The sequence below is a fragment of the Setaria italica genome, chromosome III (assembly GCF_000263155.2).
Source record: "Setaria italica strain Yugu1 chromosome III, Setaria_italica_v2.0, whole genome shotgun sequence".
NCBI lineage: Eukaryota > Viridiplantae > Streptophyta > Magnoliopsida > Poales > Poaceae > Setaria > Setaria italica.
The window spans coordinates 21,048,090-21,119,300 of record NC_028452.1 but is presented as its reverse complement, the minus strand read 5'-3'; the positions used below and the strand labels follow the sequence as shown (position 1 = coordinate 21,119,300).

General features: G+C 48.0%; 3 protein-coding genes across 4 annotated transcripts in view; 1 reads left to right on the top strand and 2 right to left on the bottom strand.

Moving 5' to 3' along the window:
• Nucleotides 1-31,700: 31,700 nt before the first annotated feature.
• LOC101754298 (squamosa promoter-binding-like protein 9) lies at nucleotides 31,701-51,191 on the top strand. Of its 2 annotated transcripts, XM_022824783.1 has the most exons (11): nucleotides 31,701-32,529; nucleotides 35,154-35,326; nucleotides 36,940-37,196; nucleotides 37,338-37,412; nucleotides 37,488-37,595; nucleotides 39,152-39,269; nucleotides 39,803-39,938; nucleotides 46,803-46,977; nucleotides 48,277-48,834; nucleotides 49,918-50,012; nucleotides 50,141-51,191. In XM_022824783.1, exons 1-11 carry the CDS (start codon nucleotides 31,859-31,861, stop codon nucleotides 50,211-50,213), a joined length of 2,439 nt encoding a protein of 812 aa, XP_022680518.1. In that variant the 5' UTR covers nucleotides 31,701-31,858; the 3' UTR covers nucleotides 50,214-51,191. The 2 variants fall into 2 exon arrangements, with proteins under 2 accessions (XP_022680518.1, XP_004962114.1); XM_004962057.3 differs by having other exon boundaries at nucleotides 31,703-32,529; nucleotides 49,918-51,154.
• Nucleotides 51,192-52,314: 1,123 nt separating this feature from the next.
• LOC101753899 (lipase) lies at nucleotides 52,315-56,058 on the bottom strand. The gene is made up of 8 exons (XM_004962056.3): nucleotides 55,361-56,058; nucleotides 55,133-55,227; nucleotides 54,853-54,956; nucleotides 54,624-54,724; nucleotides 54,051-54,151; nucleotides 53,514-53,951; nucleotides 53,290-53,421; nucleotides 52,315-53,023 (listed from the first exon to the last, which is right to left on the bottom strand). The coding sequence occupies exons 1-8, from the start codon at nucleotides 55,655-55,657 to the stop codon at nucleotides 52,864-52,866; spliced, it is 1,428 nt and encodes a 475-aa protein (XP_004962113.1). The 5' UTR covers nucleotides 55,658-56,058; the 3' UTR covers nucleotides 52,315-52,863.
• Nucleotides 56,059-70,214: 14,156 nt separating this feature from the next.
• LOC101753486 (E3 ubiquitin-protein ligase SGR9, amyloplastic) overlaps nucleotides 70,215-71,211 on the bottom strand; it is a 1,794-nt gene continuing 797 nt past the window's right edge. Inside the window, 2 exon segments of the mRNA XM_012844703.2 lie at nucleotides 70,215-71,126; nucleotides 71,129-71,211. The exon segment at nucleotides 71,129-71,211 is cut by the window's right edge and continues 20 nt beyond it. Of these exon segments, the coding sequence (XP_012700157.2) occupies nucleotides 70,738-71,126; nucleotides 71,129-71,211 (472 nt within the window). The 3' untranslated portion in view covers nucleotides 70,215-70,737.

The following is a 71,211-nucleotide window of genomic DNA, read 5'->3' as shown; positions in this document are numbered from 1 at the left end:
CTGTGTTCTGCGAGGGCGGCCTTCTTCCAGGCGAGTTTGCAAACGGCTCGGCCTGCCTGGCCGCCGCCTCCTGGTGGAAGGAGAAGAGCCCACACAACAAGTGGTACGGGCTGTCAGGTCTTGAGATAAGGAAAATTGGAAAAAGTCAGTCTGGTCGATGTGGCAACTGTTTTTACACGTTGCAGTGTGTCTCAGGCTCTCACAGAAGAAGGTATAGCAGATCATCAGTTTCATAGGTCGTCTCATGCATGCAATACTACGTAGAATTTTTACTGATGTAGATGAGAGAGGGTGAGGAGACATAAAGAGATCGACAACTGTCTCATAAACTAAGGGGGTGTTTAGTTCCTCCCCCTAAACTTTAGCTCCTGTCACATCGAATGTTTAGATACTAATTAGGAGTATTAAATATAGACTATTTACAAAACCCATTACAGATGGAGGCTAAACGGCGAGACATATTAAGTCTAAATATATTAAGTCTAATTAGTCCATGATTTGACAATGTGCTGCTACAGTAACCATCTGCTAATGATGGATTAATTAAACTTAATAGATTCGTCTTGCCGTTTAGCCTCCATCTATGCAATTAGTTTTATAATTAACTCATATTTAGTCCTCCTAATTAGCCTCCGAATATTCGATGTGACACAGACTAAACTTTAGCTCGAGGAACAAACACCCCCTAAATTTCAGGACTGTAAAATGACTACTCCACCATTGTACAAGCTGTGCTTGCCATGCAACTCATAATATATTTTTTATACACAAATTAAGAAAATAGAATTACTATTAGATAATTTAAAAAGATAACCCATTGTACAAATTGTTTGTTAAGTCTGAAAATTATGTGTCAATGCATGAGACCGTCTATTAGACAACACCAATATACTTGCCCTTAACTGTAAATCCACTTGGACAACATATTTTGGGAAAAAGATTTTGAAAAATAATAAAGATAAAAAGGATGAAACTGATCCGGCAATCCATCATCCATATCCAGCTCTTCATCCGCTACGCCTTGAGGGATTATGGATAAAACCACACATCGTTGTTTAAAGGCCAACACACTGACCTCGAACACCAGCTCCTGCCACGCTCACACGCCATTGTCCACCGATGTCATCGCGTAGGGGCCCATTGAGACCGCCATTGGCGAGCTCTGTGCTAGAATGTCCTCCCTCTACATGTATGAGGACCTGGTCGAGATCGACAAGTCATACTCAAGATGGAGCACCACTAGTAGGAGACCAATCTCTACTAAGTCATCGTCGCCGTGCTAGCTAGGCCCTCTTTGTCGTATATACATCGTCCATCAGAAGGTTTGGACAATCCTAAATATAGGATTGGACATCGAGACGTATCTGATATGGAGACCATGACGCAGGACGACGTAGTCTACATGGAAAGACATGAACTAGTCAAGAATTAGGACAATACTCGTTATAATAAGAGTAAAACTCTTTTAGTCGTATCCGACTAGTATTCTTGTAATCAACCGACCTGTAATCCTACCCCAACTATATAAGGCGAGGTAGGGACCCCCTCCAGAGCAATTCAATCCAACCAACACACAGGACGTAGGGTATTACGCAATCTAGCGGTCCGAACTTGTTTAAATCATGTGTCTGCGTTTACCTTCGAGTTCCTGATCTCGACGTGCCCCACTAACCAAAACACTACCTCGGACACCCCTCTCGGTAGGTTACCGGGTCTAAACATTGACAATTGACGCGCTAGGTAGGGGCTCTCGCCGAGAATCCACTGGCGAACTTGATAGCACAAGTCATCATCAAGTCAATCGTCACGTTTGAAGCAGACGTGACATTCGTCTTTGGCTCCTGGGTTTGCATCATAGATGGCGCTGGAAATTTTCGTCGCCACATTGCGTCGACCTCGGAGAAGAAGCAACAAACCATGAAGCTCCAGCACCAAACTTTGGAGGATCTCATTGAGAATTTCGGCGAATTTTCAATTTCTGACCTAGTCAGAGCCTGGGGGGACAAGTCCGAGTTCAACTCGACTTCTTCCGCCAGTCGGATTGGCTTTCACGAGCTGGCACATAAGCCATCATGCGAGTCGGATTACCACCAGAGTAGATTCCCGTTTGAACTCCGCAACATGACCACTGTTTATCAGGCGACCCTGTCCAGATTACAATCCGATAAGGATACAATCAAGGACCTCGACTACTACTTGGATCCGGACAAGGAGACTCCTTTATCAGGTCCACAGCAGGGCCTGATAATCACATCAACTCCTCAAGGCAGATTCGTCTACTGGCTCAACATGAAGCTGTGGCAAAACCACCCAAGTTAATTCGACTAAAGTGTACTCAACCTCGTCTCAAATGCGAATGGTTACTTTAACCGAATTAAAATGGTAGTTTGTCGGATTTCACCTGATAAAACCACTTGTCTCGGATCAAAATTGTTGGCGCTAAAAGTCAACCGATTGACCCTCAGCATCGGACACACGACCCGGGAGAATCTGCTTAACTCCTGTTCGGGTGATCGCCCTGGTGCGGTTCGCGTGGCGTGCCAACCAATCTGATATGTTGATTGGCAAGGAAGAAAACGTGACAAATTCCAGGGGTTCCGATCGGCTAAGGTTCCGATCTCGAGAAAGCGTATGAGCGAATCGGCCGATTTGCTATAAAAAGACAATCGGCTATGGTACAACCGACGATCATGTAGCAATTGTGAAGAAAATTACTGAAGTAAACTAGACAAAGCTACGAAGGAAACACTTGAAATAGATCTAATCGGCTATGTGATGATGATGAATAAGAAATAATAATAACAAAGCTGATAGCTCAAATCTCAAACGTGATAACTAGTGACAAAACTAGAACGATAGATAAAACCTACAATTCTAGTAAATACCGATAACTGGTGAATAAATCTAAACGAAACGACAGCGATGCGTCCGAGGTTAAAGCTTAGATATTACTCGATAAGCAGAACTTACAGAATCAGCCGGAGATCGTGTTGATGCAGCCCTACCAACCCGTACGAACTCGTGAAAGAAGAAAAGTATTGGCGAAGTCGCCGACTTGAACGTAAAGTACGATGAAAAAGTAGATTTATTTGTATTGATTGGTGTGTTTTTCTACAAATCTCTAAAGATGGCTATTTATAGCCCGTTACAACCAATTTCCTAACCGATTAGGATCTATCTCTAATTTTAAACGAAAATGAATATTTACAAACACAACTCGTATCGGAGTTGGTTATTGTACTCCCACGGGTCAATCCTTCTTTATCTTCTTCTTCTTCTGACCCACTTTAAGCCTATATTGGCCCAATCACTCCAGCCTTCCAATCGGCCGATCTCCACCAACTCCGTCCGCTAAAACATTAAAGTGTCAATCGGCCGATCCCCAACTGTAGCACTAAATCGGCCGATTCCCGGTCGTGACCTTTTAATCTGCCGCATCGGCCAATTCTTTCTTCCCTTGACGCCGATTTCAAACGTGTCAAAATCTCGTGTCAACACAAGCCCCCCAGTTTCAGAGTAAAACATAACTTTTACTTTGAAATTCTTTAACTTCTCCTCCGAAACAAACACATTAAAAATATCCTTCCGTTTCGCGGTCTCCTACCTGATGATTGCAATCTTTTCAAAACGGGTGCCTAAGACAACCACTCCCCCGAAATTCGTGTCGACGGCGCGGTAAAAATCCCGCCTTTACCCCTTCTCGGACCGTATTTAAATACTGGCACGTCCCGTACTTCTTTTTCACAAGCCAGTAACTTCCTTTTCTTGGCGCACCCCTTTGGCTTCCAACTGCATCTGCGGCGATCCCTCTCCCATCTGCATTCCGCTTCATCCGCCAATGGCGACACCATTAGGAATTCCACCATCAACGGCGGCAGCAGCTTTATCGGCGACAAAGGCTCCTCTAGCGACTTCATCAGTGGCGGCAGCCCCATCAGCAGCCCCGTCAACGACGATGACTTTCATCCCGGAGGTAGTCATCCGAAACTTTTTCTCTTCGTCCATGCATTTTTAGATCCACTCTTAGTTCTTCCCTTTTTACCTTTTTTAGGCGGTCAGACACCAAATCATCATTCGCCTTTCCTAAGCCCCTGGCCTCATCTGTCTCGGTCCTATGGGAAATCTAGACCCAACCGAGCTAATAAATTTAGAAACTCACAGAATTCCGTTTAAACAATCCCCAATGGAGTTGGATCAGTGGTCGGGGACCTTTAGATCTTGGCCGAATGAAACCCCGGGTTGGAAAGGGTGGTACCAAAGGATAGCCAACTCCAAGAGAGTTCAATGGAACGAGCAAAAAATCGGCCAATGCATCAATCTTTCTCTGTCTCAAATGGAAAGAAATGAGCCCTTGGTGATGGAAGCCTCCTACTTCTAGTCCGACGCCCTCAACGCGTTCCTTTTTGGCCATGGGCCCATGACCCCCACTTTGGCTGATGTCGTGATGTTGACCGGCCTTGACATTTCTTCCCCTGATACTCCCTTCCATTATCTGGTCAAGCCGACCCATTGGCTGGAGACAAAAGGAATCGGCGGGTGGAAGGGGTATATTAAAAACAACATGAAGACCGGGACAGTTTCAAAGAGAGAATACACGACCTTCTTGATGATGTGGCTAGAGAAACACCTTTTCTGCGGCAGAGCAGTCGGTCCTTCTTCCAATACACAGGCTCTGGCCGAAGCACTATCAAGAGGAGCCGCCGTCCCTCTCGGGAAGCATCTACTAGGATCGGCCTATCACATGCTGCACCAAATCGGCGTCAAACTATCCAAGGGAGAGCCGATTGAAAACCCAGGTGGGCCCTGGTGGTTCATTAATCTCTGGCTCAATTTATATATGAGCAAGATCTCATAGTATCGGGTGGAGCACATGACATTCCCTAACATTGAGTCAGAAGAAAACCCTACCGTACGGCGCCGATGTACTTCTTTCGGCGAGGCAGCATCAATCTTCCCTGGTTGCCAGCTCACTGCCACCAAAGTAGCCGAATATTTCAGATATTTTTAAAACGGCTTTAGTGAAGAAACCACCAGTTGGTACCCATAACAGAGATCAGAACCACTTTTCGAGCTTCCCTTCTGTTATGATTCGGCGACCAATACCTTTGACAATGATCTCACGGACGTCTTAATCAAGTCAGGGATCTTACCGGCGAACTTTTTCTCGGGGAAGGATCCCCTACTTACGAGTTTTACAATCCATCCGTTGTGGCACGTCAGTTCGGCCTAGGTCAGCTGCCGATTTACGTCTTCTTCGTCGGTCATGCAAAATTCCGAGGTGAGCTCACCAAAGGTCTTGATTATAGTCGGCTATGCGACCGAGTGCCCGACTCCAGCACCATCGATCTGACTAATTGGATAGTGGCACCTTTTGCTGTCCAACAGTTCAAACTATGGTGGGTAGAATGGAAATAACATCTCTTTTGTGCATCTCCCGCGATATACTGCAACATTCTGGATCTTGACAACACCGCCCCGAACGAGCGGTACCATTCTTCCCTCAGCCGATTTTGATGTTGTTTTCCTTCTTATGCTACTAACTCTTATTTCTTTTACAGTCCGAGAGTCAACTCCCGCCAAGGCGCAGCCGGAATGGCAGGCCGATAGAGAATCGTTACCCGTATACGGAATTCTCACTCATCAGCCATCACGCCCCATCCATTGATGACATCACCCCCGGCCGATTGAAGCAGACGCCAAAGAAAATCTTAAAGAGGACAAGCCGCCGAGTGCGCGCCCGCATGGAATCGGCCGACCAGTCTGCGGCGGCATCAGCGGAATCTTTGGCTGCGTCGATTCTCCCAGTCATCGAGGAAGTTGATCCCCAAACTGCTACAGAAGCTGGAGCGGCCGCTGCATCACAGCTACTAGAAGCTATTCAGGTAACCTTATGTTCACATCCTCCTGAGTATTCTCCTGATACTAACTTCTCCTTTACATTAGGCTGCACAAATCGCCCCGGTGCCTCTTCAGCAATCGGCCACACCCCAAGCGAAAATCGGAGCACCAGTAATTCCTCCCATTGAGGTAAAGAATCGTTTAACTCAATTTGTTGATACTTAAACAAAAGCTTGACCGATTCTGATGCAGGCTACCCTTGGCACGTCAATTGTACCTTCTCAACAACCATCGGCCAGAGAAACCACAGAGGTACAACAATCACCACATGTCATCAGGTCTAACCATTTGTATTACACTCATAAGAATTTGCCCCTTGTACCTTTCTAGGAGGTCGGTCCGAGCAGGGCACCAATAATCATCGAATCCTCCTCCTTTGATGAGCTGGGCGCACCAGTTCCCGAACCAAGGGCAACACTCCTGCTGGCGCAAGCAGATAAAATCCGCTTCAAAGAGGTAAGAGACTCATCACCCAAATCGGCCGATTTCCCTATTACTGTCGGCTAACCGATGCTTATTATTCACAGGAACAAGATACTCCCAATAATATTCTCTTCTCTTTCGCGGTCGCGCTTTCTGATGACGAGGAGGTTTTCTTCACGTCAGGTCACTCTGAGCTCAATCCCCGATGACGTCCGCGCCAAATTTGAGAGCATACAGACCCTTCTTCAAGAAGACATCGGCCGATTGGTGGAGGACGCCTTGCCAATTTAGCAGTTCTTTAGTGATATCAGCGGTCGAGTCCCAAAAGAGGCCGAAGAAGCCCTGGCGCCCGCTGCATACATTGAATCAATGTGGATCCCAGTGTTCAGGGCTTTGTGCCACATGGCCAATCGCGCCAAGCTAGCTAAAGCTCGTGAGGAGGAAGACTCTTACAAGCACCGAGCCCAAGAGGTACATCACCGGATCAACTTACTTGAAAATTCCCGCCCGAGTATTGTTGGTGCTATAGATTGCCTCAAGCGCCGAAGGGCGGAGCTCGCCAAGGAGATGGAGCAGGTGACCAAGGACATAGCCATTGAAGAGAAGAGACTTCAAGACCTCCCCTCTGTCATCGCTAAACTGAAGCAAGAGAGACAAAGTCTAGCCCACGAGGCAATCAGACTCCATCGCCATATGCCAGAAGTCCCAGGATCGTCCGATGATGACCAGCGAATTTTAGACTCAGCCGATCAGGTTAGGCAACGAGCGATTGCGACCATTAATGCCCTCCTTGGATGAACTCTAAAAGTGCTGGCCGCTCTATAAAAACATTAATGTCTTTTGACCATTTGACGTGCGAATCCAATCTTGACCCGTCCTTCGTGGCGGCCTTTCATTTATTCCCCCTTTTACTCCGATGGGAGGCGTCTTACCAAACTCTCGCCCCCTTTTCTTTCTATAAGTTACGAGACCCCGTATTGTTTCCAAGTCATTCGCCTCGCTTGTCCTCTTCTCATCCAGTAGTTCATACCATTGGACTATTCACCAAGATGTCTTCTTCGTCTTCTTCCTTTTCCTCCTTCTCCGTCAACTAGGTACGAGATCTTTCCTTCGCCCTCCATTCCCCGGTTTGACATTTTGATCGGTCTAACGTCGAGAGGTTTTTTTGTCAATTTTCAGCCAAGATGCCTTAGTCCTGAACTGAAACGAGCGATCGAGATCATGTACTCCGATGAACCGTTGTCGCAGGAGGACAAAGATTTGATCAGAGCCCATCGCGAAGAACTCGGGGACCACGTCCGTGCTGAAGTCCAGAGGATCTGGGACCACATCGATGCCAACTGCTCCAGGCGGCCGCCAATCGAAAGGAGTCATCCACTCCCTCGCCCAGTCGCCCTTGAAGACGCCGCAGCGGGAATGTCTCAACCACCGCTAGATCGGAGCCACCCTCTTCCACGCCAAGTTGAGGCTGAAGCCGCAATGAAGGATCTGTAGAAAAGAAGCATCCACCTCTTGATAGAATTAGGTCGGGTCGAGAGGGAGCTTAAGAAAAAGCGTGGTTAGCAGATGTGTTGGTACTTTTGTTCTAAGGGCGACTTGTACCGTGTCGGTCATGTACCCCATCGTTTGTACCGAATAATAAATCGGCCAGATTAGACGAATGTTTTGTTCTTAAGGCGATGTTATCTTTGCATCGGCTATGAGATCTAATAGAGGTTGGCCGCGCCAGCCATTTTTATTTATGCATCAACCCATATACTAGGATAGTACCTTTTCAGATATCTTCCGTTCAAGGCCCTTGTGAACTCCTCTCCTTCGATTGTTTCCAGTATATATGCGTTTCCTGGAGCGCATCGGCCGATTTATACAACCCTTCCCAAGTGGGCGACCACTTACCGAACTTAGGATCTTTGGACCCTATCGGCAGCACCAACTTCCATACCAAATCTCCTTGGGAGAATTGTTTGACCTTGACCTTCTTGTCGTACCACCTGGCCACCCTCTTCTTGTTCTCCTCAATGCTGATCAGGGCCCTCAATTGTTGACCTGCCAAATCATTGATCTCTCCTTTCATAAGGTTGGAATAGTCATCGGCCGTCAACTGATCTTGAAGCGATGTGCGCCTTGTCCCTGCTCTTAATTACCAAGGCAACACAGCCTCGTGACCATATACCAATTGATAAGGAGATATTTTAGTGGCCCCGTGGCAGGCCATCCTGTAGGCCCATAAAGCCTCGGTCAAACACAAGTGCCACTTTTTAGGTTGTTCCTCGATCTTCCTCTTGATCAATTTGATTATCCCCTTATTGGACGATTCGGCCTGCTCGTTAGCTTGAGCATAATACGGAGAAGAATTCAGCAACTTGATTCCCATATCTGCAGTGAACTCCTCAAACTCTCCTGAAGTGAACATCGTCCCTTGATCAGTTGTGATGGTTTGAGGGATACCAAATCGATAAACAATGTGGTCCCTTACGACATCGACCATAGCGGCCGATGTCACGGCCTTCAGTGGGATTGCCTCCACCCACTTGGTGAAATAATCAGTAGCTACTAATATGAACTTGTGTCCCTTGCTTGATGGAGGATAAATTTGTCCGATGAGGTCTATTCCCTAACCCCTGAATGGCCATGGCTTGATTATCGGATTCATAGTCGTTGCTAGCGCACGTTGCACGTTGCCAAACTTCTGACAGTCCTGACACCCTTTATAATATTTAAAGCAGTCTTCTAGTATCATCAGCCAATAATATCCGTTATTTCTAATCATCTACTTCATTTTATGAGCCGATTGGTGGGCTTCGCACATGCCTTCATGGATTTCTCCCATCAGGATCTTTGCCTCCTCCGTCCCTAAGCATTTGAGCAGAACTCCATCAATCGTTCGGTAAAACAAATCATCTTCGAGTAGTACATACTTTGTGGCCTAAAAACACACTCGCCGATCCACTTTCTTGGACGGATCCTTTAAGTAATCAGCGATCTCTCCTTTCACCAATTGTCGGCCGCGAGTTCCAGAGTCATGGCACCTTGAATCGGCCGATATCCGGATGCGTGTTGGGCGAGCCTATTGGCCTCTTCATTATAGTTTCTAGGAATATGCTCAATAACCGCGAACTTGAATTCCTTTAAAAGTTGGAGGCAATCGTCGTAGTAAATTCTCAAGACATAATCTTTGCATTCAAATATTCCCGTCAATTGGTCTACGATGAGCATGGAATCCCCAAAAATCTCCACAGCGTCGGCTTTGATCTCTCTCAATAATTGAATGCCCTTTAGGACGGCTCGGTATTCTGCTTGATTATTGGTTGCAGATGCTTCTTTCGGCAGAGAGAAATCATAACTTGCCCCCCGAGGCGATATGAGGATGATGCCGATTCCTGACCCAGCCCCACACGAAGAACCATCGAAGTATAGGGTCCATGAAACTGGTTCAACGACAGCAATTTCTGGTCCGCAATGTTGAGCCACGAAATCGGCCATGACTTGACCCTTGACAGCTTTGGCTGATTCGTACCTTAGGTCGAACTCTGACAGAGCTAGGATCCACTTTCCAATTCATCCTTTCAGAATCGGCAATGACAACATGTAGTTTACCACGTCATCCTTGCATACGACTATGCATTTTGCTGATAGTAAGTAGTGACTGAGCTTGGTGCATGAGAAATAAAGATATAGGCATAGCCGTTCTACCGGGAGTATCTTGTCTCGGCGTCCAGAAGTCTTCTGCTAACATAGTATCTTACCCATTCCTTTCCTTCGAACTCCTGTACCAGCGCCGATCCAATAACCCGCTCGTCGACCGATAAGTATAGTCTGAACGGCTTATCAGCCTGTGGTGGGACCAATACAGGTGGAGAGATCAGGTATTGCTTGATGTCTTCTAGGACTTTTCGCTATTCTTCTCCCCACACGAATACCTGGTCGGGCTTCAACCTTAATAACGGTGCGAAGGCTTGTATACGCCCGGACAGGTTGGATATGAATCTTCTGATAAAATTGACCTTGTCGATTAGGGACTGCAACTCAGTTTTGTTCTGTGAGGCCACGACTTTATTGATGGCCGCTATGATTTTCCGGTTGACTTCTATCCTGCGTCATGAACCATGAATCCTAGAAATTGCCCGGCCGATACACCGAATGCGCACTTGTTCGGGTTCATTTTCAAACCATGCTTCCTCGTGCACTCCAACACTTCTTGTAGATCGGCCAGATGCTCTTGATGCCCTTTTGATTTGACTACGACGTTGTCGATGTAGATTTCCACCAGGACACCAATGAGCTTGTAGAAGATGTAATTCATAGCCCGCTGATATGTAGCGCCGACGTTCTTCAATCCAAAGGTCATTACTACCCACTCGAATAAACCAAGGTGGCCCGGACACCTGAAAGCCGTTTTCGAAATATCTTCTTCGGCCATCAATATTTGATTGTACACAGCATTATCGTCCATAAAACTAATGACTTTATGTCCTGCGGCAGCATCTATCAACACATCGTCTGTTGGCATTGGATACGCATACATCGGTGTAGCCTGATTAAGGTTCCTGAAGTCAATGCATACACGCAGTTTTCCGTTTTTCTTGTATACGGGTACAATATTAGAGATCCACTCGGCGTAGCGGCACTGCTGAATAAATTTTGCTTCAATCAGTCTTGTAATTTCGGCCTTTATATCAGGTAGAATCTTAGGATTGCATCGTCGTGCGGGCTGCTGATACGGCCGATATCCTGGTTTTATAGGCAACCGGTGTTCAATAATGGACTGGTCTAGGCCAGGCATCTCATGGTATTCCCAAGCAAAACAATCTTTAAATTTCTTTAATAAGTCTGTCAATTTACACTTGTATTCGGGATCCAAGTTAGCACTAATGTACGTCGGCCTTGGTTTGGTGCCATCACCTAAATCTATCATCTCCAATGAATCGGCCGACGTAAACCTGTATCCCAGCTTCCCATCTTCTCGGACGAACTGATCCATCTAATTTGAATCTTCAAAGCTGACTGCTCGGATCGACTGTAGGCCAAAATCGGACACTTTCAGGAAATCGGTGTCCCAAGTTCTTCCGGATATGCACTTGACGTGTTCGCAGCTCCACTGCTGCGTATCGGCCGTAGCAACACTGTAGGCAGAATCGGCGGTGACCACCTCGATGTTTTCACCGACCCATTCTATGAGGCATTGATGCATTATAGACGGGACGCAGCAATTTGCGTGTATCCAATCGCGATCGAGCTACATATTATAGGACCCTTTGCCATTAATAATAAAGAAAGTAGTGGGAAGAGTCTTACTACCGATGGTGAGGTCGCGAAGCGATCCGTGGGCGGGAGACACGTTGCCTTCGAAGTCCTTAAGCATCATGTCCGTCTTTCCGGAACATGGCATACGGCATGATGTTGACTGCAACACCTCCATCTACTAGTAGCCTGGTGATAGGTCACCCATCGACATGTCCCTTGAGGAATAGAGCCTTGAGATGTTGTCGCCTGTCATCTTCTGGTTTCTCAAAAGTGGCTGTCTTTGGCTGCAAAGCCAATTGCGCCATCTGCTCCTCAATCTTCATCGTGTCGTACCGATCGGCGGGAGCCATGAACTCCATCGGCAAGATGAACACCATGCTGATGTCAGCTGCCGATTCCTTGTTGTCATTTTCCTCATCGTTGATTCTTTTGGGGCGCCAGACTCGGAACCTGTCATCCTTCTTATCCACCATCTGTCTCTGCTCTTCTTCCTGTTGTTCCCATTGGCGCAGACGTTGGATCCTTCGGTTTTTTGATTTGGTCAATCCATCAGGGCACCACCTGGGGTTCACCGGTTTGGCCGACGGTCTGGCGCGTTCCAGTCTGGTTCCCGTCTTAGGGGATTTTCATCCGACACTCTGGCGTCGGCCATCTCCTCCAGTCAATCATGCGCGCTGACTCTGCCAGCTGGTCGCCTGTGATGGTCAAATCTGCTCCCCGGTCGATCATACTATTCAAGTCTGACTCTTGGCCGATCGTATCGGTCAACTCTGCCCCCCAACCGATCACGCACTGAAAGGCACCAATCCTCTTGCTCGCGCCAGTTTCTGCTGATTGGCTCTGATCCTCTGTCCCTGGAGCGAGAACTCTTGAACGAGCGACTGTCGCGATATGGACCGCTACACTCTGGGCAATTATCGGTCGATGGCAACCTTAGGTTATTTTCCCAGCAGTGGATGAAGAATGGGCGTCGCCAATGATCTCCGTGTCGTCGCACTATTTCTTCGCGATATCTCGAGCTTTCCTGCGGTCGTTGATATTTGTTCAGTAAGAATTGGGAGGTGATAGGTCTACGCAGTCTTTCCGATCCTTCGCCCTCGTCGTCAACCCATTTCTTACCCTTGATATCTTCAGCTGTGGCCTGATTCCTAGGATCCACAGCTCCGCTTTTCTTGGCCGATTCTGACATCAGCACTTTGGTTTGAAGTGCGTTCCTGCCTGTGTCAACCATGTTAGTGGGGAAAGGATGCTGATCAATCTTCATTGGCTTTGCTAGCTTTGTCGGGACCTCACACTTGAGCCTGCCCTGCTCAATGGCCGACTGTATCTGCTGACGGAAGATCTTGCACTCATTTGTGTCGTGGGACGTGGCATTGTGCCATTTGCAATACTTCATGTTTTTTAGCTGCTCAGGCGATGGGATCGTATGATAAGGCGAGAGTTTGATCTGCCCTCCTGGAGAAGTAGGTCGAAAATCTTGTCGGCCTTAGACGTATCAAAACTGAACGCCTCCGGCTCCCTTTTCCCGAACGGACACGATATCGGCTTCTTACCCTTGACCCATTCTGCTAGGCCGATTTCCACTTCCTCCTCAGATTCAGATCCTTCCAAATACGCCACCTTCTTCTAAAAATTTCTCCGCTGATCAAAAGGGCGTACTTCCTAATCGGCCAATCGGTGAACGATTTGACTCAGGCTCTCGAACTCCTGGGAAGCGTACTTCTCTTTGATGTGTGGCAGGAGGCCTTGGAAGGCGATATCGGCCAGCTGCGCGTCGGTCAGGACTAGGGTGTAGCACTTGTTTCTGACCTCTCTAAACCTCTGCACATAATTGGACACTGGCTCGTCGCTCCTTTGCCTGAGGCTGGTCAGATCCGAAAGTTTCATCTCGTGGGCTCCCGCGTAGAAGTATTTGTGGAACTGTTTCTCCAAGTTGGCCCAGGTGACGATGGAATTGGGCGGAAGCGTAGTGAACCACTAGAAAGCTGACCCGAATAGGGACGACGAGAACAGACGCACCCGCAGAGCATCCTGTGTAGCCGCCTCTCCGCATTGGATGATGAATCTATTTACGTGTTCCACGGTGGAGGTGTAATCCAGCCCTGAAAATTTAGTGAAGTCGGGAACTCTATACCGATGGGGAAATGACAGTAGATCGTAGGTAGGCGAGTACGGTGTTTTGTACGTGTAAGTTTGTACCTTCGGCCTCAAACCGAATTGATCTTGAATCACCTCCGCTATCTTTGCCGTCTAGTCTATTTGCTGCTGATGAATTACTGGATGGGGAACCAGCACATGTTGGTGGATCGGTGGCAGCATGACCGAGTGATGAATCAAAGCGTGTGGCGGATTCTGCGATAACGTGGTCGGCTGAGTGTTTAACAATTGATGGCGCAGCGAACTGGCCGCCTCATCATATAGTATCATCGGCACCGCACTTCGGAGTGCCTCAGCAGCGTCTGCCCCCTGCCGATTTCTAACGTGGTCGGTTCATACTGTGGAACTGTCGGCCGGGTGGCCGACTGGAATGGTGCCTGGATCGGAGAGCCTCCATAGCTGGCCGCTGTCGATGGTGTCCCCCAAGGCACTGAGTTTGACGGCAATGATTGCGCGGAGGAAACTTGGGCAGGCTGCGGCGGTGCTTGTGATTGAAAGTATGGCGCACCGTTGTATCCTGGATGCATTGAAGTCAAGGAAGCATTATGTCCTCCTTGCAGTGTTGGCATCGGCTGAGAAGCCGAGTGAGATGTGCTTGGAAAGCTCCTGACTGGGGCCGTAATGGGTGGGGCGTATGCTGGCCCCTGATATCCTTGAGATACGCCATTGGCTAGGGAGCTGATGACGGCATTGTATACCGTGTTGGCCATCACCGAGGATTGATCGATGAAAGCCTGGTAGACGGACTGCTGAACCATATCAGACATCTTGCCCGAGTCCTCAGCGATGGTGATCTAGCAGGGAGTTGGGAAAGGAGCTTTCGTGATGGTCTCCCCGCTCCTGGTACGACTGAAAGATTGCAGGCATGTTTTCTGGTATTGTTTTATCTGTTTTTCCAACTCTTCTCTCTGGTCGTCCTTGAGATCTGCTTCCGTCACTTCGATGATGTTGTCTTTGGAGATTTCGATAGCTTTTGACATGTTGGAGGTTGAAGTGGTCCCACCGGGCGTGCCAAAAGTGTGTTGGTGCTAAAAGTCAGCTGATTGACCCTCAGCGTCGGACACACGACCTGGGAGAATCTGCTTAGCTCCTGTTCGGGTGATCGCCCTGGTGCGGTTCGCGCGGTGTGCCAGCCAATCTGACCTGTTGATTGGCAAGGAAGAAAACGTGTCAAATTCCAGGGGGTCGTATCGGCTAAGGTTCCGATCTCGAGAAAGCGTATGAGCGAATCGGCCGATTTGCTATAAAAAGACAATCGGCTATGGTACAGCCGATGATCGTGTAGCAATTGTGAAGAAAATTACTGAAGTAAACTAGACAAAGCTACAAAGGAAACACTTGAAATAGATCTAATCGGCTATGTGATGATGATGAATAAGAAATAATAATAACAAAGCCGATAGCTCAAATCTCAAACGTGATAACTAGTGATAAAACTAGAACGATAGATAAAACCTACAATTCTAGTAATATCGATAACTGGTGAATAAATCTAAACGAAATGACAGCAATGCGCCCGAGGTTAAAGCTTAGATATTACTCGATAAGCGGAACTTACAGAAACGGTCGGAGATCGTGTCGATGCAGCCCTACCAACCCGTACGAACTCGTGAGAGAAGTAAAGTATTGGCAAAGTCGCCGACTTGAACGTAAAGTACGATGAAAAAGTAGATTTGTTTGTATTGATTGGTGTGTTTTCTACAAATCAGATGGCTATTTATAGCCTGTTACAACCAATTTCCTAACCGATTAGGATCTATCTCTAATTTTAAATGAAAACGAATATTTACAAACACAACTCGTATCGGAGTTGGTTATTGTACTCCCACGGGCTAATCCTTCTTTATCTTCTTCTTCTGACCCACTTTAAGCCCATATTGGCCCAATCGCTTCAGCCTTCCAATCGGCCAATCTCCACCAACTCCGTTCGCCAAAACATTGAAGCGTCAATCGGCCGATCCCCAATTGTAGCACTAAATCGGCCGATTCCCAGTCGTGACCTTTTAATCTGCCGCATCCACCAATTCTTTCCTCCCTTGACGCCGATTCCAAACGTGTCAAAATCTGGCGTCAATAGAAACAAAGCATACTCACACGAAGGCGAGTCCATAGATTACAACAATCCAGATAATTATTACAGGTCCCAAATTTAGTTATCACAACTAAGAGGTTCAAAAGCATAAAAGTAGAGTTTTTCAGAGTTCAAGCAGCATAATAAAATGGTAGTCTAACGTCAATATAGGATACCATAGTGAAGCCTGCCATGGTATCAGTCACCACGTTCCTCGCCGACCGAGGACGGGTCCCACTCGACCGTCCAACCCGGAGGGAGCTCGGTCGGCCATGTCGTACTAGCAGCCAACTCATTAACATCCATACCTGAAAATAAAGCCACAAGCAAGGCTGAGTATACTAATACTTAGCAAGACTTACCCGACAGGTGGTATCTACTCCACCGACTCCTAGACATGCCAGGCTTTTTGGCTGAGGGGTTTGTTTGCCAAGAGCATCTAGAGTAGGTCCTTACTTTTAAATTTTAGCATCAGGTTCTAATTGTTTAACCATTCTAAGTAAGCACTTACTCTAAGCAAGCATGGTAATCAAACAATTTTAATTCAGGCATCAATTTGAGTCATCATACTTGTTTCTCTTTCTTACTCAGTGCAGAAAGGCAGTCAAACAGACTCAAACTATGAGAGACAGACGATTCGAATCGAGTTTTTTAACCTTGCAAGGTGAACGTAAAGCCACGACACATGCGTACCACACTGGGTCCACACATGTCAGCCGTTCCCATCAATCCCCAAGCACGTGGATAGGGCCCACTTCCCTTGGATACAAGGCCCCATGGTCACGGAACGTCGCCGTACCGTGACTGCACTTGTACCCACATGATGCATCAGGGGAACTCCGTTCCAGAGAGAGCGGGGATAAAGCCACGACCCAATTCAATCAGATAGTAGGCTTCCCTATCCCATACTAGGTATGGGCTTAGTATTTTCAAACACTTGACCACAACTCTAACACATTTCGACCTTAGTAGCTTTCTTCTAGACAGACGGGGCAATCCACCAATTCAGATCATATTGCCCGGCCCTGCTCGTCAACCTTATGGTTTCAACATAAGTAAACAGGCAACTCTTATAACTCGCGAGTGATAGGAAATCACTCGAATTTTACCGAGTCCCTATTTACCATTGCAACTACTCGACCTATCACACTAGTATTCAAACATAGGTACTTAGGATCATACAACTAGGGTTTCAAACAATGCCTATAAACTTAATGCACAAACATAAGTAACAGAAGTATTGCACAACTTTAGAAAATAAGGTTATGCTTCGGGGCTTGCTGATGCATCCCCACATAAGTAGAGACTAAATGTGATAGAAATATCAATCCCAGGAGGCTAATAACACATTTATTCAACAATAGTTCAAAAACTGTACAACTCCCGAAGGAGCGGGCGGGCAAGCCACACCTAAAGAAGAACTAAACCCACAACGATACAGATCCAAGTTGTAGTCCAGTCAGACTCCGAGCTGCAATCGGAACTAAGCGTCAGTGGAAACATTCTGCAAAGGCCAACACCACAAGCAGCGTTGGGTGTGGAAGCGACCTCCTACTTGAAATCCTCGACGATGAAGTCCGGGTCCTCCTCTGAAGCAATAAAACAAGAGTGAGTACAAAAGTACTCAACAATTCCAACCCCATCCACGGAGGGGATACAAGTAAGAGTATGCACAGGATATAACAAGGATGCGGTTAAGGTTCATTTGCAATAAAGCTAGATTTTCAACACATGCAAGGGTTCATTTTCACAAGAGTTTCCGCAAAGCATTTCCTTTAGTAACCGAAACATTAAGTGAGGTTGATCCTACCCAAAGGATCCAAATTTTATTGCTATCGGACTCCCCGTCCGTCATAGCTCACGGCACAATTGCCGAACACTTCCAAAATCCAACTGACGCCATAAAAACCATCCATCTTCAAGTGCTAGTTATGGGACCAAGCCGTAACTCATCCAATGCCGTGGACACGGCTACCCGGATAGGTTTTAACTCTGCAGAGGTTGTACACTTTTCCCACAAGTAGGGTACCGCAACACGATCACCTTAGTGACGGTGCAGATTCTAACAAAGCCATTACCCACCTTAGCTAAGATTGACTAGTCCACACGGAAGCAACCAAGGGGTTAACGACCTACCAACAAGGTCTCAACCGGGACCTAAGTCACAAAGATCTTACTTCCTTTTCCATGGTCTCCCGCTGCTCACCAGCTCTCCTGATGACTAGTACACCAGCTAATGGGATTTATGCTAAGCTGCTGCCACATACAACGGTCGAGTGGTTGCATGATGGCTGGGTTAGGCAAAATGACACAAAGGTACGAGCCCAACTTATTGGCATTTCACACAAGAAACACCCATCCATCTCATCTAAGCATGTCTTTCCTTCATTTCCGGAAACCCATTTTCCAATTTTAAAACACTCACACCTTTACTCTTTAACAAGACACAATGCAGTCATGGTTGAATTGAGTAACAAGGTCCTAAGCATTCTAGCAGTAATTATCATCCAAACAGAGCAAGTCTTATTTAGAGATAATTATAGGACAAGCAAGGAATAATCATAACAATCAAGGGGTGGCTATCCAACCATATTTTAGCGGTAAAACAATATGCAATTTATAAAATGGGCCAATAGGTTGTGTTTGAAAAACTGGGATAAATATGCATCAAAGGGTGAGATTGGACTTGCCATCCTCAAAGCCTTCCGAGAGTTCTTGCTCACGGTGTTGGTCTTCAGGCTCGGGCTTGCGGTCAAACTCCTCCTCGTGCTCCTCCTCGGGAACTCCACGATCTACGGCACACACAAACGAGTACACAATAAATAAAAGAAAATTGAAGCTTTACCCGTTGAGCTCGAACAGAGAACGTGAACGGAAAAAAGAAAGAATGAGTATTTTCATGAAATTTGGAGATGACTCGGTGAAAGTATTTTAGAGAAGGGCGTGATCGAATTTGGGATCATTCGGAGGAGGTTTGGCGCATGAAATGATGAGATAACGGTGTATTAGAGGCTTAAAACAAAGCTTAGGACCAATCTGCGAGAACCAGGGACTTGTTTGTAATTATTTTGGGGAGGTGGAGGGGCTGATCTGCGAAGAAAATTTGAGAGAGGTAGGAGGGTCTGTATGCAAAAAGGAAAAAGCGGATGGGTGAAAACGTAAAATGACCTTTCTTCTTCCTCGAGACAGAACATCTCGCACGGGAAAAATAGGAGGGACGACACGGTTGGGGAGAGGCGGCGCCGGGGCACGACGATGACCGGAAAGTGGGGGAAAGCGAAGAGGATGCCGAGGGAATTTGATTCCTCTCCTTACCTCAGGCTGAGGCGGCTCCGCGATGACGAGCGGAGGACTACGGAAACAACACTGGAAGCACGGGAGCGAGGGGAGTTGGCTGGGAAGCTCGGTGGTGGAGTCGAGAGTGAAGCGGCGACCCTTTTATAGGCTGGAGGCGAGGTGGAGCGGGCTGCTGACAGGCGGCGCACAGGAACAAGCGGAGTTAATGGCGGCCGGGATGCTCAGGCACAGGACGAAGCACAGGACGGTGGCGTGGCGAGGTGGAGCTATGCGTGCGCGGCGTGGCGGGGCTGGGCTCGTGCGGCGAGGCGAACAGGGATGCGGTGGTGTGCTCGAGCGATGCATGTGGATGGCGTGGTCGGACGCTGGCGGCGAGTTGTTAGCGCGGCACGGCGGCGTCGAGTCGCGCCGGTCGTAGGGACCGCAACGACTAGCCACGAGCGGTGCCGCGTGCGGCGAGGCGTCACGTGGGCAGGTATGGGCGCGCTGGGGAGGCGAGGGCACGGTGGCGCGGGCGGGTGAGCGGTGTGCTATGGTGGAGCGGCGGCAGGAGAATGCGCGGGCGCTTAGGCGAGTTCTGTGAGTGCGAGGGGCTAGGGGCGCGCTAGCGCTGGTGCGTGCGCTGGTAGGGCCGAGGCCAGGTGCTAGAGGTGACCGAGCGTGATGGCGTACAGGGCCCGACGCCAGGTGCAGTGCTGGCCGCGGTAGGGCCTAAGTGATGTGCGCGTGGGAGCCAGGGAACGCTGCATGCAGGGGCCAGGCAGGGCCAGGTGCAGGCACGTGTGCCAAGGAAAAGCAAGTGGCACTCGGCCAGGAAAAAAGAAAAGAGAAGAAGCCTGCATGCGGAGCTAGAAGCAGTGCATGCGGCCAGCACTAGGTTCGAAGGGAAAAGAAAATAAAATAAAAAAAATTGTCCATGCATGCATGCATGGATGCGGTGCGCAGGAAAAATAAAATAAGGTGCTGCTGGTGTGAGGAAAAGAAAGAAAAGAAAGAGAAGGAAAATGAAAGAAAAAAAGGAAAAGAAGGAAAAGAAGGAAAAAGATTTTACGGATGTTACACTTGCCTTCCTGTACTGTGTTAGTCTGAAGGTCGTTTGAAGCTTGACTAGGGTCCTGCTCAACCTCGATCTGGTGCACCTCTTCAGATGGCTCCTCCTCAGCTGAGTAGTTCGTAGGTTCTGTCGGCGAGATTCGCTTCTAGACAAGATGCATATGTAATAGTTCAAGTTTCCATGCTTTCACATATAGGATGCATTTCATGAATTATTGCAGAAGTTTAAATTGCAATTCGACCATATTCACCTAGACAAGAACTAAACTTTGATTTCTGGTAAAGTAAAGTGCGCTGCAATTTCAAACTTGGGCTTTATTTGATGGTGATTGTGTACACATATAAAGTTCTAACCGCTTAAACTTCACAAAAGAAAGGTACGGTCATTTTAGGGTTGCTCAACATGCATTTGGAAGGTTATCCTGTTTCTAAATTTTAAACTAACTCAAATGAGCTTATACCATTTTACCCTTCCTAATTAACATTTGTTATTGACCATTTAACTAGCTATTAAACTTCAATAACTGTTTATGGAAGAATCTGATAAGATATGGTTCTGAAATTTTTACAGAATTTAGTATTTTTCCGAGTTATTCATGTACACCAGGAACCTAACAAAAGTTATCTTACATTTTTATCTATTTTCCTCCATTTATAGTGCAAATAACAAGATTAAACTTAGCATTAAGCATTTGAACTCAAAACAGTAAGTTCATCATCGAATTCGGTAGCATAAGTTAGAAATCTAGAACATGCATGCCGAGACTAAGCTAACAAAGGTACTTTCACATTTTTCTCATTTTTCTAGGATTTATAAGGAACTTATTGGCTTTTACAGAAAATAAATCCTATTGTGAAATATATAAGAGTGACATGTCCAAAAATTTTTTGGTAAAACTAGAGAACTCTTGGAGTCCAACAAAATTGGTTTTGCATTTTTAGCATTTTTCTACATTTTCCTACACTTTTTCAAAGTTTCATCCATTTTATTCATTTAAAAATAGAAAAGGTTATATGCGTTTTGCGAGTAAGCCCCTGGACCTTTTGAAATCTTACAACGATACCCCTACACTTTGTGCTAAGGACCCTAAAAAGAAAAAGGGGCTCACTTAGGGTCTGTGCACTGTGGAAGTCGAAGGTGGAGGGTGGCCAGCGGTGGCCGTCGATGGAGCTCTTTGGTGCGGCGGGGGAGCTTCTGCTCCGGCGATGGTGGTGGCGGAGGGAGCTGGGGAAAGGCTCGGGGAGCTGTGGCTAAGCGCGTGTGGCCCACTGGCTCGCTCTGGGGGCTCTGGCGGGGCTCGGAGGGTGGCGCTCGATGGTGGGGGGCAAGGTCGGGCGCGGCAAAGCTTCGGTGCGGAGCGAGGGCGACGAGTGGCGCCGGTGAGTGAGCAAGGGGTTCCTTTTATAGCGGCAGGAGGGCGAGGAGAGGATAAGGATGCCGTGGGAGCTCTGGTGGCGATTGGCGGAGCACGAGCGCGGCCGGAGAATGGCAGCCAGGTGTGCCAGCGCAGTGGTTGGCCGCGACGGCGAGCGCGCGTGGGCGAGAGGCTGCTACTGGCCAGGCAAGATCTTCGCATGGAGGAGCTGGTTTGGTGCGCACCCGGAGTGGAGGAGAGGCACACACATGCTATCACCTCACCGGCGGCGAGTGGCCAGGCAGCATTGGCTGCTGGCGAGCTACGACATGGTGGCTGTGGTGGCGTAGAGGCCACGGGCGCGCGCGTGGGCACCGTGCGAGGGTTGGCCGACCGGGATTGCCTTGAGGGAGGGGGAGATGTCATGTGCGGCGATTGGGGGAGCACCGGGCTCGTCGGGTCACTTCGCTAGCGGTGATTGGCCGGGCGGCGTTGGCCATCGGCGCGGCGCGCCGTGGCACGGAGGGACGCGCTAGGCGCAATCACCCTGGATCCGGTCCAATTTTCTCCTGTATTAACTCTGGAATTTTTATTTTGCCCTTTTTGAATTGTAGGGTTGTTACATAAGCCGGCTTCTCTTGCCAAAGCACGACAATTCGTGCCTCATCACCTACCTCGACACTTTCCTATACCAGGAGGGAGCTTCTCTGTCGCCCATCTACGAGGAAGGCGGCACCACGGAGGTTATCACTTCAAGCTCGGGAAGCTACTCTTCAGAGAGAGAAACCTTCGCCGTTATTGCTGGACAAGAGGTCGAAGACGAAGAGTAACGGGACAAAAATCTGCTAAGGGATATGGTACCCCATGGCTCCACACCGATCAGGATGCAGGTCGGACCTGACAAGTGGGCCCGCCCGACTAGGACGTGCGGGCCGAGGACTCGAAGTTACTTGGAGTACACGTCGAGGCAACTAGACGGTCCAAATCTACCCGAACTTCGTGGGACGCGTATTTTAGTCCGACTTAGATTACTTTCCATGTAAAGACCGAGTAGACTAAATTGAAACCAACTTGTAACCCTTGGTCGTGGGACTATATAAGGCGGCCAAGGGTACCCCCAGGGACATTGACTCCGATACCGAGCAATATAATCCACGCATACAGGACGTAGGGTATTACTCTTTGGAGGCCCGAACCTGTCTAAAACCCCCATGTTCCTTCAGGTTCTTGTGATTACTATCGAGTTCTTGATTTCGTGACCACCCTCACCTACAAATCAACCACTTGGGTGACCCCCTAGTGGACTGTCGGATCCATAAGTCCGACACCCGCGACATGAGTGTCACCCGAATGACGTCTCACAGGATGAGCTCACCGCCAATGTTGTCAGAGAAGAGACATATGCTCAAAGAACTCGACGATGAGCAAAAAAAAAACGTCGCAAGAGCAGAGCGCCACTGTCGCCTTGCAGCGGATCTATCAATCCAGAACCTGGATAACATCTTTGAAGCAGTTCAAATACGTCACCATCGTACTCCCCTAGCTACCGTCGTGTCTATTGATCTCGTCACCCGTGCGATGCCTAGAACATGTACACTAGATAGTTGGCTGAACTAACGGAACTCACGTACGAACAACTTGATCAGCAGAATCCGATACAGTCAGTCCAACGCTCCGCATCTCAGCAAAGTCAACATGGCAGCAGCGACAGAGGCCCTCCGTTCAGACTAAGACAACTCGGAGGCGCCAGACCGAGCCAAGCTGGAGCTAAAGGTAGTCGGGCAGGACACTCGGGAGGCCGTGGCCAGCATGGGGTTAACCCAAAACTTGAACGCCCATTAGGAGACCTCCGCAACAAAATCAATGCCAGTCGTGATGCCCGCACCATCATCGATGGATGGCGCCGCGAGCATGAGCAAGAAGTCGAACACCCAGGGGATGATACTGATGGATTCACCACCTTCTCCAAACATGTGAGGAGGACAACTATACTCAAAAAGTTCAAACCCCTAGGAATCACCAAGTACGATGGCAAGCAAGACCCAGTCTAATAACTCCAGTGCTACTCATTGTCAGTAAAAGCAGCTGTGGGAAATGACGACACCAAAGTCATCTACTTCCCCATCTGTATGGAGGTGGCACCACTCACATGGCTCCAATTATTGGACAAGAACTCCATTGACTCGTGGAAGGACCTCAAGGTGGCGTTCACTAACAACTACGCAAGGATAATGCAGCATCCTAGCAACAGGATCGACTTGTCTCAGGTCAAGTAAAAAGAAGGCGAGACCCTGCGGAGCTACTTACGTTGCTTCTTCGACAAGAAGGCCACAATCGTGGATGCCACAGAGTGCGACGCCATTAACTACTTCCAAAACAGCCTCTACGACCGCCGGATGTTTCAAGACTTCAGCAGAAGACGCCTTGCTGATGTCAAATCTCTCAAGATCATGGTACAGACGTGGACAGATGAAGAAGACAGGGAGATCGAAAGGTTCAAGTCCAATCGCAACAATGGCCAAAACAACAACAATCAGAACAATGGCCAATGCAACGACAAGAACCGCAATGATCTCCCAACAATGACAACCGAAATAACTACTCGGGAAGTCACAACAACAAGCGCAAGTCAGACAATACTGTCACGGCAATCTCATAGTCGTCCAAGAAGGGTGGCGACAAGAACCAAGACAAGCCCTCGTTTAACGTGCTCCTGAAGAAACAGTGCCCATGGCATCCATACCATAAGCACTCTGCTTTAGATTGTTTCAGTCTACGCAGAGTCATGAAGGACCTGCCAGAATGATCTAGCACCAAGGGCAAGGCCAAGGCCAAGGAAGACAAAGATGATGGTGACAATGGCAAGGCCAAGGAACTTGAAGGTGAACACAGACACATGATTTAAATAAGTTCGGCCTGCTAGATTGCGTAATACCCTATGTCTTGTGTGTTGGCTGGATTGAATTGCTTTGGAGGGGGTTCCTGCCTCGCCTTATATTGGTGGGGGCACGGTTATAGGTTGGTTGTTTACAAGAATACTATTTGGATTCGACTTGATGAGTTCTACTTTGCTTGCTATGAGTACTTTTTCTAATCCTCAACTAGTTCTTTTCTTGCCACGTAGACCATATCATCTTGCGCTATAGTCTCCATGTAATATACATCTTGGTGTCCAACCTTATATTTAAGACTGTCCAAACCTTCTGGTAGGCCCATAAATGTATGTACAACAGTGTCCAACAACGAAGCTGAATACGAGACGCTTCTAGCGGGCTCCGCTTGGCAGTCTTATTAGGAATAAAACAATTGTTAGTCTACGCTGACTCGCTGGTGGTGATCAATCAAGTCAACGATGAGTGGGACCGCCACAATGAGAACATGGACGCGTACTTTCCAGAAGTACGCAAGCTAGAGAACAAATTCTCTAGTTTGGAGTTCCACCATGTTGCCCGCGACAACAATGTTGATGCGGACATCCCATCAAAGCTCGGATCTACTCGCGCTCAAGTTCCAGTAGAAGTTTTCATCCATGAGCTACACAAGCCATCCATAACAGAGCCGGCACCATCAACAACCATTGATCGAGATCCTACCATACTAGATCGGGAGGTTATGATGATCGATGTAGACTGGACCGCTCCCTTCATTGACTACTTCAAAGAACACAAGCTACCCTCAGACAAGAAAGAGGCAGAACAAGTCTGACAGCGTAGCAAAAACTATGTTTTAGTCGGAGACAAGTTTTATAGAAGAGGCACATCGTCAGGAGTGCTCATGAAGTACGTCTCACACCAAGATGGCAATGACATATTGGAGGAGATCCACAAATGCATTTTCCGCAACCACGCGTCCTCACGCACAATCGTGGGTAAAACCTTCAGATCCGGGTTTTACTGGCCTACAACTCTCACTAATGCCGAGGAACTAGTCCGCTGATGCCAAGGGTGTCAATTCTTCGCCAAGCAACAGCACATCCCTGCCTACAAGCTGATCACCATACCACCCTCTTGGCCCTTTGCGTGCTGAGGGCTCAACATGATTGGCCCACTGCCCAAGGTGCCTAAAGGATTCAACCGAGTTCTGGTGGCCATTGACAAATTTACCAAATGGATCAAGATGAAGCCAGTCACTTGTCCCAAAGTAGACAGAGTACTCAACTTCCTCGACGAGCTTGTTCATTGCTACGGCTTCCCAATCGCATAATACAGACTTGGGTTCAAACTTCAACAACCATGGGTTCTGGGAATACTGCGAGAATAGTGGGATCGACGTCCGGTATGTCTCCATCGCTCATCCGCGAGTCAACAGCCAGGTTGAGCGCGCCAACGAGATGGTGCTAGACGCTCTCAAGAAAAGGCTACATGACATCTCCAACACTAAGGGAGGCAAGTGGCTCAAGGAGCTACCCAATGTACTCTGGGGGCTACGTACCCAACTATGCAAATTTATAGGGCAATCGCCCTACTTCCTCATCTACGGATCTGAAGCCGTGCTGCCCGCCGACATCATGTGAAAATCCCCAACAGTCGAGTAGTATGAGGAAGGCGCAGTAGAAGAAACAAGGCATCTAGATATTGATAGCCTCGAAGAAGCTCACTGCGTAGCACTCGTCCAATCCGCTAGATACCTTGAAGGGATTCGCTGCTACCATGACTAAAACATCAAAGAACGATCGTTCAACATAGGTGACATGGTTCTTCGCCGTATCTAGGACACCAAGGGGCTGCACAAGCTCAACTCACCATGGGAGGGGCCTTTCACCGTCTCCAAGGTCAAGACCTGGGTCATATCGACTACAACACCCCTCTTGTGAAGACATCGACAACTCGTGGAACATCGAGCAACTCTGTTGATTTTACCCTTAATTTACATATACATATTCATATAATCAGCCATCGGCTCAAGTTGAAAATTTACAACTCAAAAAAGCAGTCATATTTTTGTTGTAATTTGACTACTTATTTATGCCTTATTGCGGCTTGCAGAAGCAAGTTCCCAATACTCCTAATGAGCATTTTAGCTCTCTGGGCAAAATCGCCCAATCTCGACTTGTAATAACAAGTCTGCACAACTCCAACGAGCTATTCAGCTCCCTGGGCAAAAATTGGCCAAATACAGCTTGTAATAACAAGTCTGCAAAATTCTATTGGGTTATCCAACTCACTGGACAAAATCGTCCAATTGCGACTCGCAAAGTAAGTCTGCAGTAAACTTCATGAGTTAGTTAACTTATTGGACAAATCTTTCCCTTAGCGGCTTGCAAAAAAGAAGCCATCAGTACCTGAGGGATTAATTAACTACCTGAGTAACTATTCACTAGACAAATCTATCTAGTCGTAGCCTGTAATAACAAGTCTGCAGTTCCAAGCTTTTTAGAGCACAACATCAATACAACTCAGGGAGATTGTAAAGATAAGATCTAGTCATTGAAACCTGAAAGACACCACTCGCCTAGAGGTCTACTTACCAGATAGCCTGGGTACTCGCAGTCCACAAAAGGAGAATGCGATCTTAAAGTACCTTACATTGTGCATCTGATGAGGCTCACAAAAGAAACCTTGTGCATAGGCACTCACATTAATCGTACGAGCAAGCATCATAATTAATTGTGAGAGGCACTAAAAATAACAAGTCGCAAGGCAAAAAATAAATGCGCAAAGACTAATATATGTATTACATATCAAGCATCCATAATTGTTTTCTTTACAATACTAATATTTGCTTGATACAGATCTACTCAAGGTTCAATTGCTTAGCCACTTTGTGAGCAATGGGATCCATCTCCAACATAATTTCCTTGACACGATCATGCAATCATCTGCTATCCCTTCAGCCATTGGCTCGAGATTAGCCCTTGGGTAGAAAGACTTCACGAAGCTCAAGACTTGCTGGGTAACAGATTTAGCCATCCTATGAATATAGCTGAAAAGTTTCTCTAGCACATCATTGAGTATATCTGCTAGAGGACAAGACTCCACACCTTTAACTCGGGGCTCAATCATGTCTGCAATTGGCTGGGTGGCTTCTACAATTTTGCTCAAGGTGGATGTTGCCGTCATCATCTCAGCCTCGCGCTTCTGGATGGCCTTCATAGCATTGACCAAGTCGATTTCACCATCTTCGCGCATTTCTTCTCCTTCTTCAGGTGATGCTAAAGATTCTCATATTTTAATACAAGCTTATTATGTTGATCGGCTACGCAGTAATGCACATTCTTCCAATCTGTGTGTTGTCCCTGGAGATCTTCATTTGACTTCTCAAGCGCTGCACAAATAATGCATAAAGAGGATTAGTATTACAAATAGAATCAGTACTCGAAATCCAACAAGGAGGGCAATCACCTTTGATTTGCTGGTTCAACGATTTGTTGCACCCCCTGAGATGGTCTTTCTCTTCCTCAAGTTGTTGAATGCGGTTATTGTCATCCATACATCAATGGGCCCACCAGAAGGTTTGGACAGTCCTAGATACAGAGCTCTACACCGAGATGTATCATCCATGGAGATTATAGTGTAGGATGGTGTGGTCTATGTAGAGGACAAGAACTAGTCAAGAATTAGGAAACTACTCGTAGCATTTAGAGTAGGACTCTCTAGTCAAATCCGACTAGTACTCTTGTAAACAACCAACCTTAACCCTACCCCCGGCAATATAAGGCGACGCAGGGACCCCTCCAAACAAGTTTAATAAATACAACACAACCAACACACAGGAGTAGGGTAGTACGCGATATAAGCAGCCCGAACCTGTCTAAATCATGTATTCGAATTCACTTTCGAGTTCCTGATCTCGACGAGCCCCACGCATAAAACACTACCTCGGGTACCCTCTCGGTAGGTTGCCAGGTCTAGATACTGACAGCTGGCGCGCCAGGTAGGGGCTCTCGCTGGGAATCCATTGGCAAACTTGATGGCTCAAGTCATCATCTAGCCCACCATCGCGTTCAAAGTTGGCGTGACATTCATCTTTGGCTCCTAGGTTTGTATCGCAGACGGTGCTGGAAACTTCCATTGCCACATTGTGCCGGCCCCGGACGAGAAGTAGTACGACATCAACCTTCATCGCCAAGCTCAGGAAGATTTCGTCGAAAAATTCAATGAAATTTTTGACCTTTTTCGGGTCTCGAGGGACGAGTCCGAGTACAACTCGACTTCTCCCACTAGTCAGATTGGTTCCCATGAGCTGGCGCTTAAGCCATCGTGTGAATCGATCTACAATACAAGTCGATTCCCGTTCGCACTCCGAAACTCGGGGGCTGCATACCAAGCTACCCTATCCATATCACAATCTAACTTGGATTTGATCGAGGACCTCGACTACTACTCCGATCTGGATGAGGAGACTCCTTTATTAGGTCCACAACAAGGCCTGATCATCACATCCACTCCACAAGGCAGATTCGTCTACTAGCCCAACATGAAGCCACCTTCTTTCGCCAAGGATGATAAATCACACCTTGTTGCCTACCTTGACACTCTCCCGTATTAGGAGGTAGTGGGAACTCTCTGCTCGCATGATGAGCTCACCGCCAACGTAGAAAGAGAAGAAACTGAAGCTCAAAGGAACGGACGACGAGCAAGAAAAGCTGCAAGAGCAGACTGTCGCCGCCACCTTGCAGCTGATCTACCCATCATGAACTTGGATCACGTGTTTGAAACAATTCAATCGCGACAACACCATACTCCTCTTGCCACCATCGCATCCATTGACCTGATTACTTGGGCAATGCCACAAACAAAGTACACCAGACAACTGGCTCAGCTGGCGGAACGTGTGTACGAGCAACTTGATCAACAAAACCAAATACACTCGATTAGACACGCCTCATCCCAGCATCACAGCAGCCATAGGCGAGCAAGTCGAAACGAGGGCGCTAGACCGAGTCAAGCCGGAGCAGAGGGAAGTCAGGTGGAACCCTCGGGAGGCCGTGACCACCGTGGGCCCTACCCAGAGCCTTAACCTCCAGTACGCGACCTCCGTCATAGGATCAATAATAGCCGCGATGTCCGTACACTCATTGAAGGGCACCGCCGCGAGCATGAACAAGAAGTTGAGTACCTCAGAGAAGATTCTAACAGGTTTCCTGCCTTGTCAAAATGAGTATGAAAGATGGTTCTACTCGACAAGTTCAAACCCCCAGGTATTACCAAGTACAACGGCAAGCAGGACCCAGTCCAATGGCTGTGGTGCTACTCGTTGTCAGTTTAGGCGGTGGGAGGAAACAATGACACCAAGGTCATCTACTTCCCCATCTGCATGGAGGAATGGCCACTCACATGGCTTGAGTCTCTAGAAAAGAACTCCATCGACACGTGGAGTCACCTCAAGATGGCGTTCACAAATAACTTCGCAGGGGCAATGCAACGTCCTGGCAATAGGATTGACTTGTCTCAAGTCAAACAGCAACAAGGCGAGACCCTGCGCAGCTACCTACGCCATTTCTTCGACCAGAAAGTCACTATCGTGGACATCATAGAGCGAGATGCCATAGATTGCTTCCAGAACGGTCTCTATGACCGCAAGATGTTCCAAAATTTTGGCAGAAGATGCCCGGAAGATATCAAGTCTCTCAAGATCATGATACAAGTTTGGGCGGATGAAGAGGACAAAGAGATCGAGAGGAAACCAAGAGATCAATAAAAAATCTATAGACATGCTGAACAAAGCATGGGCTCGCTTCTGTCGACATCACGCAGGTGAATTCAAGGAGGAACTTGATTTCAAGCCTGAATTCCCGGTATGTGTTGAATTTCCACATCTCATGACACTTTCTTGAACACAACAAATATTTCGTAACTTTTTTTTTACCATTTATATAGTGTTTGAGATAGAATCCGGGGAATAATTTATGTAGATACTATGTATGTGAGTTCATCCATGGCTTTGTAGGTCGAAGCATGTGACCAACCACGAAATCAGAGTACATATACAAATTTCTTAACAATAAATTAGTTCTAATTGTGCAGACCCATTGATCTACTATATAATAACATTTGCCAATGACACACATGAAAGACATGAAGGAAGCACTCCTCAAGATGGAAAAAATCAGGGCAATTCAAAAACAACTCAGTGGATTTCTTCCGGACGAGGTAGTAAATCCAGCGGGAGAGTTGATGGATCAAATCTACATCACCGTAAGGACTCGGGTTTAGAATAGTTGATCCGAAATGTGGAACTTGGAAAGTTGATGGAATGTAATATTATTCATATATGTGTACGCACAATATGTCTATATATAATATTATCTCAAATGTAATATTATAGATAAATACAACTTTATATATATTAGCGTATTAGAACTAGTATACATAAAGGAAATAAATACAAAATACTAATATAGAATAAGAAACAGAAAAGAAAATGAGAAAAAATAAAGTAAAACCAACCGGTACTAGATTGGCTGCCACGTCGCGTACTTTAATATCCAACTAGCAATACCGGTTGTGCAAGGGTTACAACCGGAACTGATGGGATTTCCCTAACAGTGGTGTCTCCACCTGACCACCTCCCGTTGCCCACTCATAATGCATTGCACGCAACGCAACCTCACCGGTGCAGAGTGAACTCACGGAAAAAGGAAAGGATCGAAAGAAGGAGAGGATCATGCCCAGGTTCCCACCCCCAACCAGTGCTTACGGCTCACCTAGACTACCAGTCTACCAAGCAACGGTAGCATACGAGAAAAAAATGGAAATCGGCCACAAGGTCCACGCCTCCACGGCGTCGACAGTGCAAGCATATCGCAGATACCACAGTAAACAGTACAAGAGTGTCGACATGATGGCACGCGCCAGCCGAAGTGGCCCCGGCGCCAATCCCCTCCCCTCCCGTCCGTCCGCGTCGCACCCCGTCCCCGACCGGGCCATCCAACGGACCAGACGCGCCTGGCCGCCAGCCCTCCGGTTCGGGCGGTCACAGATCCCCCGCGCGTGGGCCCCGCCGCGACGCCAACAACAGCGGGACGGGAGAGAGCCGGGCCGCGCAACGAGCGGCGTTCCGTCGACCCGTCCCCACTGACGCATGGGTCCCACCCGGACGTCGCTGTGGCGTCAAGATTCCCCCAACCGGACCAACCAACCTTCCCCGACTGCACCCGCAGCCAACAACCGCACACCAGTGTGGGCTGGCCCACCCGTCAGCGAGCGTGCGCAGAGTCGTGCGGGGTCGCCCAGCGCCGCCCACCTACCAGCGCGGACGCGAGGACCAATTCCATTCGCTCCGCCACGGCGCGTGCTCCGGCCCCCGAGTCCCCCCCGCTCACCCTCCCCGCCTCCGCGGAATCGAGGGATTCCCAAATCACCGGAGGTGATCGTGCCGTGCACGCGCGCGGGGGGTTAGGGCTTGTCTGCCCCCGGAAATGGACGCCGCTGACTCCGGCGGGGGCGGCGCGGCGGATGCCGGCGAGCCCATCTGGGACTGGGGCAACCTCCTTGACTTCGTCGTCGACGGTGACGACTCGTTGGTCCTCCCGTGGGACGACGACGCCGCCGGAATAGGAGCAGCCGACCCCACCGAGGCGGCCGCGCCACCGCTCCCCGCACCTATGCCGCAGCCGGTGGAGGTGGAAGCGGAGCCGGAACCGGAACCGGAGGCGGAGGCGGGGCCGGTGCTTCCACCGCCCCCTCTTCGGGTGCAGGGGATCGGGCGCCGCGTGAGAAAGCGGGACCCGCGGCTGGTGTGCCCGAACTACCTCGCGGGGATGGTGCCGTGCGCGTGCCCCGAGGTGGACGAGATGGTCGCCGCCGCGGAGGTGGAGGACGTGGCGGCGGAGTTCCTGGCCGGCGCGCGGAAGAAGACTAAGACCGCGGCCCGACGGGGCAAGGCGGGAGCCGCGGGTGTCGGTGGAGTCGCTGGAGGAACTGCCCGTGCGGCGGCGATGGAGATGAAGTGCCAGGTGCCTGGGTGTGAGGCGGATATACGTGAGCTCAAGGGGTACCACCGCCGGCACCGGGTGTGTCTGCGTTGCGCGCACGCTTCTGCTGTCATCCTCGATGGCGTCCAAAAGCGCTACTGCCAGCAGTGCGGCAAGTAAGCCCCAGTTTCTCCACTACTAGCTTTGGGTACCAACTCGTAGGAATCAGACAGATAATCATGCTCGAAGTCGTTCCGTTTCATATCGGTATTGAAGTTCTAACGTTTTTGATTGTTAGATCTTTATCCATACACGATATTTGGATGGTTCACAAAAGTTAAGTTTTGCCGTTTTTTAGAGGGCTTCGTCAAGAGGGATATATCCTGTTGTGGTTGATTTCTAGAACATCACTTTATTTATCAAGGAGCTTGTACTGTTGTTAGCTTTTAAGACAACAGATGCGACAGAATATATATATTCAGCACTCATATGGTTAACGATGATAAATTATTTATGGTGCAAAAAACTACCACACCACACGTCATTAGAACCCGGAACTGAGAACTGAGATCATTGTAGAATGATGTGCTAGTTCAGGTTGGAATGACAAGGTTTAATTGAAAGCACTAGTGATCATAGTTTTTTGAGATGCCAATTGTTGATTGTTTCATTGTTTTGTGAGATATAGACATCATGTCCGAAACTATCTAGAACTCGCACAAGTATCTACTAAGTCCTGTTTCCAACCAGAATGAATAAGTTTCTGTACATGTCCACATGTCTGATGAACAATTAAGCAAATATTGTTCATTGTAATGAAAATCATTGTTATTTTGTAAAACAAAGGTGCATTCTGGTGTTTTTTTTTTGTGTGTATATGGTGTTGACACATGGATGTTGGGCCACTTATCAAACAGGCTGTAAATGCATAAATTGCATTTGGATTGACTTCTGTGGAGTGCTATGTATGTTTGTCCCTATGATGTGTGTTGGGATTCTAGCACAACTGAGATCTAGTCAGGGAAAAAGATGCCAGATAGAGTGTACGGGTTGCGGTAACGGTAGGGAGAGTAGAGGGCTCGTGAATATTACAGCCATTAGTTTCATGGCACACCCCCATGAACCATGGGATCTGATTCGCTGTAATCTGCTGATCTCTTGCTGTTATACTCTCCTGTTGGTCAGGGGTTAGCGAACCCAGAGTGAGCAAAGAAAAAAAGAAACCAAGGGAGAAGGGGTAACAACTGGTGGCTGGCTTCATTGCCATTGCTATGCCTGGCACTTTCGCCAATGCAAGAAGTGAAGTGGCACACGGTGTGGGGTTGCAGAGTGAGGCAGCGGTGCATCTATGTGGCCACTGGAGGTGGTATGACTGTAGGTTAAAGTTGGAGTGGTTGGATGAGGCTTTTCTGAGCTTGTTGGGCTGGGTTTACAAGATGCTCTTGGCCTATCTTTTCCTTTTTTTATTTATCTAACTTCCTTTGTGTGATATGTCTTAGGTATGTTTTTTGTTTCTATATGCCAATCTAATGCTTTTAGTCTATTACGACATATGATTCCAAGCATAAGCCCATTCGGACTTAATTGCATGAAATAAGATGCATGGTTATTGAATAACCGTACTGCACATCAGTCATAGACATAATTAAGAGGGTGGCATGTATGCTCCATTAGGTGGGGTAAATTTTAACAGGGCAAAAAATGACAAAAGAGGAGGTAAAATGGTGCCTTGCAGTTGTTTATGGACTGTGTATTTGTACAACTATGAGGATTGCAAGACGGACATATTTGGAATTGGACAAGTATTAATGTATCGAGAACCATAATTACCGAGTTTGCGAGACCCATAGCAGATTCGCAAGCTGAAAAGGTATATCCTCTAGGAGGCCTTACTTTCATGATGTGGCATGCTCCAAATGGCAAATCAGGTAACTCTTTGGATAAGTGGGCTGTTGGGATGCAAAATAGCTGTGCAGGGGGAGAGGAAACCCACCAATAGGTCATAACTGATTCACTCGTTCACATACCAAAGAGGTATACCCTCTTGCGAACCTTACTTTCATGGAGTGCATGCTGAAAACCACAAATCAGGTAACTGTTTAGAAACATGAGTTTTGGAAAGGTGAAATGGGAGCGGAAGTGCAGACGTGCTGATAGCACGGTGGTAGAGCGCCCAGGTGCGGCGCTCCCTGCCGGGGTTCGAGCCCTGGCGCTGTATGTTGTGTGCCCACCTCCCTGGACCATAACAGCGTGGATGAGTCTGCAGCCGCCAATGAAGGGAGTGCGCGTGAGGTTCCTGCCTGCTTTCCAGGGTTCGGTGGGCCCCTATCTTAAGTCAAAGTCAAGGGAGGACGTCTCTCCCCCTTGACCAAGTTTTTAAAATGGGAACTGAAGCAATACAGGTGCCAGTTTGTTTCTTCCTTAGATTGGTGCCCCTATATTTTTAGAGAGGATCCTCTTTACCTCTTAACATATTGGAATCCATACTTAAAATAGAGTCTGGATATCCAACATTCCAAACTTTTCAGAAACAGTTTCAACCATAAGGAGCATATTTCTTAACAAAATAAATTCGCTCTGACAATGCTGCTTCTCCTGTGTGTGGGCTAGCGTCCAGTGCTACTACACCTTATCAATCTCTGCAAAGCTTGTTTTGAGGATTTGATGCTTTCAGATCAATTTGCATAGTGACTCTTAAACTGTGATCTTGATAAACTTGTCATGGCTATAGTTTGAATTGCGGCGTACTGAAATAAAGTTTTTTTTTCCTATCCTTCTTGGAAATGTATTTCCATTTCAGGTTCCATGTTTTACTAGATTTCGATGAAGATAAAAGGAGTTGCAGAAGAAAGTTGGAGCGCCACAACAAAAGAAGACGAAGAAAACCTGATTCTAAAGGATTGCTTGATAAAGAAATAGATGAACAATTGGATCTGTCAGCAGATGTTAGCGCCGATGGTGAACTTAGAGAAGGTACAGATACCATTCAACTTTCTCAATTTTGCCAGGGTGAAAAACTTATTTTCATCCATTTACTAGCTTAGCATGACTATTATCATTGGTTTAGCTATTCATGTTATTTAAGGCGTCACCTAGGTAACAAGGTGCTCCCAGAGCTCAAAACGTTGGTGTTTTCTTACTGAAATCATTGAGAATGAGGCACAAGAGAGTTTCACATGCCAAAGAGAGGATGAGCGGGAGGGAATGAGCAGGGCCAAGCAGCCTCCTCTAGCTAGCATCTCTGCCTGCCCCGGCGCCAATGGTTGGTGCAGGATTTCCTCCAGTTGTGCAAAGAGGTGACTGTGGCGGTCGATCTGGAAGGAGGTGGCAGCAGTGGTTGATTGGGTAGGGGAATAGACATGCCTCCCATAGTGTCGGCGGTGAAGGGAGATGGAGGAGGAAGCATTGTGTGAGGCGGTGAGGGAGATGTAGGTGTTGGTGTTTGAGGAGTTGATGTGACTAGGGCTTTCCTTTGAGGGCAATGTGTTGTGTTGGCTGTTGAGGGGTGTATTTTGGCTAGGTTTTTGCGGGGCTCCATAATTTTAGCAAGGGTTATGGGCTGGGTAGTTTAGTATGGCCCAGTCTTTCATCTATATCCTATATCGTTTTATTTCTTGTATTTTTTTCCTTGAACACACATGTTTTATTTTTAGAGTTATTGTATTATATAAGAATAGATAATAATATTATGGCGTCCCCTTGCCTTAAGAGCTTAGACGATTGGATGGGGGTGAGTTGCCACATCTCACCTTACCGCTTTAGGAACATTGCAACTATTAGGGGGTGTTTGGATCTTTAGTCGGACTAAAATTCATGTCACATCGAATATTCGGAGGCTAATTAGGAGGACTAAACATGAGCTAATTATAAAACTAATTACACAGATGGAGGCTAATTCACGAGATGAATCTATTAAGCATAATTAATCCATCATTAGCACATGTTTACTGTAGCATCACATTGTCAAATCATGGACTAATTTGGCTTAATAGATTCGTCTCGCAAATTAGTCTCCATGTGTGCAATTGGTTTTGTAATTAGTCTATGTTTAATACTCCTAATTAGTATCTAAACATTCGATGTGACAGGAATTTTAGGAGTGACTAAAGAAACAAATTAGTCTATGTTTTGTAATTAGTCCTGAAGGATCAAGTTACAAACATTCCAATATTTGTTTATGTGATTAGTGATTACACAGGGACATTCAGAGAACATACATACCTGTTTACCTACCAATAGGGTCACTGACACATTTCCCCTTTTTAAATAGGTTGCTACATATTCTCTATTTGAAGTATAACAATAACACTTTTACTAATCTTTCAAAGATATTACTTTGCAAGGATATGATCAGCATAGTTTACATCTCCAGTGAAAATGGTTTCACTGTTTAGATGATACTTTATTGAACGGGATCCCCAAGTATTTGTGGAACATAGATTTTATTAAGTCCAGTCTAACTCAGTAGTGTGATAATTTGGATTGATTTATGGTCATATCTGAGTAAAGAACAAATCAGCCTATTCTGAATGAAGTTTGTGTTTTCCAGTGTAAGACATCATTGTTAACTTATTTGTTTAATACAGAGAACATGGAAGGCACAACCAGTGAGATGCTTGAGACTGTTCTTAGCAACAAGGTTTTGGACAGAGGAACACCTGCAGGATCTGAAGATGTGCTCAGTTCACCAACCTGTACACAACCCAGTTTACAAACTGAACAAAGTAAAAGTGTAGTGACTTTTGCAGCTTCTGTTGAAGCCTGCGTTGGTGCAAAGCAGGAAAATGCAAAACTTACCACCAATTCTCCAATACATGACACCAAGAGTGCCTACTCATCCTCGGTAGGTCCTTTCTTTTGTTCTGATGAAGCTGTTTATTTATATTAGTATGTATGATTCTGCAGTTTCAATATGTTTAGTTTGATGGAACTCTTCGTTCTTTCCACTCTAATGGTTGTAGTAATGTTATATCGTCCATTCTAGTGTCCAACAGGACGCATCTCATTCAAGTTGTATGACTGGAATCCTGCTGAATTTCCTCGACGCTTGCGGCACCAGGTATACAGTCGTGCCGTAAGTTCTTTTAACATAGAAATATATTGTTCTGAAGGGATGTTATATGTGAATATGCAGATATTTGAGTGGTTGGCTAGCATGCCTGTTGAATTGGAGGGTTACATTCGCCCTGGTTGCACTATTTTAACTGTATTTGTTGCAATGCCGCAGCATATGTGGGACAAGGTATGCTTCTTATTACACAACATGATTAGTTTCAAGCCAAATGAAGAGATGCTGAACAGTTTTTCAGTATTTTCTTTTACCATGTATTTGTTATGAACTAAGGAACTGAGAAGGCTCAGTTTGTGGAAAGTGCGAGTGTTCGCTCCTCCCAACTAGGTTCGAGTCCTCTTTGACTTGAATTTAGGTGTTTATTTCTTATTAAAAAGCCACCTAATTCCTCCTAGGCTGGTCGAGTTATGAACTGGTAGCTGTAATTCTATAACATTGGTTCCAGTCCAGATAGATGTTCCCCCTACTGCATTTCAACCGTCATCTCCTGCCACTTCCAAGTACGAATTTGTGTATATTTTGATTGACAACTTGAAAGTGTCATACACCAGTGTCGATTAATTTTCTTGAATTATTTTTATGTTCCTCAGTCTATACTACGTGCAGTTTTAATGTTATTTAGAACCTGTGAATTGGAGTGTTTCAAAAAAGCATGTCTTGGTTTATGTACAAGCAAAAAAATTGCTGTCATGGCATCTAGCCTACTTAAGCAAAGAAATCTTTTGCTGCCACACCTTTCAGCTTGCATTTCTTGCTTTCGTGAGGTAGGTTAGCCTCTCCTTGCATTGTAAAGTGAGCTCAGAGAGGGATCTAAACACACCTATAGCTTAAGTTGATTTTGTGGTGGCATGGTAGACAATTGGTAACGGAATGGTGATAAAATTTATCAAGAAAAATCAAAAGTATGCATGTAGTGTTCTTGCCACAAGATATTGATGGCCCTAAGCCCATGAGAAGCCCATGAGAAGGATAGACAAAAACTTAACCTACTGCATGTAGGTGAAAATTAAATCCTGGTATTCATTTTATTGCTTATCTATTTGGTGGTTAGAGCAATTAATAGAGAACAATATGAACGAAAGTGACTTCGTTCTTTACTAGATAGTGAATTATACAATGAAGAACTCAAATTTAATAATTCAAGAGTTTTATTAATGAAAAATGACTTAATCTCTATTCACTTTTTAACTTTGTATCCAAAATACTCAATGAAAGATTTTGGTATTTTCTCATTTGTTTTAATTTGCTTAAACTAACAGCCCTTGACAGTAGGGGCAGGTGGTGGCTTTGTTTGCTCAGATTAGGGTCAACCATGCAATGTAAAAAAAAACATAGGCAAATTGCTGATTAGGTAACTCAGTAGGGTCATAGGAGTGATTGACCCCCCAAAAGGTCATGGTTTAATGAAGAAAACTAGTCTTGATTCTTTATATACCGGGGCTGTAGAGGTGGAGGCGGTGAGCTGAAGTTCTGAATATAATATTGTTTTCCTTTTATGTTTCCTTTAAAAACCAAGCACCTGTCTATCATAGTCTTTAAACCATGCACAAGGATTTCCCAGATTTTTCAACAATTGATGTGCATAATTGTACATGACCCCTCATCTAGATGATTTACAGTTTTTATTTTCGTTTTCCTTTTTGCGGTTGTATTGCCAACAATTTATGATAGCATTCTAACAAGAAAAGCCATGGTATTGCTAATAATTTTCTGCATTTTTTTGTCAGTTATCAGACGATGCAGCAAATCTTCTCAGAAACTTGGTAAATTCCCCTAACAGTCTTCTGTTGGGTAAAGGGGCCTTCTTCATTCATGTCAATAACATGATATTTCAAGTACTGAAAGGTGTGTGTGACATAACTTGTTTTTCCTCGACATGATAATTTATGCTAGTAACTATATTGATTCGACGTGGTACATAAACTACTTCGTCGCAACATATGAATATTTATTGCCTTAGCTCATTCACAGGCTCGGGGGTATCATTAGAAGTTCTGCTTTCAATTGTACCTATGAAAATTAACATTCTTTGCATATCATCTGTGCTAACACCTGCCGAGGAACCTGTAGTCAGCTTAAATGAATGATTATTTAGTACTCACTGAAAAACCTTTCCCATCTGATAGAATGATTATTTATCTCTCATAACTGGATAAACCATTAGCTGTTCAACTGTTGGAGACGAGACTCCTTGGGACCTTTACTGAAATGCATATTATTGTTCTGGTAAAAGTTATCATGTCATGTTGAACCATTTCTTAATGGAATCCTTTCTTAATTGATAAGGGAACCTGTACCGTTTAATTCGGTAGCTCATTGCACTTGTCATGAGATAAGTACCTGACTAATAATCGGTATTTGTAATGGTTGTACTCAAGATGGAGCAACATTGATGGGCACCAGGTTAGATGTACAATCCCCAAGGATCGATTATGTTTATCCAACATGGTTTGAAGCTGGGAAACCTGTTGAGCTGATCCTTTGTGGAAGTTCCCTTGACCAGCCAAAATTCAGGTACAAAGTCCCCCCTCTGTTGATCCTTAGGAAACAATAAGCCATTGACCTGTTTAACTGTTGACTCATGTGAATTTGCTTGGCTGTTGGACAAGAGCTTTTTTATTCTGAAAACTCTACAGGTCTATTTGTCACTACCAAGTTATGTGAGTTGGAATTCGGCCATTAATTTTTATGGGAATAAATTTTCTTGCATTAATTTCATTTGACCAATCTAAATACCTTGTTGGCCCAAATGATCTCTTTCTCATTAACCACACATAGCAAAGTAGTTTTGGGGTACATATATAGAGATAGACAGTGGTAGGTAGCAGGGGCATTTTAGGGAATAAGTTCCTACTACATAGATAAATAGATAGGGTGCACATGCACCACCAACCACACCCAACACACACATGACTTATGCTATCAATCTCCCCTTAAGTCTTGCATATCTTGAGCGGCAGCTGGACCATCCCGATCCTAGAGCAAAGTTCCTGGAACTTGATCCTTCCAAGGGACTTGGTTAGGAAATCGGCGAGCTGGTCCTTGGTGTTGATGTAGTTGGCCTTCACACTACCTTCCTCCAGGTAGCCCCTGATGAAGTGGTACTTCACCCTGATGTGCTTGCTTCGCTCGTGGAAGCCAGGGTTCTTCGCCAGAGCTAGAGCGGACTTGCTGTCCACCCTGAGCTCCACTACTTCAGCGTCCTTGCTAAGGAGATCACCGAGCAGCCGAGCGAGCCAGAGAGTCTGAGTCGAAGCGGAAGAAGCGGCGATGTACTCGGCCTCACAGCTGGACAGGGCCACCACCTGCTGCTTGACCGACTGCCAGCTGACGAGGCACTTGCCGAGGAAGAAGAGCATCCCGCTCATGCTCTTGCTGGTGTCGATGTCGCCGGCGTGGTTGCTGTCACTGTAGCCGATGAAGTGTGCCGCCCCGGGACACCTCGGGTAGTGGAGGCCATAGTCAAGAGTCCCCGCGACGTAGCGGAGGATCCTCTTGACGGCTTGCTGGTGCTCCATCATCGGTCGCAGCATGAACCAATTGACGTAGCCGACAGAGAATGCCAAGTCCGGACGCATGTGGGCGAGGTAGCGAAGGCTCCCCACAAGATGCCGGTACTGCGTAGCATCCACCTAAGCCGTGCTGTCATGGCTCAGCTTCAGCCTCTCCTCCATCGGAGTGAGAGTTGGGTTGCAATCGGTGAGCCCACCCAGCTCAACGACGCGCTTGGCGTAGGCGGTCTGTCGGAGTGTGATGCTAGAGTCATGAGAGAGGCTCCAGGTCGCTCATCTGGAAGGCGGCCTTCATCTCCTCCTTGAATGCCTCCACCTCCTCGTCCTTGGTGCCCGTGATCACCAAGTTGTCGACGTAGACGCCTACCAACAGGGCATTGCCTCCGTTGCCCCGCCGATAGATGCCCGCCTCGTGCGGGCTTTGCTCAAAGCCCATAGTCTTGAGCGTGGAATCCAACTTGGAATTCCAAGCTCGTGGTGCCTGCCGCAAGCCGTAGAGGGCCTTGCGCAGGTCCAGCACCTTGTCCTCCTTGCCAGGGATGACGAATCCTGGCGGCTGGTGGACGTACACCTTCAAGTCGCCGTTGAGGAACGCCGACTTGACGTCCATGTGGTGGACGCGCCAGCCCTCCTAGGCTGCCAGCACGAGGAGGAGACGGATGGACTCCATCTGTAACAGGAGCGAAGGCATCGTCGAAATCGACCCCCTCCTGCTGCATGAACCCGCGTACCACCAAGCGAGCCTTGTGCTTGACGATAGCACCGTTTTCATCCTTCTTCAGCTTGTACACCCACTTAAGGGTGATCGCGCGGTGACCGGGAGGAAGATTAGCCAGCTCCCAAGTTCGATTCTTCTCAACAGCTTCCATCTCCAGCTTCATCGCGGCGTGCCATGCTGCGTGTCCCTCAGCCTCAGCGAAGGAGCGAGGCTCGCCGTCGTCGTACGCGAGGTGCAGCTCCGCCTCCAAATCGTGAGGCACCAGTCCCGGCAGCGGCTGGTCACCTAGGATGTCCTCCACGGTGCGGTACCGCAGAGGCTCGTCGTCGTGGTACGTGTCGACGCAGTCATCTTCGTGGGAGAGTAGAGTGACAAACTCCACCGAGCGGGGCTCATCGTAAGCCGGTGTTACCAAAGCCGTGCTCGGAGAAGTAACCACTGGAGCAAGGGAGTGTGGCGTGACCGGCTGTGGTGGTGGTAGTGGAGAGCTCGTCACAGCTGGAGTAGTACTTGTCGGGGTAGTACTCGCCGGGGTAGTACTCGCCGGAGTCGGTGGAGGACTCGCCGGCGTCGGTGAAGAGCTCGCTGGAGTCAGTGGAGACCCAGGCACTGGGGTAGGCTCGCTCGGTGAAAAAGAGCTGCCCACTCCCCCAGCTCCCTCGAAGCGGACGTAGTCGACAATAAAGTCGCTGTACGTCAGAGTCGAACTGTCATCCACCATCTTGCCCCACGCCCAACCTCGCCCTTCATCGAACACAACGTCACACGTCGTGCGCACACACTGTCTCCGGGTCAAGGATGCGGTGGGCCTTCACTCCCTCTACATAGCCGATGAACACCCCTAGGGTGCTCCTGTCGTCGAGCTTGCCGACGTGGCTCAGCTCCATGGCGTACGCAAGGCAGCCGAAGATGCGGAGGTGGCCGACTGCCGGCTTGTGCCCATGCCAAGCCTCGTATGGCGTCATACCATCACAAGCGCCTTGGTGGGCGAGCGGTTGAGGATCTGGATGGCTATCAGCACCGCCTCTCCCCAGAAGATGACTGGCATCCCTCTCTGCTTGAGGAGGGCTCGGGCCATGGCCTCCACCGTTTGGTTGCGCTGCTCGATGACGCCGTTCTGTTGCGGGGTGTACGGCGCAGAGCATTGGCGCTGAATCCCCTCGTCGGCGCAGTACGACGCGTACTCAGCCGCCGTGAACTCGTCGCCATTGTCGGTTCGCGGCACTCGAAACTTGCGGCCGCACTCGTTCTCCGCAGCAGCTTGGATGTGCTTGATGGCGTCCGTAGCTGCTCCCTTGGTGTCGGAAAGGACCACCCACATGTATCGGGAGACGTCGTTGACGAGTAGTAGGAAGTAGCGCCACCCTCCTAGTGTAGCTGGCGTCACTAGCCCGCAGAGGTCGCCGTGCACGAGCTCGAGCCGCTCCTTGGCTCGGAAGCTTGCCTGGCAAGGGAAGGGGCGTCGCTTCTGCTTCGTCACGACGCAGGTGTCGCAGAGCTGCTCCACGTGGTCAGCGCACGGCATGCCCCGCACCATCTCCTTGGTGCTGAGCCGCTTTAGGGCCTCGAAGTGGAGGTGCCCAAAGCATTCGTGCCACCGCCAAGCCTCATCGTCGCGTTGAGCAGCAAGGCAGAGGAGCTGCGCCACCTCGGCGTAGAGGACGTAGAGGCGGTTGCTCCCCCTCTCCACCTTGGTGAGGAGGCGCTGTCGTCAATCCCAGATCCGGAGCACTGCGTCGTCGATCTCCATGCGCGAGTCACTCTCATCCAGCTGCCCAAGGCAACTTGACGGAGCCACGAACGTCGACGTTCAGGTTGGAGTACTCCCGACGCCCGGTCATGTGGTGCGTGGCACGCACCACTGTCGAGGAACCAGCCGCCGATCTTTTCGTCGCTGGTGTCGCCGCCGAGGAAGACGTGTGCGCGCGGCTTGTCGAGGTGGAGGGGAGCCGTCGTGGCTGATGCCGCTGGAAGTAGCTCGATGCTCCCGTGAGCCAAGAACAGAGTTGGCTCCTCCGTCGTAGCCTGCGCAACGTGGGCCTGGCCGCGCCTCGGCTGGCGGCACTCCCTGGCCTAGTGGCCAGTCCTGCCTGTGGCATGTGTCGTCTCATGTCGACTTGCGCTCGCCGGCGGCGCCGCCCTCGGCGCCTCCACGCGCCTTGGGTGCCATGCGCCGCTTGTGATCGAGCCACTTCTCCTCAGTGAGGTGGAGCTTGCCACCGATGGTGATAGGTCTGCCAGACGTCAGCTCCTCGCGGTCGTCGACCGCCTTGTGCCACCCCGTCAGCTCCTCGATCGACAACGCTGAGAGGTCGAGCAGCGTCTCAATGGAGATGGCGAGCTACGAGTACTTCTTCGGGACAACGCGCAGGAACTTCGTAATGGCTTTCTCCTTGTTGATCTTGTCGTCGTCGTACTGCTCCAGCCACTGCATCAGGCTGGAGAGGTGGAGGGCGAAGTTGTCGACGTCCTCGCCCGGCTTGAAAGCCAGATGATCCCACTCTTGCCGAAGCTTCTGCAGAGTGGACTTGCGAGCGCAGTCGCTGCCGACTCGGGCCGCAGCTATAGCGTCCCAAGCGGCCTTGGCGGTCTCCTTCCCCGAGAGGTTGGCCGCCATCTCCATCGGGACCGCAGCGAGTAGAGCCTCGAGTGCTCGCCGGTTCTCGTGGCTGTCGACGTCGCCATACTGGACCGCGTCCCACATCTCCTGCACCTAGAGCTTTACCTTCATCACCGAGGACCACTCCATGTAGTTGGTCTTCGTCAACATCGACCACTGCGTGTTGCCGATGGACTCCCGGATGATGGTCTTCACGACCTTCGGGAGTCGGTGCCCGGAGCCGAGGTCGGAGTCGGAGTTGAACTTGGGCGTTCGCGCCTCGACGCGGGTCGTGGCCCCACCAATCCACGTCCGCGTCCCACTGCCTTGCCTCGTCGTGCGGCTCGGGACAGTCGCCCTGCGCCTCAGCTCCTCGTCGCGCCGCGCCATCGCGTACGTCGCCTCTGCCTCCTCGCGTAGCCGGTCAACCTCCAAACGCCTGTGCCTGCTCCGTGGCGAGGTGGGCTGCCTCGACTGCGCGCACCCCCGCGGTCTCCATGGCCGCCACGCGCACTGCCCGAGCTGTAGCCGCCTCCCGCAACTCGGTGTCGCGCAACGTCGCCGCGTGCCGCCGGTCCTCTCGCCTCGTGGCCTCCTCCCGCCGCTCCTCCTCGCGCGCCGCAGCCGCACGTCGTGCCTGGCGCCGCTCCGCCGTTGCCTCCTCAGCAGCCATGCGCCGCCTCCTCACGCCGCTCCTCCTCCTTAGCCGCCGCCCTGTGGCGCCGCGCACTCGAAGTAATCGAGTTGCTGAAGGAGACCCGCAAGGAGATCCTGGAGTGACCCGCGCCGCCGCCCGCCGCCTTGAGCCGGCCATGGGGAAGTGATCGAAGGAGAGGGAGCCGCTGCGTCGGGGTAGTGGGGAAGGAGCCGCCGCCCGCGCCGCTCGAGGTGAGGGACCCCGCGCCGCTCTGGTCATGCCGCCGAAATCCGCCGTCGCGCCGCCCGATCCGGGCCTTGGGAGGGGAGAGGGAGGTTGCCGCCGGCTGGATCTAGTCGGGGAGCGCGCGCCGCTGCTGGCTGGTGGGCCTGGCGGCTAGGGTTTCGGGTGAGGGGCTGGCTGAGCACAAGAGAGAGAGAGAGAGAGAGGAGAGGGTTGTTAGGGAAAGAATTAGGCTCTAGATACCAATTGTTGGCCCAAATGATCTGTTTCTGATTAACCACACGTAGCAAAGTAGTTTCGGGGTACATATATAGAGATAGACAAGGGTAGGTAGCAGGGGCATTTTAGGGAATAAGTTCCTACTACATAGATAGATAGGGTGCACATGTACCACCAACCACACCCAACACACACAGACTTATGCTATCATACCTAAAAAAAATGTGCCAAAGGTTACATGTTTCATAATATCTCAAGCTTTCCTTGGTGACTAGAATAAATCTATGGTTCAATGATATAGAGTACTATCAGCATGTTTGAATCTAATTTGATCAAGGTATGAGGCTATAATTTAACATGCAACTGGTTCTATATGTTTGAATCTGCTGCCTGAACCATGAACAAATGTCAGGCATGCTGCATGTTGCATAATTGCGGATTTGCAGTAGTACTTTGGATAGCTAAGGGGGAGGCAAATTTGATCAGAAGCACCCTGCAGCTTTGTAACTTACAGTAGGAGAAATTTCTTACATGCCACTCAGTGCTGCGCAGTCCCCAATCTGCTACCAAAATAAATCCCACTTCATTACCAACTAAAACTGTTCCCTTTCATGTCATTTCTGTCCACCGGGTTTTGTTGTCCTGTCTATTAGGTTGCAAAAACAAAAATACCATTTCAGTAAACTTGTTTATTGATCAACTTTTGCAAGAACCAGTCTCGGGCTTCAGTCTGTTCGCATCAACTTGGAGAAACACCTAAATGAACGTGAAACTAAATAACAGCAATGCACAATTTGTTTCATTTGGTCATATTTCATGCATAAAATTTCTAGAAATTAGTGATTTCTGCATGCAATAGCACCGATAACCAGTAATAGTTGCTGCTTGTTCTCCCCATGAAGTTCAACCCAAATTTTATAGCAAATGAATGATGGAGATTTAGCAAAGCAAATGTTACTGTGAGATTCTGAAGCATAATGTTACCAAATTTATTCCAAATACCAGCATTAGTCCAGTCTCTTTTCCTCGAAATTCATATATATAATTATCCATGAAGTTGGAATATCGTTTATATTTTCTTGGCTTCTACGCAGCAAATACACTCCTTATGTTGGAATCTGGCTTTACATAATACTACTTACTACATCTGAGGCTGCTTTCTGTATTGGATGTGGTTACACCTAGTCTAGATGTAGCAAAAAGGAGTTTGTTTTTTAATAAATAGTGCAGTTATACTTTATCCACAGTAAGTGCTTATTGGTGAATTTATTTCCCAGATCCAACTATGAAATTTGTGCAAAATTGTTACTCCAGGATATGTTCACAAGTCTGCATGAAGTGAATTGATCCGTGATCATTTTCCCCGTATAGAACCTATTTGTAAGCTGGCAGCTATCTATGCCTGATTTATGGTTGTTAGGAGTTTATTGAATTTGTGTTCTCATGGTAGGTCACTTCTGTCATTTGATGGGGACTATTTGAAGCATGATTGCTACCGTTTAAAGTCTCTTGATACCTTCAATTGCATTGACAATGGTGATCTTATTGTTGATTCTCAACATGAAATTTTCCGAATAAACATCACTCAGTCAAGACCAGACATTCATGGACCTGCATTTGTGGAAGTAAGTATTATCTCCTTTGACAATATTGATCAGATTTCCATCACTGAACTTCAGTGCATCCTAGTTTACATTATATGTATGTGAGTTCTGTTACGATCGCTTACCTGGACTCATAGTCCGGCCATGGGTTATCTGGTCGTTTGAAAGCTTGGCAGGCTGTAATATAATATACTGGGTGTGTGTTGTGGTGCATTTAGGGAGGGGTCCTTTTTTAATCTCTCCTTTGCAATTTCTCTTCTTAATGAAATGGCATGCAGCTCTCCTGCGTTCGAGAAAAAAATGAGTGTTGTTAAATGTTTTCCTACATCCAATGCTTTAGGTCAAGTTTCAAGTCAGGCTTGCTTATAGCATTGTTTTATGTGTTTAGTAATTCATGTGTAATAAGGTGTTTTCTCTACTTGTACATTTGGCTTGAAATGTGCCTTATGATTGATGCAAATAAATCGTTTACTGCAAAGGCATTGAAACATAATAGTGAAGTTAGAATTTATTTGGCATTTTTAACTCGTGCCTAGGAGATTTATCTTTTTCACTAGGAAGTGTTCTGGATTCTGGTTAACCTGATTACTCTAAATATTAAGCACGCGCAATCTCAGAGGTGGTTATTTTATCTACCAATTTTAATTGATTGGAATCTAGCTGAGTAACTTGTGATCGAAGGAGGAATATGAGGCGATAACACAATAAGAAATATAAGTGAATAATGTGGATTAATACTTACCATAAATTCCCCCTTTTGAAATGAATAATATGTAAACATATCAGTCTTATCAGATTAGTTAGGGCAGTCTTAAAAAGATATGTGATTTGTATTTTCTGGAACAATTTCAGGAAAGATGGTGAACTCTTTTTGTAATCTCGTTGTATGATTTACTGTGGCATTATCCGGTGGCTTGATAGGACCTCTACTGGAGGTTTATAACTGAAATCCCATTAGTTGAACAACACTTTGCAATACATAATTTGAAGAGAACCTAACAACAAAGTTCACTCTAGGCATTTCATTGGAAAATTTTGTTTATGACTTGCATGATCCTTATCCTGTCCATGCATTCGAACTATCAGTGTAGGATACGAGAATAATTCGTTCTGTTGCTAACTCTCTAGTGCAAGAGGCAACAAGCCAATTCTTTGTCATTGTTTTATTGTAGTAATTGAATATTGTTACAAGAACAACAATTACCGTTTATCTGGCTACCTGATGATGTTCCACTTGTTGTGGGTTTAACAATTTTATTGCTATATATGATTGCTGAACTTTTGATGTTTTGGTCATATTGATTCCCTTCTCTTTTGCAGGTCGAAAACATGTTTGGATTATCAAATTTTGTTCCTATCCTTTTTGGTAGCAAACAGCTGTGTTCTGAGCTAGAGAGGATACAGGATGCTCTTTCTGGTTCTTCTGACAGTAGCTTATTTGGAGAGTTACCCGGTGCTCCTTGTGATCCTTGTGAGCGTCGGAAACTTCAAATGGCTGCAATGTCTGGATTCCTTACAGACATTGGATGGCTTATCAGGAAGCCTGCTCCTGACGAATTTAAAAATGTACTGAGTTCAACGAATATTCAGAGATGGGTATGCATACTGAAGTTCTTGATAAGGAATGATTTTATGAATGTTCTGGAAATAATTGTGAAGTCAATGGACAACATCATGGGTTCTGAGGTTCTTTCAAACTTGGAAAAGGGGAGGTTGGAAGATCATGTAACAGCATTTCTTGGATATGTAAGCCATGCTCGAAACATTATTGATTGTAGAGCTAACAATGACAAGGAAACGCAGCTTGAAACAAGATTGATTAGCATTGATTCTCCAAATCAGCGAAGCTTAGGCACTTCTGTGCCACTTGCTAATGAAGTAAGTGCTAATATGTTGCAAAGAATTTCTGTGTTAGTTAAACTTTAAAATAGACTGATGCTTCGGTTTCGGTACATCTTCTCTTCTTGACATATATTAACGGATAACTAGAAATTGTCAACAATAAAACATTTCTATATCCCAGTTCAGTGTCATAACTCAGGGCTGAGCTACTTTCAAACTAAGATTTTACCAGAATGGTCTCCAGCTCGGTATCAGCATTCCCAAGTCAACCAAGTGTCTATCAGCACCAGCTATTAATTAATTTGTTCAGGTTGTGAAGGGAAATATGATCATGATTCATGAATTAGTGTTATGATAGTGTTTAACCAGTAGTGCCTTTCCATACACTTAACCAGTTAATTTCCTGATATAATTAGATAAAAATGCCGTTATGCCCTTTCGCATTTTTGTCACCATATGGATAATGAATCGAGGTTTTATTTACTATTCAAAAGTTAATGTTGTTAATCAGTTTGTGCTTCATATGGTAGGCTTCGTAAGGTTACACTCCGCCATGAACAGAATTCATATGGTAGGCTGTGCATGATGCATTCGTTTGTTGTGTGTGTAACCTTAATATGTGTCATCATCTTAGTTCAACTTATTGAACAAATGATGAACTATAGCTGGCCTCCCTAGATTTCTAGAACTATTGCAGTTAGATTTGTTGGGAAGAAGATAGAGTTGGGACGGGAACAAAACATCACCACCTTTCCTTGCCTAGCTTTTGCTGGGTAAGGCCAGGCAATCCTTGCCTATCCAGCTTGTACAGGCAATGGAACCAAACAGCCCCAGATCCTGTTAGGTTTTTTTTTCTGAACTGGAAAGAACTTCCATTAACCCATGGTTCTAGACTAATCATCAGGAACCAAACCCTGAAAAAAAAAAATCAGCGCAATCAGATTTTATTAGGTTGTCGAGTGGTCCTATGAGTTGCATGGCAGGAGACTATTTTTGTTTCGTGGAAGTGTTGATATGACAAACCAAAGAATGATGCTGCATTTATCCATTTATTGTTTTGAACTGCTGCTTTCTTTATATTCATGATGCAAACTAATTTATGTTTGGAACTCTTTGCAGAATGCTGGTGCTGGTGGTGATAACAATATGCACTCGGCTAATGCAGCTTATGAGGAAGAAAATGTCCCACTTGTGACTAGAGATGTCTCACACAGGTACTGCTGCCAGCCTGATATGAATGCTAGGTGGCTTAACCCCTCGCTAGTTGTTAAGTATCCTGGTGGTGCCACGAGAATGCGACTTGGCATGACTCTGGTAATTGCCACTGTGTTGTGTTTCACAGCTTGCCTTGTTCTTTTCCACCCCCATGGAGTAGGAGTGCTTGCATCTCCAGTAAAGAGGTACTTGTCCAGTGACTCCACATCATAGTCGATGTTAGATCAGATCTTTATTTCCCCCTGTCGCTTTCCTCTGTATCATATGCGCATTGTTGAGGCATAGCCTGTGCATCTGGTTTTGGAAGAGGGCCAACATACAGGTGCTCTTTCCCGACTGTGCAAACTTGCATCTTTTCCCTTTTTTTTGTCAGACTGTAAGGAGATGTGCCAGAAGTTCTGACCTGCTAGTGTATGGGAATGTAAACTGCTATAGTGGTGCGTCAGTTAATAGAAAATAGCTTTTGCTGCAAAGAGTGGGTCTCAGTTGTTGGCATACAATCTCACAGCAGTGGGTTTCATTTGACAATTCGGAGTAGACAAACTGGACATCACTCCCTTACGCAGTGGAAGGGCTCTATTTTGTTTCACGAGGCAGATGTCATGGGGAACACCAAGGAGTATGTTGTGTCTCTGATTGAGAACAAATGTAGCGCCCGAACCCGGAAAATGAAAATCAGTTCAGCCTCCTTTCGAGAAAGTCTATCCTCAAATTCCACAACTCGTCGCAGAAGGCAGAACATGCAGGACAGAGCGGTACTGCGAAACTTTGATCGCAACAATGTACCATGGGCCCTTGATGAACTGAATGTTCCACAGACGAACTGTTTACTGCCACACAGTTTCTTTTAAGAAGATGGGCAATAATCAATATGCATCTTCAAATTGAAATAGGAGCTCCTTACAGCTCCACTCAAACCGTACATAATTCAGTCATTTCATCCGTGAAAATTGTTTGGCCGTGTCCAGCAGCTGCTTTACGGGTCCAAGTAAAGGCCTCAGAACTTCAGATGATCTCTGGAAGCCGTTACCATCGTAGTGCAAGTTTTGCATGATCACTGATTTCACTGTGACCTACTTCAGTGTGACCTATTTTGAGGTGAATGTGCAATGCAAACGTGAAACATATGGGGTTCGAATCATCCGCTGAGAAAAAATGTATTCACCAACAAAGAAAAATAGTGAGATGCTCTAATCATTATAGGAGCGCTCTCATGTGTCAGTCCACGAAAGTAGGGCAATGCTATTTGGCAGACGTTTGAGGGGGAGGTCTCTAACTGTCAGCCCCACGCTTTCTTTTTCGATTTTTTTTTCAACTTGCTGTTTTTGAAAATTTATAAACTTATAGACATGACTTTCACGTATAACCTTCTTAGGATACCTTTCTAGCATAAACTTTTCATAAGAATGTTCGGGTCATCAATCTTCCTATAGGTCCACATGTTATGCACTGGCTTGGGAAAGAAAAAAAAAGGTAAAATTTGTTTGTCATATCATGCTCAGAACTCACATGTAGCTCTTCTTGAGTCAGAGAAGTTCCGCACACAACTTTTATGCATAATTTTTTCACACAACATCTCATAGCGCAATTTCACATAAGGATTTTACCGATAGAGCTTATTCATAAATGACAACTATTATGTACAACTTCTCCGGACAATTTCTCAATATAACTCGATTTTTAGCATAATTTTTACAATAATATTGTTAGGATAACTTCTTGGGACAATTTATTTTTTAAACCTGTTTAGGCAACTTATACACATAAGTTTTCCGTTGTTCAACCTCTCCGATAAACTTATTTCAAAATATATTTTAGGACAACTTGTTCAACTAAGTTTTGTAAAAAGAAGACTTATTTTGAACAAACACGGTCAACTATTTTTTTTACCAAAAAATCTTTTCAAAGAAGATTAAAATATATAATCTAGAAAAAAATATTTATAACTTTTCCTAAAAACTTCATTTAAAGGAAAAGAAAGAGAAAATGTATGGCTGTTCGCGTAGCTTTTAATCAAAGACAACCTACGCACGAGGCTGCGGATGAATCAAGAGCATTTCGAGCTCTCCGAGCGGGCGAGGAAGGGCAGATCCTGAATAAATACTCAAAAGGGACAGAGAAGTACTCGATCAGTGTTCATGCAGACACGACAGACAACACGAACTGTAAGCATTGAGCGGTTGCCTAAATGATTGAAAGCTGACGAGAGATCTCTATCATCGAAAGCTTTACAACAAAAAAAATCACAAGTGACGGGAAAAAAAAGAAGAAGTGTTTGATGACATTGATATAAACCACCGATGATAATATCTGTACTATTTCATCTTCCGAAAAAAAATTATATCTGTATTTCCAGCTGCCTGCCAGGAGACTTCAGACCAAACAAAGATCCAATCCTGATAATTGCCAAAGAATGTAAATAATAATTCATGAACCACTTCTTTTCACCGAACCCTGCTGGTTACAATGTTACACCATCCACGCAACACTCAATATCTACAAATCACTTTTTAAACATATCTGTGAACCTATCATAACCACAGTCAGGTAATGAGTAACTGCAGCCGTTGATCAATTCGTTCCATGGAGAATCAATACTGGAAGGCAAATCCAAAAGCTTCCTTGCATTGGAGTATAAGGTCAGTGAAGCCGAAGCGTTCACTAGGCGGTCAGAGGGCCAAGGAAGGATGCAAGTTCCCAGCCACCAGCCTCCATGAGCCCCTCTTCCAAGAACAGGAGAGATCGCGATGCTCGTCAAATCAGCAATGTAATTTACAGTTCTGAAAACACTGTGGTTCCTCCTTTGTTCCTCTCTACAACCTATAAATACTTCGGTTTGGGATTAATCTGCTATTGACTCGTTTCATTTGGTACAGTAGGCAGGCTCTTCCTAAATGCGTGCTTCCTGCAGCGCTGGAAAATTCCATCGTACAGCAAATCGAACTGCACTCCAGCTCTTTCCCGATTCACAATGAATAGAATGTGGTCAGCTTCAATAATCTTGTAATACCTGCATACATCAATAGAACAGTTATGTCTCCATTGGTGAAGCAAGATAACCACATGAAACCACTTCAAAACCTGACAGCTGACAGATTGAATTTAGCGGACTTCTAAAGCATATTGTCAAGAGAACAAATGCATACAGTAGGGTGAGGAATTCAATCGGTGATCATGAGTGCCAAAATCCTAGAACTACTTTGAAGCAAGAAAGATACCTATTCCTACCAAGCAACTTAAAAGTTGAAGCAAAACTCTGAAACGTAGTATACTAACCATATCCCAGGTTGCAAAGGATGGCAGTCAGAATCGTCCACTACAAAACGGTGTGGATGCTCTATAGGAATGCGTGGGTAAGTCATAGAGATCGTGTTCAAAGCCCCATCATTGTCTTCCCAATCTTCATCCCTGCATAGTGTCATCAACAATATTAAAGATATGCTAAATCGCACGCAGGTTCCCTTGAAGAGATGTATTTCGTCTTCGAGCAGAGGACTCACCTGTATCCTTTGTAGGGCAGAGGAGCATTCTGAGGGTGCCGCCACATACACATCTGAAGGACTCTGAGAAAGAGCATGGGATGGACTCCAAGAACACTTGAAGGCACTGTAATTCCAAATAGCTTTCTTGTTTTCTTTGTAGCATAACTGAAGTAGAATGTATTGGGAAATGTCCTCAGACTAGAGTTAAGCTTTATAGATCCCTGGATTGTGAGGTCAGGTAAAATCCAATCTCCGCTGGCAAATGGGCCAGTGCGCCCCAGCAGCAGATCAATTAAACCTGAAAACCCTACTTTCCTCCGTGACATCTCATAGTGGTCAAAACCAAAATTGTAATAATTCTTCAGCCAAGGAATGTCCAGCCAGTCGTAGACAATAACTCCAAGCCGGCAGAGCTGAAGAAGACAGATAGATCTCATAAACCTCCCATCTTCAACCCTGAAAGAAACAGAAAAGTTAAAAAAAGGTAAGGAGCCAGACAACAAGATGAAGTACATTGATCTTTTAATCTGTATATATAGTCTCAGCGATACTTACAGCATGCCGTCATAGTAAGTTCTCGTTGTCCCATTAAGTGCGCCAGACAAGGAAGTAAGGCTTAGAATCCAGTCTTCAGAAGTATCATGACCTGGGAAAGCCTGACATTGGTATCACAGTATGTGTTAGAATTATATATCCACAAAGCACTCTAAAGTTCACATGTTTCGTAACACTAGAGCATGCCAGCAAACTGCCGGCTCAACGTGCAGCAAGCAAGATCAACATGCCACATGCGTAAAGGTCATAAAGGGTCATGCAATCAAGCACAGAAGCTCAATTTGGTGGCAAAAGTGCACTTCAAAATCAGAGTACAAAAATAGAAAGGTAAACTTAGAACGGATTTTGTTATTACTAAAAACAGATTCTTGGACCATTCCTACAAAAGCGCTTTTAACAGAGGCCCAAGTTAACTAAAACTGACGCAAAGTCATCCTAAATATGGTGCACTAATCATGTACTCCAAATCACAAGAACCATCCCTCTGAAAGCACATGATAGGCATGACTAATTCTACCACCATCAACAAACAGCAATCACTTGTGAGTGAAACTGAAAATCTCTAGTGTGTACCTTGTCGGCTAGCATCTGATGCAGCACCCTCACAACCTGCGCGCCGGCCGAGTGCCCAACAAAGTGCACCGGGTTCTGGTCATCCCACACAGGATAGTGCCCTGCGTCCAATTAGAAGTTAGAACAGTAATTTCAGAAGTATGAGCCCAAAAGAAACTCCTGTTTACTTAAAAAAAAAGAAACTCCTGAAAGGTCATAGCAAATGTATTCTGTTGCTGAAAATCTCTACCTGTGTGATAGATTCTCCCGAACCTCGTGTGGCCGCAAGCCTTGCTGTGGTCCTCGCCGTAGTCCACCTGCCCGCCCTTGAGGTAGTAGAACAGCTCGCACGCCCTGCGGCGCCAAGAACAATCGAATCACTTTAAGCAACATAATTTAGTAATAAGATGATTAAAAAAGGTAAAGCTGCTGGGAACGACTACCAAACAGGAATATTTGGCAGGTTTTGTATTATGATGATGATCGAGGAAGTAGTACGCTGCTGCTTTATTTTTGTCTGACCCACCCACCTGTCATGGATGCTGGTGAGCGACCCCAAATCCGGCACGAGCACGCGGTCGTCCTTCTTCTCGGCGCCGGCAAAGTAGGAGAGCCCCCCGAGCCTCTGCGCGCGGAAGCAAGCAAAGATGGGGAAAACGCGTAAGCAAGCTGCTGCCGCCGCGGCATTTCACCGAACACACACCGCCCCGCCCGGAAGCGCGGAGGAAGAAAAACGGGACAGAGTTTTGGTACCGTACCCCCTTGCCGAAGCCGAAGATGCCGTGGACGAGGACGATGGGCGGCGGCGAGCCGTCGAGCACGACGGGCCCGGCGCCCCTGCGCTCGTCGCGCTCCCCGGCCGCGGCGACGTCGACGAGCGCCCCCTCGCCCGCGCCCGCGGAGGGTGGCGGCCGGCGCAGCAGGAGGCACCCGGATGCCGCGGCCGCCTGCGAGATGTCGGCGGCCACGGCCGTGCTGAAGACGTAGAAGCCGAAGATGAGGTGCACCGCCGCGCTGACCCCGAGCTCCATCAGGCTCAGGATGAACCGCGCCATCTTCCCTCGTCGGTCGCACCAACGGCCTCCTCAGCCCGACCGAGCGGCCGCGGCGGCCTGGCCTACAAACGCCGACAACAACGGCGGCGTGCCGTTGGTCGTCGTCGGTCGTCGCCCGCTGGCTCACCCCCGCCTCCCTCCCTCTCCTGCTATTCCTCTCCTTGGCGTCCCCCCCCCCCAAGAAGAGGAATAGGAGGAGGAGACGAGCGGACCAACGAACCGAACCGGTCGCGCCCCCCTCCGGGTTGGGCCGCCGCCGCCGCGTCTGCGCTGCGCCCTTTTCTCCGAGCGGGTCTCTCGCTCCCCCGCCCTGCGGTTTCGTTCGCAGCGGCCCGGTGCCGCGCCGCGCTGTCCGCCCTGGACTCGCCAAAAAGTTTGGTTGGGGGCACGGTCTCTCTCTGTCCCTGGCCCCAATCATACGGCTTCCCATTTATAACCGGCGGGCGCGGGGGCCTCGGCGTCGGCGTCGTGGCGCGCGGTGGTGGTTTGGTTTCGGGGACGGACCCCGATCGGAGTCGGAGACCGCGCGGGGCTGTGCCCGGCTGGGCGGGTATGGGCGGGGGGCGCAACAGGGTGCGTGCGGTTGGTTGTTGGCGTCTCGGTTTCTGTGTGGGCGGCCTGGCTCTGGCAGGGCGCTGGCTGGCGGGCGTGGTGCTGCCTTGGCAATGGCAGTGGCCCCTGGCCCGTGGCAGGCGTGTTATCTTCGCCAGCTTGGCAGTGGCATTGGCCATTGGCAGTGTCAGGCGGGTTTGGGGTGGGGTCGGGTCGTCAGTTGTGGCGGGGCAACGGAGGCACGACGCACGGGTGGGTCGGGCACCGCGCGTTTGGGGGATTCGGTAGGGGAGGTTTCCCGTGGCCGGTAATCCTGTGGCCTGGCCTGTGTCTTGCTAGGTGCTTTCTTTTTCTTTACCTTCCGGAAGTTTCTATGAGGCTGTAGCCTTTGTGACTTTTGCGTCGACCGTCCTGGTCGTGGTGCGCTAGCTAGAAGGTATGGAACGTCGCTACTTTGGTTTGCCGTCTTCGCCACCACGCCGTGCCTGACTGACTGGCTGAGTAGTGAGTGCCCGGTGGGGCAAATAAAAAAAAAAAGACTAGTCCTCCCATGGAAATCACATGCTGACGACTTTACGAACCGCTAGGCTATTACCGGCATTTGACATTCTTTTTTCGCTTCTCGAATTAGACCAAGCACCCGACTCCAGATTCCACACACTTTCATCACGTTATGAATCCCTTGACGGAGGAGTATGTTGCGATAATTGATGGGCCCAATGTCTTCTAGAAACGTCGGAATCACTGGCCGGGCCCAGGATCTGCCTTGTCAATGGACCCCCACGCTATCCGGATGGGAAGAGTGTCCCCCACACTTGGCTTGGCAAGGAGTGCGTCCCGATCTTCTAAAATACACATTTAAATCTCCAAACTTAATAATCGGTCCACAACTTAATAATCGTTCACAGTTCATGTGAGCCAAATGTACACAAACCCGGTTAAACTCCATACGTGGCACGCTGAGTGTGCATTGACGTGGACCTGACATGTGGAACTCACATGTCAAGCCACATATCTTCTCCCTCTCTCCCGTCTGGATGTGCATCTCCCGCTGGGCGTTGGCAGGGAGGCGCTGGAGCTCGGCCCCAAGCGTCGGCGGACAGGGCGGCGCTCAGCTCGGGCCCCAGCGGCGGCGGACGGGGAGGGGAGGCGCTCAGCTCGGCCCCCGGCAGCGGCGGAAGGGGCGCTCGAGCTCCGGCCCCCGGCAACGGCGGATGGGGGGTCCGCATCGTCGCCGGCGCCTGCCGCCGGCTCGCCGCTCCGCCCCTTCGGCCGCCCATCCGAGGCCGCACATTGGATTTACCTGTGCAGCCATCGGTGGAGGAAAAGGAGCTCCTAGGCTCAGGTCGACCCCTACAGTCCTTGAGCTCGCGGCGAATGGGTGGGGTAGCATGGCGGCGTGGCTGCCTTGGTCCGGCCGGGCGCATGGGGCGGCGGCGGCGCGGCAGCGGCGGGATTTGCCGAAGGGGCACACATGGGAGGGGCGGGCGGCACCAGGCTGGGTGCGTGTGCAGGGACGCGATGCGTCTTGATGGTGCTCGGCTGCTCGGCCGGATGTGAGGTGAGGAGATCCTTGGAGATCTCCATGGCGCCGGCGGCCGGCGGTGAGGAATCTCCTCGAGCGACAGCGACGCATGTGAGGAGAAAAAGAGAGGCGGTGAGGAAGGGATGACAGGTGGGCCTGACATGTGGGGCTCACATGTCAGGTCCACAGCAATGCACACTCAGCATGCCACGCACGCAGTTTTACAGGGGTGTGTAGATTTGGAAAGTTTGGGGACTTGGACGTGTATTAGGGAGTGGTTGGATACGAGTTGCTAAACAAGGTCACATCAGATGTTCGGACGCTAATTAGGAGGATTAAACATGAGCTAATTATAAAACTAACTGCAGATTCCCTATACTAATTCGCGAGACGAATCTATTAAGCCTAATTAATCTATCATTAGCAAATGGTTACTGTAGCACCATATTATCAAATCATGAACTAATTAGATTTAATAGATTCGTCTCGCGAATTAGACTCCATCTGTGCAATTAGTTTTGCAATTAGACTATATTTAATACTCCTAATTAGTATTAACGGTAATGCTACAGTCCGTGCGTCCAGACGCGTCGGACGTTCCGCTTCAAAAATATCTGGCGCTTCCTATCTATCCATTTTCACCATTCGTTTCTGTTGGCGCTAGAAATCGGCTGATCGAATTCCCAGCGTCGGACACACGATCCGGGAGAATCTGCTTAACTCCTGTTCGGGTGATCGCCCTGGTACGGTTCGTGCGGCGTGCCAGCCAATCTGACCTGTTGATTGGCAAGGAGAGAAACGTGTCAGATCCCAGAGGTTGCGATCGGCTAAGTTTCCGATCTCGAGGAAGCGTATCAGCGAATCGGCCGATTTGCTGTAATAAGGAAATCGGCTACAATGCGGCCGATTTTCCAGCAACGTCGATAAAGAAAACCGCTAAAGTAATCTAAACAACGCTACAGTAGCAACACTAAGAATAGATCTGAATCGGCTATGAGTAAAATAATAGATTGAATAACGAAGCACAAGAAAGCCGAAGGCTCTAATTCCTAGCTGGATAACTGGTGATAAAACTAGAACAACAGGTAAAACCTAGAATTCTAGTGAATATCGATAACTGGTGAATAAATCTAAACGAAACGACAGCGATGCGCCCGAAGTTAAAGCTTAGAAATTATTCGATAAGCGGAACTTACAAGATCAGCCGGAGGTCAAGTTGATGCAGCCCCGCCAACCCATATGAACTCGTGAAAAAGGAGAAAAGTATTGACGAAGTCGCCGGCTTGAAAGTAAGTACGAGGAAACAGTAGTTTGTTGTATTGAGTTGATGATGATTACAGATCTACAAGGGTGTCTATTTATAGCCTGTTACAAACGACTTCTTATCCGATTAGAACTCTATCCCTAAATTTAAACGGAAAACGAATATTTACAAGTACGACTCGTACTAGGTCAATTATCACGCTCTTCATGGGCTGATTCCCTCTTCATCTTCATAATCCTCTTTAGGCCCACACCGGCCCAATTATTCCAGCCTCCTAATCGGCCGATCTCTATTCACCTCATCGGCAAGGGACAGCCGATTAGGACCCACATTCGGGGGCTCTGACTACTCCGACCCTGGGACCTAAGGTCGGGCGAGGCGGAGATCCTCCCTCGGAGGGTCGGGCGCATCTGACCCCAGGCCTCAGGGGTCGGGCGAGGCGGAACTCCAAAGGTCAATCGGCCGATCCATGACTGTAGCACCAATCGGCCGATTCCCAACCGCCACCCCTGTGTCTCGCCGCTCCTTCTGGTTCCTTCCTTTCCTGACGCCGATTACACATGTGTCAAAATCTGGCGTCAACAGTTTCCTTCCCCATCCCACTCCCGTGACCTTTCTTCTTCAACCTTCCACCCCGACGTCCTCCTCGTCCACCCCGGTGGCGGCGCGCTCCCTCACCCGGCGGCCTCGTCCCCCACCCGCTCCCCCACTCCGGCATCCTCCTCGCCCACCCCGGTGGCGGCGCGCTCCCCCACCCCGGCGATCTCGTCCCCACCCTGACATCCTCCTCGCGCACCCCGGCGGCGCCCCTCCCCCACTCCAACGTCCTCACCCATCGGGGGCGCCTAACGCCCCCGGATCCGGTGGCCCTCTCCCCGACCCCGGCGAGATCCGAGCGGGGAAGGATCGGGCGGCGGCCATGTTGCAATAGGTATCTCACGATGTTGCAGTAGGGATTCTTGGATGTTGCAAGCGCTACCGTTTTTTTCTTCCCCATCCATTTCCTTCTTCAACCTTCCATCCCGATGTATTCCTCATCCATCCCGACGGCGGCACGCTCCCCAACCCCGGCAGGCTCGTCCCGCACCCCGGTGGCCTCATCCCCCACCCCAACGGCAGCGCACTCCCCCACCACGGTGTCCTCCTCGTCCACCCCGGCGGCGGCGCGCTCCTCCACTTCGGGAACCTCGTCCCCCACCCTGGCGGTGCCCCTCCCCCCACTCCGACATCCTCAACCAACCGGGAGCGCCCAACGCCCCGGATCTGGTGGCCCTCTCCCCGACCCCGGCGAGATCCGAGCGGGGAAGGATCGGGCGGCGGCCATGGTGGACGACCTTCGGCAGCAGGTTGGTTGTCGTGGATCTGAGTGTTGCAATAGGTACCTCATGGTGTTGCAATAGTTATTTTTGGATGTTGCAACGATAGCTTTTGATGTTTCATCTGTTTTGCACCGGATCCGGTGGCCCTCTCCCCGACCCCGGCGAGATCCGAGCGGGGAAGGATTGGGCGGCGGCCATGGTGGACGACCTTCGGTGGCAGTCTGGTTGTCGTGGATCTGAGTGTTGCAATAGGTACCTCATGGTGTTGCAATAGTTATTTTTGGATGTTGCAACGGTGGCTTTTGATGTTTCATCTGTTTTGCAACAGTATGACTTGCCAGCAATCGGGTGTTGCACCAACTTGTTCATGATGTTGCATATAGTTGTTTTCTTTGTTTCGTCTCTTTTTCTTTCGTTGTTGCAATGTTGTAAGAGATGTTTTTTTTTTGCAATGTGTCTGTTTTGAATGTTGCGTGAAGCAATTCGGGATATTTCATGCACGTAAAGGTGTTGCAATCCTTGATGTTGCAAGTGTTGATTTTTGATGTTTCGATAGTTATTTTTCAAGTCCGAGCGCTAGCACTTCCATAGTATTAAATATCCGAGGTGACAGGAGGGTATATCCAAAGAACCCCTTAGGAATGTATATATCACTAGAAAGTTCGAGGACCCTGTCCCCACTGCCCAGCTAGCCCGGACAGGCCAGACGCCAAATGCAACTCTGTAGCTAGTGGCCCTGCTGCCCTGCCTGCTGCACCGTCAGCCTCCCGATGAATTGGTGTTTAACCATTTGTCTGGACTCTGGACCCAAAAGGTTAGAACGTGCTTCTCCATGCCACGACGGCACGTACTCCGTAGTTTTTTTCTTTCCTCGAAGCACCTAGACCAAATTTTCACGGCCTCTCATTTTCGGAACAGGACATGGTGACCTGACCTGGAGTCCTGGTGATCCACGTCAGTGAACGGAGCCACACCGCGGCGGCAGCAGGAGAGTACTTGCCCTGCCGCTCGCCGTGTGCTGCCCGCTCGTGATAATTGGGACAGCCTCGTCGTATTTTACTACCCCCAGTCGCTCGCGGTTTCGCTCACGAAAACTTCACATGTGCCGCCGCCGACGAGCTGCCGAGCGTCGGCTCACCACACAAGTCACCAGAAATCGCCGGATTGCGCGGTTGCGGGAGAGAGAACCAAACCAGATTTTGTTTCTTGCCACGTGCAAAGCGTGCGAGTGCGACACTAGGATTTCTAGCTTTCTGTTGACGCGAAAAATCACCGGCAACCCTTCGCGCACCGCACACGAACGGGTGTTTGGGAGGAGGAGGCTAAATTTTAGCCCCCATCACATTGAATGTTTGGACACTAATTAGGAGTATTAAATCTAGACTAATTACAAAACTAATTGCGGAACCCCTAGGCTAAATCGCGAGACGAATCTCTAGATTCGTCTCGCGATTTAGCCTAGGAGTTCTGCAATTAGTTTTGTAATTAGCTTATGTTTAGTCCTCCTAATTAGTATCCGAACATCCGATGTGACAGGGCTAAAGTTTAGCCCCCTCCTAAACACCCCCGAAGCCGCACACGAAGGGAGATCTGCATGTCCTAAGTTTCTTGAGGTTCGAGACATACAAGTCAGTTTGACCATTTAATTGATGAGCCGGTACAACACTTGGTCAAATAAGATGTATGACGGCTGGACGACCAATGGCCGATGCCAGAATTAATAACAGTAGCCATAAAAGGAGCTCTTGCCAACTATGCGCATATCAGATAAATTAATAGATCTAGTCAATATTTTGATAAGTGTAATTGAACTTAGACAAGGTAACACAAATGAGAGGGCATTGACATCAATCTATTAATCTAAAAAATTAGAGCGTAGTGATGAGGACCTCTTGCCTACCTCTTACAAGCTAATTAAGCTAACAAAATCTAATCAATGTCATGACCGTGTAATTAAACTTAGATAAGGTAACACGATGAGAGGATATTAACTTCGGCTCACTAACTTAACAGACAAACTTGCGGTAGCAAGGCCTCGTATGCGCGTCTATCGGCTCAATGACGTTATTACGCTTTTGTGCTCAATGACAGCGTTGTGACGTTGAGGATCTGGCAGCTAGCAATACGAGGGACTAAGAATAAGAAACTATCGGCTATTGAAGCATGCTCTGTTAATCTCTTAATAATATGACAATTAAAGCAATGTAACATATCTAGAAGATAAGCTAGCCGATATATCTTAATCGAGGCAAGATAATTGGTAGATGAATCTAGACGAAACCGCAGCGATGCGCCTGGTAGTTAAAGTCTAGAACACCTGGTAATGGCGACGCTTGCAGGCAAACCGGAGGTCGAGGCGACGCAGCCCTGCTCATCGAAGAAGTCGTCGGTAGAGACGGATCTTAGAGCTTGCCGGAGATCGAAGTCGATGCAACCCCGCTTACTAGAAGAAACTCGTCGAGAAGCTACATTACTCCTACTTCTAAATGTGGCTCTAGGCCGAAAAAGGTACCCTGCACTAAAGACTCCTTGTTCAACCGTACAAATACTTGTCTAACACTAATTATCTAAATAAAAGGAATTATTAAGATACATAGACTCTAATTTCTCTTTGGTGGAGTCCTAAGCCTCCTTTTCTTTGAATCTGTTTCGGCCGAGACAATTACATTCGGAAATATTTTAATCTCCAAAGGCCGAACATGCACTTGCCATAATGGCATTGATTGGCTGCACGCATCCTCAAGGCAAGTAATAATCGAACTCTTCCCAAAATTAGCTGTCACGCATGATATCTTCCTTTTATCCCAGCTAGCGAATGTGATGCATCTGGAGGCGTATTTGTGCCATGACGTCACATCCTTGATCACGTACATGAATCTCTAATTTTCATCCTGGTCCATCGGTCTCCATATGTCACAAGTCCTCAATTCTCCTTCCCCTCATATGTGAACTCCTAGCTGGCAATCATAAACTGACCACCACACATCTCGAGCCGATCGCCGTCTACATACACGCTAGCTTCTCGTCGCTACTCGTGACTCCCGCAGGTGTATGCTAGTAGCCGATTGTTTCTTACTTTGGATTTGGATTTGCTGGTCAAAATCTAGTGTCAACACTTTCTTAAGAAACACATCACAATTTGGGGTGCGCCTTGAGTCGTTAGAAGTCACACACGCATGCGCTCTTGTTTTGACTTTTGACCATGGCTGGCACGCGTCACGCGAAGATCCTATTTGTATTCCACCGGATTCTCAGAATTTTGACTTTTGACCGTGGCTGGCACCCATCATGCGAAAGTCCTATTTGTATTCCACCGGATTCTCAGAATCCAGCTTCTAGAATCCAGGTAGGATCCAAACACTTCATATTTTGTCTCAGATTTTGTAATCTAGAAGCTAGATTCTTAAAATCCCAAAATCTGAATTTAGCTAGCTTTTGCAAGATTTTGACGACCAAGTGAGAGAGAAGATAGAATCTAGCTTTTAGAATTTATGGATCCAAACAATCTCTTCAAATTCTACCTGAAATCTAGCTTTTGGAATTTGTACCAAAATCCAGCTTTTATCCCAAACGGGGCCGAACTGACCAGGGACCTGCGCAGCAGCAGCATCGTCGAGCCTGGGCCGTGACGCGTGGCCAAAAGCCTAAAGGGAGAAACTGAGGTTTGACGGACGACGAACGAACGCGCGCGCACGGGAGGAGCTCGTCGTAGCTGACGCCGAGATCAGGTGGCCTTCTGTCTGTCCCAGGTCAGGTTTGCTCGGCACTTCGGCAGTGACCTTTGATCGCGCGATCCGACAGAAATTGACCAGTGGCGCGGGCAGTCTGCCTGCATTTTTTCATTTTCCTCCTCCCCTTGCAGCTGCTTTTCCAAAGCGGAGACCTGGATCTGGATGAGAAAGCGAGTGTCAAAGTTGGCCATTACTTGTGCCGGTGGCCACAGCGATGTCCCTCTGGCGTGTCAAACAAGCCCGGCAAATCCTAGACTGATGAGGAGTACTCTGACACCGCAACATGCGACATGCCAACCCGGTCAAAATCGGTTCACCATCCATCCCTGACACAATCCACGAGAAAACGAAGAACGTGTTTGAATACGAGGTGCTAAACTTTAGCAGGGTCGCATCGAATATTCGGATGCTAATTAGGAGGACTAAATATAAACTAACTACAAAACTAATTGCACATATGGAGTCTAATTCGCGAGACGAATCTATTAAGACTAATTAATCCATCATTAGCAAATGGTTATTATAGCACCACATGTCAAATCATGAACTAATTAGGTTTAATAGATTCGTCTTGCGAATTAAACTCCATCTGTGCAATTAGTTATAGACTCAGCTCGAGATGGAGCATAGACTCAGCTCCCCAACCTCCACATTTAACACACCGTGCACCAGCGATCCACCACACAAATACCCAGATTCTGTGATCGAGTCACGCTCGGTATTTTTTTAATTCTTGTTTTGCACCTGGCTTTTGCCATGCCCGTTGACTTGCTCAAAATAGCAAGAGGGTGCAAGCTGGCTCCATGACACACACCATCGTCGCTACTCACTAGTTACTTCTGCTGGATATAACTTGCGCGGGGGTCAACCATGCAGTGCAAGATGGTCGCAACAAACGCCATCTACTCGTGCCACGTGCTGTGCTGATGGGGTGGATTGCTCGACCACTTTAGAAGAGGACCGAGTGTACAATATGTAAAGTTCCATTATTATTTTTAGTTGTCGAGCATTCCCCTTTATTAATATAGCAGCAGCTCTTCTACTCACTTGTTTCAAAAAAAATTATTTGTTATTTTATTTTATCTACATGATTCTTGTGTTGGAAGAATTTTCAGTTGCTGCGTACTCCAATTCGTCCTGACCGACGGCTCTCGCTGCAAAAACAATTGAAACAAATTGCAGGAATGCGGCGGGGGCAGGCAGTATAGAACGCCTGCTACGATTGACATGTTCCCTCAAAGCTTCCGATGCTCCGGCCACCCGTGGGCCGTGGTGGCATGCAGTCCTTGGAGTGTCAGCGTCGTCGTGACGGACGGCGGACCTCGTTCTTGTTTCCTTGGGACGGAGAAAACTTCGTGATGGCACTACGGCTGCAATTTCTTGACCATCCTCCTGCCGCCGCCGCCGTCTTTTAACATCTTCACCTTTTTCTTATCGCAGCAGGTATATATACCCATCGATTCAGCTCAATTGTCTTGTCTCTGCATCACACGGAACAGATCATCTTAGGCCTTGTTTAGTTGTCTGAATTTGAATGTCCAAAATCACTGTTGTAGCACTGTAGCACACTGTAGCGTTTCGTTTGTATTTATGAATTATTGTCCAAATATTGACTAATTAGGCTCAAAAGATTCGTCTCGCAAAGTACAACAAAACTGTGCAATTAATTTTTGATTTCGTCTACATTTAGTACTCCATGCATGTACCACAAGTTTGATGTGATGGGAAATCTTCTTTTTGCATAGTGTCAAAGTTGGGAGTTTGGGGAACTTGACTCTCTCGGGATCGTACGTGGCTGCGAACATTGGGGACCCTCTCTCGGCACGATCCTCGCGAGAGCAACAGCTAACCGCGGCTTTAAAAATTATTTTGCCTTCTCCGCCGCGGCAGTTTTTAATACTACTCTTATCCGGTTATCCCACATGCATTGTGCAGACTAGTACTAGTAGTATAGTATAGTAGTGAACGAAAACGAGAAGCGAGATCCGACGTGTCAATGTGTCATCCGTGTGCTACCGACAAGCAGCTCGGGCTGTTACCTCAGCTGTTAGGCCTGAAAGGATTTCGATGTGAACGAAAGCAGTGCTGTCCAGTAAGGTGATTTGCATTCACTTCGCCGTAGCAGACTAGTTTTGTGATTGTGAGACGGTACCATCATCACTCGGCTACCGTCTCAATAAAGCTCCGAGATCCGCTCGTACTGTCTCACAAACAAACCCAAACAAAAACTAACGAGCTGTTAGTTCCTTTACTGATAACGCAAAATCACATTGGCGATTCGTAATTTTGTTTTCTTTTTAATTCAGGCTTGCTGCTTCATGCTCCGAGATGAGAGAGCGCAAGCGACTGCAGCTGGATTTTGAGGCTTTGAGGTGGACCGATGACTCCAAAGTCCAAATTATTGGGTGCCCGCCGGCCGGCCCATACCGTGGTTTCGTATCACGTGGCCGGAGATTGAGAGGAGAGCTGGGCAAGTACGCAGTCCACGTCAACAACTTATTAGGCCTGCGTGCGCGGTCTTTCGTTTCCTCGCATCCCATCCCCGAACTATCCGGAATCGTGAGGTCTGTGGCTTGTTGGCAACAAACTGCGCTCACGAGCTGTCGTACGTGTACCGACGCGCGTTTGCGTCCACGCACGGACGCACCAGCTCGTTGGTAACACAAGAGTACAGTCTATCACAATGATTGCAAACTACGAGTGCCGTGAATGAATTTATAAGGGTTTGGAGTTTCTGGACCGCTTCTCCGTTGAAAAAAACATCAGGTTAAAAATTAACAGATTTCTCGTGCAGCTTTCGAAAAGTTAAAATTCAAAAAACTTAGTTCATATAGAATAGTTGAAAAATTGAAACTTTCTGAGTCTTAAAAAAGCTAAAAACATCTTATAATTAAACTGTTGTTGACTTTTCATGAAAAACCAGTTTCTTATAAAAATTCCAAAAACTACAGCTTAAATAAATGTGTCTAAATCGGCAAGCTCCAACCAACGTCGAGTGTGGATCAGATGCAAAAACGAAACTGGCTGCTGCTATGCTCTACACATATAGGGGAGCTAGCACCTGCGAAAGTGACGGAACTGGAGGGTGGCAACCCCCAACAAACAAAAATTTTATCACCCCTTTATCAGCATTTTACTATCCTTTGTCAGCCCATGGTTAGCAGGCCTCTTGATGTTCCTCCTCCAACTCAGAGCAATATAAGCAAGCCTATTTTCTTAGATTATATCCCCTAAACTATTTTTAATTTAATTTATTGTCTCATATTGAGATAGAGATTGTAATGAAGGTCATGACAGATTTGATTGATGATTTCAATACGTGAAGAATCGTGCAGTGAAATTTAAATGAACAAGATATATTGACCACTTTTGTAAACTATTCGCTTTTGTGTATTACCATTGCATAATTAATTACTATATATAGTCATGGCTAGCTAGTGTATGCTTGTGTGGATAATTATCCAAATTCTTGAATTGGTAAATGATTGTGTGGCGCCTTTTAATTTTTCTCTCCGATTCCACCACCGGGCACGATGCATATGCGTGGGGGCAAAGTAATTCCCTGCACCATGGACAAAATCAAAGAAAGCGACCGCCCGGCCGGCCGGAGGATTATTGCTACGTGCTCGCGTTCATGATGGCCGGCTATCATCCCGTCCCCGTCCAAACACGGATCGGAGATCAATCTCAGGAGACAGGAAGCATGGTTCTACCGTAGCTCAGCTCGCTAGCCTAGCCAAGCTAGGCAGCTAGCACAACCGATACTCACGCATGGCCTCATGGGTCATCATGGCCGTTGTCCGGTGCCCGCGAGCGGCCTGCCTGGCGCTATGGCAGCCGCTAGCAAAGCAGTAGCTGTGCGGGCAGCTGACCACGCGGTGGCGGAAGGCCGGAGGACGGAGCTCGTGGCGCACGCGGCCCGCATCATGCACGATCTTCGTAGTATATCTATTAGGTATCATGTATCTTTATAATCTTTTTATAATTTTAATCAAATATAAAATAATTTGATTCAAAAAATTAGAATACCTTATAATTTCGAAAGGGCGTAACTGTGTAAAGCAGCGAACCACGCGGTGGCGGAGGCCGGAGCACGGAGCTCGTGGCGCACGCGGTCCGCGTCCCACGATTTTTCTACGGAACCCGCGGACGTGGCGCCGCGGGGAGCCGCAGAAGCAGCGGCGGGGGCAGGGCCCGCGTCTCGGCCGGACACGCGCGCCCGCACTCACGACTCACGAGTCACGAGCCCGCACCGGACGCGGAGAAACCGATCGCGCCCGTGCGCGGATCCAATCTGGAGTCGCCTCCTGGCTTGGCGAGTGGCGAGTTGCGAGCGCGGATCCCGTGGTCGGACGCACGATGGCATGCATGATCGGCTCGCGCGATCTCCGGCTCCGCGGTCTGCAGCGGGAGACTCAGAGCCCAACACACAGGTAGGTTTATGATGGACGTGTATTATGTGGGGGGCAAAGTTCGACAGCGACATGATCGAACTAGATCTTGCTTTCTTTTCTGTTCCTTTTTTCCTGAAAATATGGACGAACTAAGTACTGCTCAAAGTCTCGATCCTCGTAACTTTCCATGAGAGAGAGAGAGAAGGGAACACCTACGATTCTCTATGTGCTGTACGATAAGTTTGAGCTGCAATTCTTTCGAAACTTTGGTCATATTTGTGACGATTTGATATGCACCTTTTTCATTTTGGGGGAAGATCCGATATACACTGATCTACACATGCATATAACAGCATAAACGATGAATTCACACAAATGTTTTTCTTCTGGTTATTTCCCGATAAAGCAGCAAATCATGGGCCAGGCCCATTAATAAAAAAATATGGCCTCTGAATGGGCTCTCCCCAGTAGGCCTTTAACCCACTACATTCTGCTGCACGGCTAGGATCTCAAACACGCGTCCCCAAAACTGGTGACCGATGTTGTGTTTTATCTCCGAAATGGAATACAACGGCGGGGATCTTTTCGCTTGTAACACTTCTGAAGCTTGTATATGACTACAGAGTAAGGGTCCTGCTCCATTGGGACGGTGCATACACACAGTTGTGTACTTTTGTGGCCCACAGCTTTGACACCATCGCGTGCCAACTGCTGCGAGTGCTGATTCGCCCATGGTCCAGTACATCAGTATGGCAGTCTAAAAGCAGTGCATCCTACTCTGAGAAGAACAGAAGATGGAAAGATCGAGGATAACCCGAGAGAAAGAGTCCAAGCAAGCAAGGCTGGCAGACACCGGCGAGGTGGCCGGGCACGGGCACATGCGGTGCCGGCCGGGGGCCCGTGGCCAAGCGACGAGCAGAAATGCATGCGTACACGAGGAAACAGGGACTGCATGGGTAGGAACAAAGCGGGAAACGACGACCAAGTTCTCTTCTTGCCATGCCATGGGTGGGAAACTCGGAACCCATCCGTGATCCGTCCATGTTCTTCTGATCTTCTCCTCCCTTCCTGATCACCCGAGGTCCGAGGCCGACGCTTCGGCGGGGCCGCCTGCCCGTACGTCCGCCTCGCATATAGGCACATGCATTATAGTACTCTCTCAACTATGCATGCGATTCTGCGTTCGCATGTCCCGGATCGGATCCCTAGACTGGATCTGTCCATCGCGTCCACCTGGTTTTGCAATCGTATAAGCGTGCCGTTTATACACTCATTCGTGCTGATTCCTAACCGAGCCAGTCGATTTGCTCCGTTTCGGGAAAAAAAAAGCGAGGGTCTGTTTGGTTGGACTGCAGGCTTTGACCTTTTCTGAGAAGCTATTGTTGGTTTTTTTTTCTAAAAGCCAATGCTACCTTTTAGAAGATGCGTTTAGCTTTCTAAGCTTAAAAAGCTATGAAAAACTCATAAAATTGACTTTTTTCAACTTTTTATATAAACTCAACTTTTTTGAGATTACGACTTTTCGAAAGCTACACGAGAAGTTCACTGTTTGTTTGAACTTCTGACTTTTCACGCAGAAAATTGTCAGGAAGCTCAAACAAATAAGGCTCAAGTCAATTTGCCACTAGAGGAATAATCAGCTAAAAATATGAGCATTCGTGCTGATTCCTAACCGAGCCAACGGCACACAAGAGTTGAGCTTTCAAGCCACAATGGGGTGATCCTCGACGCCATTTGCTTTGCAGAGAGGATTCAGCTCGACACCACCATGGTTAGCCTCTAAAGTCTCTAGATCCAACCACACATCAGTAATCCTATAGCAAAGGATTACAGCAGTACGACTCAATTACATATCCACACTTTCCATGATGCGCTGCCATTGCCAATAGCACGCACGCGATCACCAAAAAGCCTAAAAAGCAGCGATTTTAGGCTGCAAAACGACGATACCTATCTTGTTCCTCGATCTCTCCTCTACTTGACCACTGACCCACTGAAAGCAATACAAAACTATCCAAATCATTCGCCCTCCTCATGATCGATATACGGTATGACAAACAATTAGCAAGCGACAATCCCATGCATGTTCGTCGCAGCTTATTTATCTCACAAAAATCATTCCACATCATTATTCCGTATGTTCCCAGCCTCCCAGGGCCCCAGCGCCACCCCAGCAGCCATCGCCGTCGTCCAAAAGAATCTGTCACCAGTGCTCGAAACCACGTCCCGCGACGCGCGAAAGCAACCAAAGGTAGCGCGTCCCATCGATCAAGCGATCGATCGACCACGTACGCTTCACCCGCCGCGCGCCATCCTCTCCACGGCCCGCCACAGCCGCCGCGTCTCCGCGGCGGCGTCCTGCGCGGGCAGCTCGGCGCGGCAGCACGGGCAGGTGTTGCGCCACGCCAGCCACCGCAGCGCGCAGCGCCAGTGGAACCGGTGCCCGCACGGCCGCAGCGCGCACACGCCGACGCCGCCGCGGCCGCGGGCCATGACCTCCCGGCATATGGCGCACGGCGCGCCGTCCCCGGCCGCGGGGGGCAGCGCCAGCACGGCCGCGTGCGAGGCGGCCCCGCTCCCTCCGCCTTCCTTCATCGTCGTCCCGACGCCGATCGCGCCGCCGCGGTCAGCCGACACGACGTCGGCGAAGCGGCGGCACTTGGCGGCCGCGTCGACGTAGGGGCGAGCGCGGCCCAGGGCGTAGCGCCGAGGCCGGAGGCGGAGAGCGCGGAGGCCACCACGTCGTCCACGATCACCGCGCGCCAGTCG

Excerpts from the sequence above, each read along its gene's own strand:
- LOC101754298 (XM_004962057.3), top strand. The coding sequence starts at position 31,859 with ATGGACGCCGCTGACTCCGGCGGGGGCGGCGCGGCGGATGCCGGCGAG. Across the intron at positions 39,270-39,802 it reads GATATTTCAAGTACTGAAAG|ATGGAGCAACATTGATGGGC; the intron begins GTGTGTGTGACA and ends GTTGTACTCAAG. Across the intron at positions 39,939-46,802 it reads CTTGACCAGCCAAAATTCAG|GTCACTTCTGTCATTTGATG; the intron begins GTACAAAGTCCC and ends TTCTCATGGTAG.
- LOC101753899 (XM_004962056.3), bottom strand. The coding sequence starts at position 55,657 with ATGGCGCGGTTCATCCTGAGCCTGATGGAGCTCGGGGTCAGCGCGGCG. Across the intron at positions 54,152-54,623 it reads ATCAGATGCTAGCCGACAAG|GCTTTCCCAGGTCATGATAC; the intron begins GTACACACTAGA and ends TACCAATGTCAG. Across the intron at positions 53,422-53,513 it reads CTGCCCTACAAAGGATACAG|GGATGAAGATTGGGAAGACA; the intron begins GTGAGTCCTCTG and ends GACACTATGCAG.